The sequence below is a fragment of the Brassica napus genome, chromosome C7, assembly GCF_020379485.1.
Source record: "Brassica napus cultivar Da-Ae chromosome C7, Da-Ae, whole genome shotgun sequence".
In the NCBI taxonomy this organism is placed as follows: domain Eukaryota; kingdom Viridiplantae; phylum Streptophyta; class Magnoliopsida; order Brassicales; family Brassicaceae; genus Brassica; species Brassica napus.
This window is the reverse complement of record NC_063450.1, coordinates 28,901,302-28,970,949: the sequence shown is the minus strand read 5'-3', so window position 1 is coordinate 28,970,949 and position 69,648 is coordinate 28,901,302. Positions and strand designations below refer to the sequence as shown.

At 37.1% G+C, this 69,648-nt stretch overlaps 10 protein-coding genes and 1 pseudogene across 14 annotated transcripts; 4 read left to right on the top strand and 7 right to left on the bottom strand.

Moving 5' to 3' along the window:
• Positions 1–2,124: 2,124 nt before the first annotated feature.
• Positions 2,125–6,292, top strand: LOC106394564. 4 transcript variants are annotated; one of them, XM_048762494.1, is made up of 5 exons: positions 2,125–3,860; positions 3,936–4,124; positions 4,215–4,767; positions 4,898–4,976; positions 5,857–6,292. In XM_048762494.1, exons 1-3 carry the CDS (start codon positions 3,609–3,611, stop codon positions 4,542–4,544), a joined length of 771 nt encoding a protein of 256 aa, XP_048618451.1. In that variant the 5' UTR covers positions 2,125–3,608; the 3' UTR covers positions 4,545–4,767; positions 4,898–4,976; positions 5,857–6,292. The 4 variants fall into 4 exon arrangements, with proteins under 4 accessions (XP_048618451.1, XP_048618450.1, XP_048618449.1 ...); XM_048762493.1 differs by lacking the exon at positions 5,857–6,292 and adding an exon at positions 5,462–5,840; XM_048762492.1 differs by lacking the exon at positions 5,857–6,292 and having other exon boundaries at positions 2,125–3,408; positions 3,525–3,860; positions 4,898–5,241.
• Positions 6,293–11,547: 5,255 nt separating this feature from the next.
• On the bottom strand, positions 11,548–14,570 carry LOC106390466 (probable inactive receptor kinase At5g67200). Its single transcript, XM_013830935.3, has 2 exons — positions 12,948–14,570; positions 11,548–12,278 (listed from the first exon to the last, which is right to left on the bottom strand). Exons 1-2 carry the CDS (start codon positions 14,416–14,418, stop codon positions 11,713–11,715), a joined length of 2,037 nt encoding a protein of 678 aa, XP_013686389.2. The 5' UTR covers positions 14,419–14,570; the 3' UTR covers positions 11,548–11,712.
• Positions 14,571–17,757: 3,187 nt separating this feature from the next.
• LOC106391069 (protein IRX15-LIKE) lies at positions 17,758–19,064 on the top strand. Its single transcript, XM_013831633.3, has one exon. It carries the CDS (start codon positions 17,905–17,907, stop codon positions 18,850–18,852), a length of 948 nt encoding a protein of 315 aa, XP_013687087.1. The 5' UTR covers positions 17,758–17,904; the 3' UTR covers positions 18,853–19,064.
• A 167-nt stretch (positions 19,065–19,231) lies between these two features.
• On the bottom strand, positions 19,232–21,181 carry LOC106390335 (tRNA-dihydrouridine(16/17) synthase [NAD(P)(+)]-like). Its single transcript, XM_013830778.3, has 3 exons — positions 20,703–21,181; positions 20,512–20,618; positions 19,232–20,130 (listed from the first exon to the last, which is right to left on the bottom strand). Exons 1-3 carry the CDS (start codon positions 21,090–21,092, stop codon positions 19,389–19,391), a joined length of 1,239 nt encoding a protein of 412 aa, XP_013686232.1. The 5' UTR covers positions 21,093–21,181; the 3' UTR covers positions 19,232–19,388.
• A 486-nt stretch (positions 21,182–21,667) lies between these two features.
• LOC106390334 lies at positions 21,668–23,536 on the top strand (annotated as a pseudogene).
• Positions 23,428–29,000, bottom strand: LOC106390333 (small RNA degrading nuclease 3). 2 transcript variants are annotated; one of them, XM_013830776.3, is made up of 12 exons: positions 28,764–29,000; positions 28,417–28,689; positions 28,276–28,344; positions 28,051–28,194; positions 27,769–27,955; positions 27,588–27,688; positions 27,368–27,499; positions 27,148–27,276; positions 26,958–27,059; positions 26,492–26,858; positions 25,956–25,957; positions 23,428–23,596 (listed from the first exon to the last, which is right to left on the bottom strand). In XM_013830776.3, exons 1-12 carry the CDS (start codon positions 28,794–28,796, stop codon positions 23,534–23,536), a joined length of 1,602 nt encoding a protein of 533 aa, XP_013686230.2. In that variant the 5' UTR covers positions 28,797–29,000; the 3' UTR covers positions 23,428–23,533. The 2 variants fall into 2 exon arrangements, with proteins under 2 accessions (XP_013686230.2, XP_013686231.2); XM_013830777.3 differs by lacking the exons at positions 23,428–23,596; positions 25,956–25,957 and having other exon boundaries at positions 26,257–26,858; positions 28,764–28,999.
• Positions 29,001–29,158: 158 nt separating this feature from the next.
• LOC106390332 (F-box protein SKIP2-like) lies at positions 29,159–31,038 on the bottom strand. The gene has a single exon (XM_013830775.3). The coding sequence runs from the start codon at positions 30,944–30,946 to the stop codon at positions 29,342–29,344; it is 1,605 nt and encodes a 534-aa protein (XP_013686229.2). The 5' UTR covers positions 30,947–31,038; the 3' UTR covers positions 29,159–29,341.
• Positions 31,039–44,510: 13,472 nt separating this feature from the next.
• LOC106394545 (cyclin-D3-2) lies at positions 44,511–46,086 on the top strand. The gene is made up of 3 exons (XM_013835112.3): positions 44,511–45,203; positions 45,299–45,631; positions 45,702–46,086. The coding sequence occupies exons 1-3, from the start codon at positions 44,724–44,726 to the stop codon at positions 45,963–45,965; spliced, it is 1,077 nt and encodes a 358-aa protein (XP_013690566.1). The 5' UTR covers positions 44,511–44,723; the 3' UTR covers positions 45,966–46,086.
• Positions 46,087–50,049: 3,963 nt separating this feature from the next.
• LOC106393519 (microtubule-associated protein RP/EB family member 1C) lies at positions 50,050–51,725 on the bottom strand (the record flags this gene model as incomplete). The annotated part of the gene is made up of 6 exons (XM_013834212.3): positions 50,050–50,474; positions 50,567–50,680; positions 50,774–51,014; positions 51,092–51,201; positions 51,280–51,435; positions 51,561–51,725. Coding segments are annotated over 6 exons (1,044 nt in total), but the record flags the coding sequence as incomplete, so codon positions are not given.
• A 192-nt stretch (positions 51,726–51,917) lies between these two features.
• LOC106390330 (probable LRR receptor-like serine/threonine-protein kinase At4g37250) lies at positions 51,918–54,757 on the bottom strand. The gene is made up of 2 exons (XM_013830772.3): positions 53,026–54,757; positions 51,918–52,590 (listed from the first exon to the last, which is right to left on the bottom strand). Exons 1-2 carry the CDS (start codon positions 54,626–54,628, stop codon positions 51,950–51,952), a joined length of 2,244 nt encoding a protein of 747 aa, XP_013686226.1. The 5' UTR covers positions 54,629–54,757; the 3' UTR covers positions 51,918–51,949.
• A 5,835-nt stretch (positions 54,758–60,592) lies between these two features.
• On the bottom strand, positions 60,593–61,017 carry LOC106393518 (uncharacterized mitochondrial protein AtMg00810-like). The gene is made up of 2 exons (XM_013834211.1): positions 60,856–61,017; positions 60,593–60,736 (listed from the first exon to the last, which is right to left on the bottom strand). The coding sequence occupies exons 1-2, from the start codon at positions 61,015–61,017 to the stop codon at positions 60,593–60,595; spliced, it is 306 nt and encodes a 101-aa protein (XP_013689665.1).
• Between the last annotated feature and the right edge of the window lie 8,631 nt (positions 61,018–69,648).

The following is a 69,648-nucleotide window of genomic DNA, read 5'->3' as shown; positions in this document are numbered from 1 at the left end:
TGAAATAAACATATATCATCGTTTACTTCAATAAATAATACGCATCCTAAAAATATTAAATCTCGAAATGTAAGATGTCCTTGCGTATATAATACTACTAGGATTCAACTTCACACGAACATTAATGCTAAAAAAATGCTTAGCACTTTATCAGCTTAGGTAACAAACAGGAACATAATTATTAAGCTGCCTTAAATCGTGGAAAAGGAAATCTTCCTAAATATTTCTGAATCCACGAGGCGGCTAAATATCAGTAAGTCAACACAGTGTTAAGATATGAATCCACTAGATAGATAGCAAACCGTGGGGTAGACATCTATATTATTAAAAAAAAAATACATATTTGAAAATATTCTTGATTCGTTAAATAATTTTTTTTTTTTATCTTTTTCAGTTGCATTTATGAAATGTCCTAAAATGAATAAAACTGTCTAATTTATTACTTGTCTTTTTAGTTACATTAATGAAATATGCTTAAATAAATTTAAACTTCCTATTTTATTGTTTGTCTTTTTCAGTTAACTTAATGAAATATCCTTAAATAAATTTAGACATAATGTCATTTAATCAACCAAAAAACTCATGACTTATCCTTACGTGCATAATTTTAATAATGGAGATTTTTAAAAACGTGCATCATTAAAATGTTACCTAAAACATGCAGCACTAATATATAACATGCATCAATAAAACTAGAATTTGACTCCCACAATTGTACGGATATTATTTTCAGTTGATTAAATTTAAAAATAATTATTTATTCAAAAAATATTTAAGAATGACTATGTTTTTAAAAATTATATGGTATTATTTGCTCATAACTCATTTGTCATTAGATAAATTGTTAGAAAGAAAATTTTAGCATAATATAACTCAGTTGTCATTTGCTAAATTTATGGTTTTTATTTATATTTTTTTATTATTTAATTATAATATTTTTATTTTATATTTGAAAGATAAATGAATTTTCTTTCAAACAATATTTTGTAAATATATTTTTTTAAAAAATAATCAATTAAAATTGTTATTATCATTGAATATCATTATTTTTGACATAATTTGAGTTTTCGTTTACATCAAAACTTATCATATTTTAGGATAATTTTAATATAAAATATAGTTTTCATATTTTTCAAACAAATTCTAAAAATATTTTTTTAAATATTTTGTTATAATTGTTAAAAAGATATTGAGTTGTATTTCAAATAAAAAGGTAAAGATATTAAAAATATTCTAATTAAAATATGTAAAATTTAATATAGTTTTAAAGAAATAGTCAAAATAAAAAACATTACACATAAAATAATCATGATTTTTGTTAACTGGGCGGATCATTATTTGTTTGATATCGCATACGAAAGAAAAATTTTTGTTTTTAAAATTATCTAATTAACTCTATACTCATTTTTTTATTTTTATATGATATCACACATTCGTAAAAAATAGATAGTTTAATATGCAAAAAAATATTTACTTAATGAATATAATATGAACGAATATTACAAATACATCATTTAATAAAATAAATAATTAAAAACTGAAAATTCTTATCCGCGCTGGCGCGCGGGTCAGGGTCTAGTATCAATTAGGACCGAAGCCCACAGTCCGAGCCCGCTGAATCCTAAAAATTACCGGAATTGAGCTTAGTTTTATAAACCCAAAAAAATTGAATCTTTCGGGCTAATCTCATTTGGACTTTGGGTATTTTGGGCCTAAGTCCGTTTGGGTTAAAGCCGGCCTGAAAACTCAAAATTTTATACTTTAGTTTAAATATTATCGTTATTGCAATCCAAACGATTATTAATATTGACATATTATTTTGATATTTTTATCCAAACTCTAATAAAACAAGTATAAAAGTTGTTAATGATTTTATTGTTTGATCATTACAAGTGTCACATTTTAAATTTTGCAAATGTACTTTATTTTTTCATGTACAACATTTTTTTCAATATACAAAGTATGAAACGTTTGACTATGTTTATCATAAATTTGTTTTTTATATGTTAGTTTTAATTTATATTTGATTATTTAAATCTTATTAAATTTGGTTTGTTGATAATATATTTTGAAAGCATACAAAAAAGTAAAACATTTTGATAAAAAAGAAAAGTTTAAACTCATTTTATATTTTAAAACAAAAAAAAATGAAGTTATTTTTTTAATGAAAATTTATATGTATTAAAACGATAACAATGACAAATTATTTTTCGAAAAGTCGAAAAAGTCTGAAAAGCCCTATAGCCCTATAAGGACCAGGTCATGCTTTGAATTCTAGGTCCAAAATATTTTCGGACCGGACCGGACTCAAATATTTATGGGCTTTGCGGGTTTGGGCCGCGCCGGGCTGGGCCAGCCCGAATTGACACCCCTAGGTAACACTCGATTTTTTTTTTTGAACAACCGATTAATATTTAAAAGGAAATAGGTTTATAGACCAGGGCCCAGATACAGAGATAAGCAGGCTTTAGGCTTTAGCAATAGTGTTCCGTTACTAGTGCGGGGAACGAAATTGAAACAACAAAGAAGAAAAGTCGAAGCCGGAAAGAAAGCCAGAGATTCGACGTCCGAAAGTACTCCAAAGAGGCCCAAAGGTCTTCTTCCTGTGGTGATTGCTCTGACGATCATTTGAGAATCTATTCTAAGACAGATTTGAGTGAGATTGAAGGAGACGGCATGGATTAGAGTTTCTCTTACCGTTAGAGCCTCCGCCATGAGAGCCAAGGAGACGTGCGGCTGCACGCTCGATCCTCTTGCGAGTTCTTGAACATTGAGGTCCGTGAAGATCCATCTTAAGCCCGCTGATTTCAATTTTGTGTGATCTGTGTCGCAGTAGATCAATGTTGCGGGCGTCTCGGTCGGTTGGGTCTGTATAACAAAAAAAAATCATTGGGGGTATCTTACTATACTAAAAGCCCGATATACAGAGCAGAGAGCACGACACGTAGGATAGTTAATTCAGGCCAATCAGGAACATGTATTTTGTCACGTCACAATCGCTGGATATTTTGTGTGGGTTATGTAAATTTTTTTATTCGGCCCATCTCCATCTCCATCTCCACCCCCAAAACCTTTTTCGTGCCAAGTTTTGCAATTCTCTTCTCTCGGACTCTTCCAGTTCGTCTTCTCCAAATCCTGAGTTCATGCCCTAACGTCCTTAGATCTCATGTTCTTGAAGTCTCATCTGGAGCCGACATAGTTGAGAGTGTCAACACTTACGCTCGCCGGAGAGGGAGAGGTGTCTCCGTGCTCAGTGGTAACGGCACGGTGGCTAACGTCGTTCTCCGTCAGCCGGTGACGATTCATGGGAATAATTGCGGAACTGGAACCGGAGTTGGAGGGGTTGTGACTTTACATGGAAAGTTTGACATAATTCCATCACTGGTACGGTGCTTCTGCCGGGATCAGGTGGGTTGTCAATCATTGTTGTCAATCATTTAAGATCATCATTCATTGATGAGCAAGCTCGTAGTACCTTCGTTAGGTTAGAATCTCAAAACACTATATTGGTTTGTATGTTTCAGCTAAGTTGAAACCAAACTCGAGGTTTACACTCTTGCAGACTGTTTTGGTACTATCTTCTGTTCGAGGTTTACACTCTTGCAGGAATGGTGATCCCACCAAACTCGAGAGGTATCACGATCGGAGACCTTGGTTCTATCGTGGTATTAATAATTCTGGGCTTGAATTTTAGGTTTATGTGCTTTCCGGAGGCGTTTTATGTTTACCGCAACATGATCGACACTAATACTTTCATCAACTTGATTTCTCTGATTGGGCTGCTTGAATGTTTCCTGCACGATTGGGATTTCAAGTTACCGGGTGGATCCAGTGTCAAGGATGAAGAGGACAGTCTAAAGGTTTTTTTTCTTTGGGTTGAAGTAACTTAATAACAAGGTTTCTCATCGTTGTTTTTTTAAAAATGTGTGATGCAGAGGACGGTAAAGGAGACTTTGGAGAAAGATTTCTGGGATAGTGTGATGGAATCAATGAAACTAGAGGAGCCTGACTATAGCTGCATCTCTAACCTTATGAGAGAAGTGAGGGAAGAGCTTTGCCAGATGGTGCATGATAGCTGGAAAGTGGAAATAACTGAAAGTATTGATCTTGACCTTCTCTCACAGGTTTGCCTCATCTCTTCTGATCTTTAGTGTCTGATCTGTTTATATATATATTTCAACTGATGTGGTTCTCATTTCTTCTTTTGTTGGTAGTTGCTTAACTCTGGCACCTTGGATATTGATTACCTTGGAAAGATGCTTGAGTTTGCATTAGCTACTCTTCGGAAACTCTCGGCTCCAGCCAATGACCGTGAGAATGAAAGCACCCACCAGAGTTTACTGGAGGAATTTCACAGGTTGTGTCAAGCTAAAGATGAGTCTGGTAGCCTCCATGCTGTTGCAATTGTCAAGGGGATCCGCTTCATTCTTGAGCAGATTCACGTTGTATCCACTATAGCTTTATTTCTCTCTCTCTTCATCAACATTAGCTTTGGAAAGAAAAACAATCTTTTCGTTTCCTTTGTCAACTTGACAGGACCTTAAGTGAGAGATAGGCATTGGGCACATTTTATAGGAGTTCTCCTGGTGATGCTGAAGCGTGAGTTTGCTGTCAGTGTCTTTAATCTTAACATCCTCTTGGAGGGTTTATGGAAGAATCTGGAATACGGCAAGAATGTTACTTTGCTACCCAATAGAGTGAGCGTTGCTATGTAAATGCAAGCTGAAGCTAAACGTAAAAAGAGAACCCAAACTCTTGAGTCTTAAGGTAAATTTCCGTTGCCTATCTTTGCAAAACTTATGTTTTGTGATTGAATAGTGTGCTTGGTACAGCTTAATAATATAGTATAAAGCTTCCTTACTTTGTTTCTCATAATATGTTTAACTAACTTGAATAGGGGAACACCAAGCCCATATCAACATCACTGATAGTAAGAAAAGTTCTGCAATCTTCGTATCAGAAGCTGCAAAGAAATAGTAAGCCAATCGAGCATCATGTTTGTATTAACTATTTAGTTAGAATGAGCACATTATAATAAGATGTCAAGCCATTCTTCGTTGTTATATCACAACATTTCTTTTCTTTAAAAATAATTAAATTAAAACGGCCACCACTGCTATTAGTCTTTATACGTGTGACCAAGTAGATTTCACTAAAATGTTTTTATTTTCTTTTTCTATTACTAGCTTAATTGGGTTTCTTTGTTGTCTATTGGTGTATAAGAGGCATTTTCTCTTGATTGCAAAAAAAATTCTTGAGAGATTCCAAGTTGGGATCTGGACCTCTGCTTAGGGTTTAGTCTCATGATTTTTCATCTTTATAAGTACATATTAGTTTTGAAAAATTAATTTTCAAAGCTTATAGTACGTTGATTGATTTTTTTCATGGTTCTAAGTTATGACTGGTATATATATGATATATGTATGCATATACATACTCTCTCTTATACTCTTTGTTATAGGGTCAAAACAGTGTTCCTACATTGGATTCAATACACTAGAGCACATTGGTAGACTTCTACTCTTCAATGTTCTCTTAAATTTTTCAGAGGTTCAAAGAGTTCTGTGCTTAACACTATATCCACTGATGATGAACCTTACAGTGGTCTTCCTAATCCAGTAAAGTAATTCAATCTCTTTAACATTGTCGTTTATATGTTTATGTGTTCCTCCTAACTTCAACTGATCTTGCCGGGCAATGCATGCATGACAATACATGAGTGCTTCCAGTGACTTACAGTCCTACACACAAATGACAATTTTCTTGGCAAGAAATGAATTTTTAACATTTGATGTCTATCTCTTATCTTATGCTAAGTTTTTTGTTGCTGTGAGTTGACTAGTTTGATTTGGTTAGCCCCCGCAGGAGAATTATGTTCTTACTTGGATGATCTTGTGAAATTATTGGTTATTCAGGCTTACATAAGAGAGTGTTCTTTTGGACAGCCGAAGATTGATTCATCTCATCCCGACTGGTCTTTCTACTAAGAAAACTGAACAAACCCGTGAATCTTTTAGATTAATTTTGTTAGCAACAACAGACGTACATTTTATCAAGAAGATCATTGAACAGTAAATATCATCTAGCTAGCATCAATGGAGTATTGACACTATTTTCAAGATTGCCATTGGAGAAACAGATCCACAAAATTGTTTCGTCTCCTCACCACTGCTGTTTTCTCCTAATGAATTTAATAGAATTTTCTCTCATATATTCAAACTTTTATCGTTTTGTGGTTTTCTTTTTCGACAACAATGTTTTGTGTTTGATTAATAAGAAGAATTTCATTTCATCAAATTTCAAATAAAATGTCATTTATGGTTTTATATCAAGATATCTACTCATACTGTGTTTTTAAAACATATGTATAGTAAAAAAACTATTAAATACATTACACAAAACCTTTATCTAAATTTGATACGAGTAACTCGATAGATTATTTTCTTATAATTCTAATAAAAATTAACCAATTTCAAAATATAGTATAACCCTTATAAATTAATACTCGATAAATTGATAATCTCTATAAATTAACAAATTTTTTCTGTCCCAACTTGGATTGGTTCAAAATTTGACACAAATCGATAAAATAATAAGATAATATTTTTTTAGAAAATTCTATGTAAATACATGTCCCCATTAAAATTATAAACTAATAATTTATATGTATACATGTTTTATATAAATAAGAACCTATTATTATATTATTTGTTTTTATTCACAATGAATTTATCTTTATATTTTTTTTAACACTTAATATATTTTTGATGTGATTTAGTAATATTATATCTAAAACCACATTTAAGTTATATGCAATATATATATTATATACACCAAATGATATAATAAAATTAATATAAATGTCAAATTTCAAAAACTAACAATTAATGTCTATACACTAAAATAAAATATTTTTTTAATCTTAGAATAAATATATATCTTAAAATAAGAATTTTAAATAAGAAAACTTTTTAAATTAATATCTCTATAAACTAATAAAATTTCAAAATCCCAACATTATTAATTTATAGAAGTTCTACTGTAGTATTTAGTTTAATCTAATGTAATAAATTATAAATTAGTTAAACAATCATTTTAAATATATGTCTCAAAACGTAATACTTATGTGAATTATATTAGATAAATAGTTTTTAATACTAAACAAGTCATGCTCTTAGCTAAAATAAATTAACTTAATATTTATATTTATTTGACGAACATCAAATTTATTTGATTTACAAGAACATAAACATTACATAATATCATTTCACAAAGTAAATTAACAAATAATCTATAAACACATATGCAAAATTATAAAAATATATAGGAAAAATATAAGGAAATATGAAAAGAAATAATAAATAAATAACAAAACGATAAATAACAAATACTACCTCTGTTCCATATAGATAAAGTTTTGGAAAAAACTATTTCAAATAGATATATTTTTGTATTCTCTATATGTTTCATCTTATTTAATAATAGTAAATTATAAATTTCAAGAAAATCAAATGATCTTTTTTAAATTATTTCTCTTTACTTTTATTATAAATTGGTAATTATAAAAGTGATACATTATACAAAATTGATGTATTTTTAAATATCTGTGAACAAACGAAAAAATAATATTGACAGATTGGAGGGAATAATAAAAACTCATGTAATATAAATATATCAAATTAATTAAATGATTAATATAGTTGGGAAATACCCTAGGATAGAACTAAAAAAGTTTTTGTCACAAATACAGATTTTATTGATCAAAATGTTTCATTAAAGAAGTAAATATACATTTATACCCATAGGGTTAACTAATCCAAACTTTAGGGTTTAGAGTTAAGGGGTGAAGATTTGAGATTGAAGTTTAAAATTTTATAAAATAAAAAATAAAAATTTAAAATAAAAATTTAAAAATAGTTTTAAAAAGTATTTTACGAATTACAAAAAGAAAATTTAGAAAATAAAATAAAAAAATTCAAAAAAAAATAATATAAAAGTTTGAATTTGAAAACATATAATCTAAAACTATAAATTTTTATTTTTTTTAAATATATCTAGGGTATTAGAGTCTTTTTACCTATTAAATAAAACATTTTGGTCATTTAGCTCTTTGTGATCTATTTTTGTGACAAAAACTTAAAAGTGGTCTATTTAGAAGAATTACCCAATATAATTTCATAATTATTTAAATTTTTCTTTATTTTACCATTAACTCAAAAATAAGTGTTATAATAATCAAATAAAATGATTTTATTTTCATATTTGGTGATTTAAAAATGGAGATGGTTGATTTGTTTTTGAACAAGTGCAAATGACACATAAAATAATAAATATTATTTTCACACAAAAACATTAATGTTGATAATGGTGATCAACAATAGTCTAACTTTCTACGTGAATTGATGTTCTTATAAATTCATCATAAGAAACAGAAAATATGAGGTCATAATAGTAACAAGAGTTGCAAAAGCGGAACCGTGTATAAGCGGAAAAATAACTTTTTTAAAAAAAAATAGGAATCATATACATGTTGGAAGCGTATATCTATATATATACAGATATAAGAAAAAATTATAAAAATAATGACTAAAATTATATGATTCAAATTCAAAATAAAAAAATTTATTTATTTACAATAACATTGAATGATTTCATATTAAAATTGTGACAATACAAATAAATTAAGTTTATAAGAAACTATTATTTAATTGATTACTTTTAATATTTCATAAATAATTGGCACAATATATTTGAATCGAGATTCCGTAAGGTTCACAAGGTTCCGATCTGATTCTGGTTTTGAAGGGGGAAATGGACTCCCGATGAAGCTTCCATGTAATCTAGAAACTTATTAAATTAAATCCAGTTTAGTTATTTGTTTCAAAACTACAAAGAAATTAACAATTTTCCATCTCAGCATCAAGAAGGCTTTTTTACTTTGGGAACACCATTAATATCATACAAATCTTCATAAAGAGGAATACAAAATTCTTATACATAAAGGCAACAGTTAACTTGGCATCCTATGACAAGTAAAGCTTTCCGCAACACAATATTTAAACGACCAAACATCTCATATCCCCATGTTATACTAAATATGGCAAATGATAAACAGTTTGTGTTAACTAAAACTCATTTTATAATATGTGGTACTGAAAAAATAATTTAAATTCTAAGTTTTTATATAGCAATAATCCGGGCGTAACGCGGAAAACGACCTAGTGTATATAAAATAGATTGTTGCGAGGGTCCATATAAGCCATAGTGGTTATAAAAATATTCGTATCAATGGACCGGATGTATCCAACTAGGCCTTGCAAGTTAGCTGGGCTTTTATTCTTAGACCAACGGGCTCAATTGTATAGTTTTTCATCTGTATCCAACCTCGTATTTGCATCGATTGAGGGTCTGATTGTTGTTCGGGGTCGCGAGGCTCAGTGGTTGTGTAAAGCTTTGAAAACCAAAAAATTACCAATCAATTCTTTTAGATTTTAGAAATCTGTAAAGCTAGGCTTTCTCTCTCATCTCTGTTCCCTCTCTAAAATCTTTTACAGAGGAGAGAGAGAGCGATCTTCTTTCTGATTGCCGATGGTTTCTTCCGGCATAGACTTCCGATCTTTGGGCTCTGACTCTGGGAAGCGGTGGCACTTTTGCACCGTCTTCGCCGGCTTTTGCCTCCGGGAAGTGATGGCTTCCGTAGCATCATCTTCGCCGGCTTTCTCCCGGAGTTTTTTCTCCGGTTAAGTTTGATCGACGTTTCGCGTTGTTCTTCGTTTCAACCGACTCTTGGGCTAATCCTTTGATTGATAATTGAAGTTGATAGGCTCGATTGAAGATGGTTAATTTCTTTTACGGAACGTTTGATTCGTCAGTCTAGGCTAACGACTCAGATCTTGGTGAGTGTTGCTCTATTTGAGTGGCTTCTTTCCCGGCTTGTCTTTACTGGTTGTGGAGTTCCGTCGTTGTGCGCCTCTCTCTGGCACCGGGGGAAGACGGTGGCTGTTTTCCTTGACGCGTGTTCTCAAATCGTGTGTCGATTGAACACGTGGTGGGTGACTCTTCATCCCTTTCTCGACGGTTCCTCTTGCTGGCTGCAAGTTGTAATGTTTGTGGGCCTCTTGGGCTTTTTATCTAGTTGGGTCTTCGTGTTTTGGCCTTTAGCTTTTATGTTTGTCTTTTTTTTTTTGACCTTTCTTTGTATTTCTTGTTCTTGTTTAATAAATCACGAGGAAAAAAAAAAAACTGTAAAGCTTCGAAAGCCGTTTTTTTTAATAAAAACTGTGTTTTTGCTCACTATTTTCAACAACTATTTTTTAAAGCTTTAAAACCCCTTTTTCTTCTTTTTCTTACAAAGAAAACGTGGAAGACTTTTTTTTTGTATTTTGTTCATTTTTGACCAAAACAAAAAAAACAAAAAGTACAATAATTAATAAAATAATTATCATTAATTAGTTAGGTTTTTAACATGAAGAAAAAGATATAACTTACTATTATTAGACATTAGTTTATTAAAACATAGAAACTATCATAAAGGTAATTGGAAACATTTACGAAAGATTCAAAACAAAAATTAAAAATTAAATTAATTACTATTTTAAAAATATTTTTTCAGTATAAATACAAGAAGAAAACTCACTTCATCAAACACACAAAACCAACAGGTAGAACAATTCCATTTGCTTTTCTTATCAACAATCAGTATATGAGATAGGATCCGTTAAATTTTAATAATTTTTTATTTAATAAATTGTAATCTTATTTAAAATAATAAAAATAATTTTTTTACATAATTTGGTTTATAAATAGTATATTTAGGATATTTGGTTATTTAGAAATTAAATATAAATAATATTTGTAGGTATATAATTTGTATTTTAAAAATTTAAGTACTCATTTGGTTCTCAGTTCGGTTACTATTTTTCGGTTCCAAAAATATATGCTCGGTTATTTATGAAATTCAGCTTAATTTTAGTTTTTTTTTCAGTTTGGTACGGTTCAGTGCACCCAGGTAAACGTACCAAAACCTATACATTATCTTATATATAAATTATATAAGAAGAATTTATTTAATATCAAAATAAACTCGCGCTTTCTAAGCGCATATCAAAATCTAGTACTTTCTCTGTTTCTGAATATAAGATTTTTTAGGTAAAACACACTTATTAAAAAAGTTACTTTTTATCTAAAAAATATCATTAAAATTATAAATTAAAAGTTGTTCAACCAATTACAAAATAGAACTATTAAATTTGATTGGCTACACAATTTTTGATAAACTTAAAGTTACCTAGAAATATGAGAACATCTTATATATTGGAACAAAAAAATTCTTCAAAACATGAGTATATATTTATAACAGTCACAGCTTAAGCTTTTGATGCCAATCAATCTTTTAAACTTTTTAAAATAACAGCCGTCAAATTCTCTAGAGTCATATTTCTAAAGCCAGAAGCCTAAAGCGAAACTCCCTGATCGGACCTTGAGTAGTTTTAAAATTTTATATTTTGCGAACACATCTGGTTTTGAATAATCTACGGAAAAGACAAAAAAAAAAAGCATCTTTGTTTGACTTTTGCTCTGCAATGTTCAACGATGTTACAAATCCGACCCCACATCCTAAGAAAATTACATTTACGCATATATATTCTCATTTTGACTAAATTAACCCCCTCCCATGGGAAAACTGTCGGAGGAAGCCCTACGAGATTGGTTTCACTGGAAAGGATCGTTCTCTTCCGCCATAACACTCTCCTTAATCTCCTGAATCATCTTGATCACTTGTCTCATCGTCGGTCTTTGCTCGGGCGACGTCACACGGCAAAGACAAGCTGTTTCAGTCATCATCCCAAGCCTATTATCCTCTGCTCCTTCCTCTTCTTCTCTCATTGCTCTAACCCAATCAAGCATATCATGAGGCGCCATAAACGGATGCCTGGACGCGTTCTTACCGGTCAAAAGCTCAAAGATCAAGACACCGAACGAGTAGACGTCGCATTTGGAAGTTGGTCTACGAGATGATTTTCTGATCTCAGGGGCTTTGTAAGAGGAAGAGTTGGGATCATCATCATTAGAAGAAGAGGAATCTGTTAAGACGCTGAGGCAGTAATCAGTTAAACAAGCTTCGAAGTCATGTCCGAGGAGGATGTTAGTTGATTTAAGGTTTCCATGGACTAATGCTGACGATGTTTGGTGAATGTAATATAAGCCTTGAGCAACATCTTCTGCAATCTTTAAACATGATGTCCAATGTAATGGCTTTGCTCTTGAGGATCTTGAACCTGTGAAATATTGGAATTAGTTAGTCACATTTGGTGTTGGGTCCAATACAGGAGCAAGAAGCAACAACAGAAACAAACATTCTTAGTGTAATTCGTAAGGTTCATCACACAAGTGCATGTAAAAATAATAAAATATGTTTAATATGTGTCCGGCATATAAGCACTAACGCAAGGTGTAGAGACAGAGTGATGGCAAAAAGATGAGATTTCACGTGAAAAAACAGCACAGAGTTCCACCAGGGTTCTGTCTTCTTCCACTAATGCTAAGTAATTTCAACGGAGACTTCAGAAAAAAAAAAAAAAAAAAAAAAAGAGCAAACGAACAAAAACTTTTTTTAAAAATATAAATTATTACAAAAAGTAAGACCCGCGATTGTCGCTGTGTGGTCAGCTTCAGTTCATCAAGTTCTCACTACTATAAACTGTGCACAAAACCCGCCACACAGAAAAGACTCGTGCAGTGCTTGAGGGTTTAAGTTTTTTAAAATAAAGTATAGTTAATTATAGTCAAAACAACTTACGATTTGCCACGTCATCATGATTAAGACCTTAAACTAATGATTTTAACTAAACGGTGATTAATTAAAGTAAAAGTAAATTCTCAACTCGGTGGTGACTCGCTGAGTTTAAAAACTAAAACCCTACGAAGATCGAAGAAGATGAACGTACCGTGAATGAGATTGAAGAGGCTGCCATTGGGTTGGTAATCGTAGATGATGAGTCTCTCTCCGTTTGACTGAAAGTAAGCTCTAATCGGAACGAGATTCTGGTGCCTGAGTCCACCAACAATCTCCATGTGATTCTCGAACGCCTCTTCGCTCGTCACCGCCGTTTTAGCCGCGTCTAGTCTCTTCACCGTCACGATGAGCTGGTTATCAAACACCGCCTTGTACGTAATCCCTACCGATCCTCTCCCCAAAAGCTCCGCCGAAGCTCGCATCAGCTGCTCCAGAGTGTACATCCCTTGACTCGTCTCCCCTCCTTCCCCGCCGCCGCAGAAGATCAGATTCCCGCTGTTTGGGACTCGGCTTTGCGGCTCCGTGGCGGCGGCTCGAAACTGAAGCTTCTCCACGGAGCTTGAGTTTGAGTTCGGATTCAAAACTGGAACGGCTCTTGTGCTTAGAGCTTGATTCTGGTGCTGGTGAGAGGAGGATGACGCGTCTCCTTTTTGACTCGGTTCGTAAATCTCGTTATCGTTCTGTTTCTTTATCACGAGAGAGAAGACGACGAGGCAGAGACCGAGGACGATAAGCGACGCGAGACCGACGGTGAACCCCAGAACCAACCCATTCTCTTTACCTTTCTTCTTTGAAACAACCGGAGAGATAACCACCGCTCCTCCGTTCTGCGCCTGCGCGCTTTGCCCCAACGGAGCTTGCGACGAGGAAGAAGACGACGTCGTTTTGTTACTCGACCCGAAGAAGGGCGAGCGTGAAGAAGCGCACGCTCGGTTGATGATCTCCCCGCATAGCCCTGGGTTGGACTTAAACGACGACGCTTCGAATCGAGACAGAGTCGGTGTAGCGGGGATGACTCCCGTTAAGTTGTTAACGGAGACGTTGAAGGAAGTCAGGAACGACTGGTTAAGCGACGGGAGCGTGCCGTTAAAGCGGTTAAACTCGAGATTTAATGAAGTTAACCGGCCGAGAGCGGTTATCCCAGACGGAATCTGACCGGTGAAGTTGTTGTGGGAGAGAGAGAGAATCATTAACCGGTGAAGGGAGAGAATCGAAGGAGGGAACGCTCCGTTGAACTCGTTCCGGCTGAGGAAGAGAGACTTCAGGTTAACGAGGGGGGAGAGATCAGGAACCGGGCCAAAGAGGGAGTTGTTCTCGAGACTCAGAACTCGGAGCTGGTCGAGACGGCTGAGAGTCGCGGAGGAGAAGTAGCCACGGAGTCCGACGCCGGAGAGAACAAGGCGAACGACGCGCCCCTGTGCGCATTTGACGCCGCGCCATTGGCAGTAGTCGTAACGCTCGGTGAGGGAATACAGGAGCTTGTTGTCGAGATCGGCGGTGGATTTGAAAGAGAGTAAAGCAACTGCGTCGGAAGGAAGCAAGGAGTTGAAGTAGTTCGGCTCCGATGATGAGAATCCGGCGGAGACATGGAGGAGGAAGAAGAGAAAAAGCTTCACTGACATTTTTTTTTCACTTTTCTTTTTTGCAAAGCTAAAGTCCGTTTGGACTAGGAGAGAGTTTGGGGCTATGAAGTGGATCACGTGCTTGTGGTGAAATGTTTTTAGGCAGTGAATATATTTATTTTGTACCAACAGGATCGATTAATTTATTATTTTCCAGCATTACGAACTTTACAAAATATGAAAAATACTAACTTATGGTGCAAATTATACCTAACATTCCATTGAATTGTGTAGGTAGGAGAAAATGACATGGTACGTGTAAGTTTCGTTATTATCATGTGCATTTTTATGTTATTTCGTAAACTTTATACTAGTACAAGTCATTATGAATGTAAGTTAGAAAAGTGCTGGATTTATCATAAACATCTTGTAAAAGTTACCGCGCTGTTGGTTAACAGAATCATGTATTTCTTAAAAAACAGTGTTTTTTATTTTTACCCGAGGCGGTCAAAATTATGTTTTCCGAGAAGAATCGCATTGGGACTGTGGGTAGCGAAAGTGAAGCGCGTAGGAATTGGCGTCTTGAGCCACTAGTGAAAGTGTGAGTGAGTCCGTGAGTGGGGCTATAGCCGTTGCTGATTGGTCCTTAGGGAAACGACTAGACTCGTAGCCAAGCAAGTGTGGTCCTTTTTCTTGTTTTTCTTAAATTTCATCTCTGCGACCAAAACAAAATGATGAGGTTCTAATATCTAAAACGTAAAACAAACCAATACTGTTGTCGTGTATGTAAATTTGGGGGAAAATTAATAGTGATAGTTATTGACAATTTGACATTGTGGCAAAGTTTGGAGAATTCTACGGCATCGTTCGACTTTGGCTCCAATCACATAAAATCTATTTGTTCCCACTCTTCTATGTTTTCTTATTTTAATAAACGATGAAAAGATTGTCTACTGGTACTCACTTTTTCATGGTGCACTTTCTTTATAAAGATCATTCAAGATAAGCAGAGCGTGCTGCTTTTGTGTGACTCAAAACAGCATCTCCACTCTCCATTTACGTCATTTCCTTAAACATTGAGTTTTAAAGACTACGCTAAATTCTCATTTTTAATCAATTAAAGAATAAAGTGATGCGTGGCTATACGGAGAAAAACTAACTAAAGTGATTGGTTCAAATTCAATACGGATGGTGCTTCCAAGAGGAAATTGACTTCATCATTTGTAAACAAGTTCTAAAAAGAAGCGCCCACCTGTATACTTTAGACTTATTACGTATATCAGTATCACATCAAAAGGTGGATTATATACTTAACTAGCCAATCCTCGGATATCAAAAGAAGCATATAATGTCTAAAAGTTTCAAATCCAGCATATGGATGGGCTACTATAAAGCCCAAAAGAATACACCTTATTATATGGGCCATGTTATAGCAACTGGATTTCAGTAAATGATTCCTTTGTGGGTAAGGCAAAGTCCAACCTAAGATTAATTGGCCTCCTCGTGAATGTTGATGAATGAAACCTCACACTATCACCACACAACTTTTGTTATGTTATAAATATACAGTATTTAAATTAGCGAGCATCTATTTATAGATTTCCCACACGTTCAGCACTCTTTTTTCTTCATTGAACATATAGAATTTGATACTTCACAGAAAATATGTTTACACCACATGGTAAATTGATTAGTTTTAAAGTTGTTTTAACTCAGCTCAATGAGTTATTAAAGATATGATAAAGCTGGTTTCTCCTAGTCTCTCTTGGCTCTGGTATGTGGTAACTATAAATCAGATGAAGCGTTTACTTTGTTTATGTTGAGCATCTACATTGTAACACCATTTTAATAACAATATTGTTACATGATAATAATATTTAAATGCATTAGTTTTAAATATTATTTCGTAAGAAAGAAAACAAAGAGAAGAAGAAGGGACAAAGACATGTGGACTGTAATTAGTTATGGTGTCACTTTGCAGTAACCAAAACGCCGACACCTCTCTTCTCCCTTCTTCTTCCTCCCACCAGCTCCATGCATATACGGTACAACCACCTCCTAACACAAACACACCCTCTTTAATTGTTTACAATTTTCTGATTACATTATCAATATAACCAAGAATTAACATTTGTTGTTTTTGTTTTATTATATCTCAGTTTCGCCAAATTTGTATTCTTCCCAACAAACCACAAGTCGCATTATAGTTTAAAGATCTTGTTGATAATTAATATAAGTCGTTTATTTATTTATTCTCATTCAGTTTAAAATTATTATGGTAAATTTATGTCTTACAACTACGCAAAGATTTATGTCTTACAAGTTACAACTACACATAAAGAAATCTACACATAAAAACTACAAGTCACATTATAGTTTAAAGATCTTGTTAATAATTAGGGACTCTGATAATTAATATAAGTCGTTAATTATTATTTTTCTCATTCAGTTTTAAATTATTATGATAAACTTATGTCCTACAAGTTACAACTACGCATAAAAATTTATGTTTATAACTACACATAAAGATCTACACATTTTTTTTTTGTTAAAGAAAAGATCTTGTGATAATTAATAGAAACCACAAGTCGCATTATAGTTTAAAGATCTTGTGATAATTAATAGAAGTCGTTTAATTATTTATTCTCATTCAGTTTAAATTTATTATGGTAAATTTACGTCTCACAACTACACAAAAATTAACCGGACCTCGTGGTCTGGTGGTATAGGAACCTCGGCTGAGGTGCCCGCCATCACGAATTCGAGCCCCGGCCACAGCGGATTTAACATCCCTTCCGTTGAGGCGCTGGACCCTCTACGGGAGGATAGTTAGAAATGTGGCTGCCCAGATAAGATAGCAGAGTTATCAAAAAAAAACAAAAAAAAACTACACAAAAATTTATGTCTTACAGCACATAAAACCCACAAGTCGCATTATAGTTTAAAGATAAATTTTTTTGTTTGACAAAGATATAGTTTAAAAATCTTGTTGATAATTAATATAAGTCGTTTAATTATTTCTTCTCATTCAATTTTAAATTATTATATGGTAAAATTTATGTCTTACAACTACACACAAAAATCATTGAACAACGTTTTTAACTTTCAATGTTCGTCTTTGCAAATCTGAACAAAACTCCTTGGACTAGTCGCACTTCCAGTATTTAAATCTTATTTAGTTTATGATTAAAAAGAAAAATCTTATTTAGTATATTGTGTGTTGACAAAAATATAGCTTACTGTAATTTGTGAATTAGGTAATCTTCTTGTTAGATAAATGTTACTCTAATTTGTATTAGAGAAATGTCGCCTTCAGAAAAATATCATAAACGAAACAAATAATTTAAGGAAAGGTTACACAAAATTAATAAAAATTCCAGAGCGATCAATTAATGTATTGACCAATCGTCGTCAATCTCTGATAGGTTCTACTTCAAATATTTGGTTTTTAATACTTCGCAAAACCACTTTTAAAACGGAGTCATTCCCTTCGTCTTCTCCCTCTGACAAAAAAAAGAACAAAACAAAAAAACAGAGGTAAGAAAAATGAAAAGCGGAGGGAACACAAACACGAAGCTCATACTTGTTCATCCATACATTCAAAAACAAACAAGCTCAAATCGTCTATGGCTTCTCGCTTTTGTCTCTTTCTTCACCATCGCTTTTCTCCTTACTCTACTCTACACCACCGACACCATCATCTCCTCCAAAAACAGCTCCGTCGTCTCCTCCGTCGTCAATTCAGCCGTCTCCAACACTCCCACCTCTCAGTTGCCAACGAGCGCCATCAATGCTCTGCTCCACTACGCGTCGAGATCTAACGACAGCTTCCACATGTCATACGGAGAGATGAAATCGATCTCCGACGTCCTCCGCCGCTGCGCTCCGCCGTGCAATCTCCTCGTTTTCGGCCTAACTCACGAAACACTCCTCTGGAAATCGCTGAACCACAACGGACGGACCGTGTACATCGAAGAGAACCGTTACTACGCGGCTTACTTCGAAGAAATCCACCCGGAGATCGAAGTGTTCGACGTTCAGTACACGACGAAGGCTCGCGAGGCGCGTGAGCTCGTGTCGGCGGTCAAAGAGGCGGCGAGGAACGAGTGTCGTCCCGTGCAGAATCTTCTCTTCTCCGACTGCAAACTCGGTCTCAACGACTTGCCGAACCACGTCTACGATCTTGACTGGGATGTGATCTTAGTCGATGGACCACGCGGCGACGGTGGTGATGTGCCGGGAAGGATGTCGTCGATCTTCACGGCGGCGGTTCTTGCCCGGAGCAAAAAATCCGGAGGGAATCACAAGACGCATGTGTTCGTTCACGACTATTACAGAGAGATCGAGAGACTTTGTGGCGATGAGTTTCTTTGTCGGGAGAATCTTGTGGAATCTAACGACATGCTTGCGCACTACGTTTTGGAGAGGATGGATAAAAACAGCACGCACTTCTGTCGTGATCGTAAGAAACGCTCTGCTTCTCCTTCGGCTTGAGTAAAATGTGCGCTAAATCTTGTGGAGAGCAATCAACAGACAGACGACGGTGGTGGACCTGGTGGTTGACAACGTCAATCGCGGAGGAGTCTTTAGTAAAATAAAAACCTTGTTTTTCCACCTTTGTATCTTTTCTCCTACTGTTGTTATTCAAATCTTTGACCCATGTGAAAATTTCAATCAATTAAAACTTTACAAAAACGTATATGCTTGAAGGAACTTAGCTAAAAAATAGGAGTCCAACATTAAATTTGTACCCATAGTATATTTTTTTATATTTTTCACACAAATTAAAAAATAACAAACTGTATTTACGTTATTAGTTATACACATTTAACTAATAATATTTAAGATAAATAAAATTATTTACAACTTAAGGTTAAAATAAGTAAAAGTTGTATTGAAAATTTAAAATAACAAAGTATTAAAATGACATTTTATGAAATAAAGGAAGTAACACTTTTACTTCAAAAAGTATTTGGACAGTGATACAACATAAAAATCCCAATGAATCAAGAACGTATAGATTCAACTCTCTAAACCCTTTGTGGAGACTCTTGTAGAGTATCTATCTTCCTTTTCTTGTAGAGTGGAACTCGTCCTCCAAGCTCTTTTAACTGGTCCACAAGACCATACAGAAACTCAAACGTCAATATGTTTTGAGCATTAAGCTGCTCCCTAACCTGTGGATGAACCCTAAACCAATCTCCCAACATCTTATGCACGTGAGACCGAATCATCCTCCATGGAACCGGATGCTTCTCACATAACTTCAAATACTCAACAACTAAATCTCCCTGATCTAACCCTCCATCGACGTATCCCTCTTCTTCTTCACTACCTTTAGCCCATTCAGTTGTTCTAAACCCGGCAAAGACCGCCGGGTTTTCAAGAAGCGTCTCAGCGGAAAGAACACCTTCAACGCCCGTCTCTCTGATGCAGTCCTCCACATCTTCAATGCATCTCACGTTCCCATTGGCCAATACAGGGATTCTCAGAGCGTTTCTCACCTCCTTGATGGCGCCCCAATCGGCTCTAAACTTTTTCCCGTCTTTCTCATCTCTGGTCCGGCCGTGAACCGCTAGCAGCGAGCAACCAGCGTCTTCTAGCATCTTGGCGTAGTTGAGCGTATCTTGAAGGTTAGGGAAAATGCGGATCTTGCAGGAGACGGGAACAGTGAGGTTCTGAGCTAACTTTTCAACAAGTGATTTCACCAAAGGAAGATTATCCATGAGGAATGCACCATAGTTCCCTCGCCTCGCAATACGTTGAGGACACCTGGAACCAAAACGTCCCAAACAATCTTACCAACTCAGTAAACCAAGCTTCAAACTACTCTTAAGGTCACTGTGCTCTAACGGCACCCAAATCACTGAATTTAAAGCTACTAACACTCATTGAACTCTTAACAATTCCACAACCTACGGAACCAAATCATTGAACTATGTCTAAACTAACAAAACTTGAACAGTGCTGAGATAAAAAATTGGATCTTTATTGAAGATTGAAACTACTAACACTCATTCAACTCTATCATTTCCATAATCTCCGAACCTAAATCATTATACTATGTGTGAACTAACAAAACTTCAACAGTGATGCGATAAAGATTCCATCTTTATTGAAGAATCCTCCCAATATAGAAAGATGTGAAGTTACCCTAAGTTGATATCAACATAATCGCAGTAAGGTTCGACTTTCTTGGCAGCTTCCAAGAGAGTATCAGGATCATTAGCACAGAACTGCACAAACAATGGCCTGTCCTCCTACAATACCCATTAAAAAAGTATATATAAGTAAGTAACCACGGTTTCAAACGACCAATTGAATCATGAGAGAGTGAGGTATACCTCACAAGTGGTGAATTCCTTGTTTCGATTATCAGTCTCGGTGAAGATCCTAGAATGCAGCATCGGTGTATAAGCCGCTTGAGCTCCGTATTTCTGGCAGAGCAATCTAAACGGCAGCTCTGAGTTATCCACCATTGGAGCTACTATATACTTCGGTCTACCTAGTTTTTTCCAGTGTGCCCAAGCCTGCTCCACTCTAGTATCAATGCTCGCCGGCGCTGTTTCCAGCGGCTTCTCAATGTGCGCATCACTCTGCTGCTGCTGGTCCGAGCAGAGGAGATCGTCGCGCACTTGCGATGGATTCGAAGTCTGTGTCATTGTTCTGATTCGTAAGAGGGGAGAGTCTCGGGTCCGAAGAAATTTGAAAAGAGAAAGAGACGAGGGTTTCATGAACTGACGACGGTGGACCTATACATCGCCGCCGCCGCCATAAATTAGGGGTTGAAGCGAATCGTTTAAAAGTTGTGGTTCTGTTTATTTTGGGCCTTTTTGGGCCTTATGGATAAAGACACAAGCATGGGTTAATATGGCATTGAATTTGTAATCCAGCTTATTCATTACATGCGTACGGAGAATAAACTGTTATTATTACACAGCTGCAGACGGAAAAAGAGTAAATTTTAAATAATAAAATTTGTTGTTTGTGACTTATAATAATAGTAATATTTTCCATTTTATCGATGAATGTTTGTATAAACATGTTGAAAATGAAGCGCTATAATCCACAAGCAACCTTTGCTTAGAAATAAAACTTCAACAGAAACCAAAATCGTACGACTTTATTATTCATCCGTTGACTGCTGACGTAACCCAGCACCAATCATTAGCGTCACATCTCTCTCATTAAACACGTGCTTTACCCCCAAATCACTTCCTTAATAATCACTCCACCTTATAATCTCACGACATTAACGCTTGAACCTCTCACAAATCTCAAGCCACGTGTACCGTCGGTTTATATAATCCAACATTGCTTTTACTTTTCGATTTCCATTTTTAAAATATGTCCGTTGTACCAGCAGAAGGCGAGCAACGACAATATTAATTAAGATAATTAAGCCGTAAATGCAAAGTAATTAATTAAATTAATCATTCTTAGCAACCTTTTTTCCCTCTTTAATGTTCACTCTAAACTGTTGAGAAAGGAGAGAAGAAGCGGAGAAGATGAAGCTCCTCTCTGCATTTCGATCGAGTTACTTGAATCGTCGAGGAAGCACCTTCAGATCGTTAGATCCGTCGTCGTTCGACGGAGCTTTCATCCCCAAGCCATCTCCATCCTCAATCTTCTGGCTAGCGATTCACTGCCTCTGCTGCTTGATCAGCTTGATTCTAGGGTTCCGATTCAGCCACTTGGTCCTCTTCTTCCTCTACTCCACCTCCGTCACCAATCTATACACCACCACCGCCGGGGTGAGCCAGCTTCTCCAGCTGAAGCCTCTGGAGAAAGCCAACGTCACGGCGAAGAGCTCTCGAGTGGTGGTTGGAAGACACGGGATCCGGATCCGTCCCTGGCCTCACCCGAACCCGATCGAAGTCATGAGAGCTCACCAGCTGCTCGAGAGAGTGCAGAAGGAGCAGAAGTCGCTCTACGGCGTGAGGAGCCCCAGGGCTGTGATCGCGGTGACGCCGACTTACGTACGGACGTTCCAGGCGCTTCACCTGACCGGAGTCATGCACTCGCTGATGCTCGTGCCTTACGACGTGGTGTGGATCGTGGTGGAAGCTGGTGGGAAGAGCAACGAGACGGCTTCGTTCGTCGGGAAATCGAGATTGAAGACGATTCACGTTGGTTTTGATCAGAAGATGCCGAATACTTGGGAAGATCGCGGCAAGCTGGAGAGTAAGATGAGGATTCAGGCGTTGAGGATCGTGAGGGAGGAGAAGTTAGATGGGATCGTTGTGTTTGTTGATGATAGCAACATGCATAGCATGGAGCTTTTCGATGAGATTCAGAATGTGAGATGGTTTGGTGCTTTATCTGTTGGGATACTTGCTCACTCTGGTAATGCTGATGAGTTGTCGTCAGTCTTGAAGACGAATCAAGAAGGGAAGCCTTTGTCAATGCCGATCCAGGGTCCTAGTTGTGATTCCTCTGGGAAGCTAGTGGGGTGGCACGTTTTTAATACACAGCCGTATGCTACCAAGACTGCTGTTTATGTTGATGACAAAGCGGCGGTGATGCCTAGTAAGATGGAATGGTCAGGGTTTGTGTTGAACTCCAGGTTGCTATGGAAGGAATCTGCTGTTGATAGACCGGCATGGGTTAAAGATGTTAACAACTTGTTGGATGGTAATGAAGAAATTGAAGATGGTCCGTTGTCCCTGGTCAAGGACCCTTCCATGGTGGAAACACTTGAAAGCTGTGGCCGCAATGTATTGCTTTGGTGGCTCAGGGTTGAAGCTAGAGCTGATAGCAAATTCCCACCTGGGTAAGTTTGTTGTTCTACTACACTCATCCCTCTCTGTTGTTGTACTAAAGTCATAATCTCATCTTGATTTTGCAATCATTATACTTGTATGCAGCTGGATCATAAAGTCTCCCTTAGACATAACTGTTCCATCAGAAAGGACACCATGGCTAGACTCCTCCTCAAAGCTCCCAGTGGTGACCAAAGAAGAGAAAAACAACCAACCAGCCACGGAAAAGCGCTCTGGTAAGCCAAGAGGATCAAAGAGCAAGAACAATCGGGGAACACAAGAACCGAAAACTACTCGTTCAAGGAAATAAAACGAATAGAATGAGTTTTCATTTCGTATTATTTTTTCACCGAAGATATCAAAAGAAATTGTTTGGTGTGCATTCGCTTCATCCTATAAAATACAAAATTGATTTAGTGATTCGCTTCGTACTCTGCAACCATAGCCTCAACCTCACGTTCCTTAGCTTTGAGCTTCTCCTTCAGTTCTTCAATTTCCTTTAAATGCTTTTCACAAATGCTCTCTTGGCTGCTGCAATGGTGTACATTCTCTTCTCTGGTCTCCTTAGAATCATTCTCCGTGTTCCTTCTCTTTTTGACAGGGACTCCACCATCTTGAACATTTTTGCGAACGTATAGTCTAGATATTGATCCAGAACTCGGTTGAAACTGAACCATTTTCTGTGGCAAACTCCAGTGATTTCCGTCTTATAGTCAATAACGGGTAGGCTCGGTTTCACAAATTTGTCAAGAACCACCTGATTCATGAGCTTCTTCAAGTTAATAAAACAAAGGCAAGAACAATCACAATGCTTTGATCAGAGAAGATGAATGATCAAAATCAAAACCTTTAAATCACGGTCCACAGCGGCAACCCTGACAACAGCTTCACTGCCATCTTAAGAATGTGTGCAAATCTTCCTTCTTTTTGAAAGTGGAAAGAAAAGCGACCAATACATCGTCGGAGCGTCGCGAAGGATCGCCCACACTCAAGCCCAATCCCTTATCGTAAGAGTTTAGAAACTCCTTCCATCCTCCGTTTTCGCCTTCTAACCATCTATTCTGCACTAGCTTCACCAGATCCACTAGGAAATCAAGAAATCAAAGGTGACAAATATTCTATCGAGGCGGCGTACCTTCTTCTCAGCACTCGCTAGTTTATGCTCCATAACCACCGAAACTCGTGGAAGTAGAGCGGAGAGTAGTACCAGTACCGGACGATCGCTCTGTGAGTTTTCAGAGGCGGCGAGACTCGAGAAGATGAAATAAAGAAACAAGGATTGGGGGAGACGTTTCACTCTCTTTCGTGCCTTCATTTCTTGGCGGTTGCTTCATCTTTTAATTACCATTATGCCCTTTTCTAAAAAAATACAATCATCAAAATGACCGAAATCTTTTATTAAAAATATGAATATACACTTATACCCCTAGATTAACTAATCCAAACTTTATTTAGAGTTATTAGTTGAAGGTTGAGTATTTGGGATTAAAGTTTAAAATTTTATAAAATAACAAATAAATATTAAAAACTTTTAAATGGTAAGAATTGCTCCTTTGTATATAATTCACTGTATTAGATAATAAAATTACTAAATTCAACTATAAACGAGAGTGATTAATTTATACTACACACGTAGACGACTGGTATTTTTGTAATCCTAGTTACATCTTATAAATAACCCCCATGACAATTGATTCATTTGATCAAACATTCAGAAACAGAGAGAAATAACAGATAAACATTCTTCGGAACAATAAAATGAATAACTTAACATGACATGTAGTTATTTGGCGAGATTCCAGTTTGTGTTCCCATTAGAGGAGAGGAGGAGGCAATGGATATTGTAATCTGTAGAGGGCCCTGGACTTTTGCAGATATAATAATGTTGGTGTTACAAAGATGGACTCCTAACCATGGTATAATCATCGAGGAAATTGGAAGGTGTGGGGTTAAGAGAAAGAAGACTAACTCCACACAAACTAGTGATCTGAAAGAATAGGCAGAGGATGTTGTGGCTGATGCTAACAGTTTTATGAGAGGCGCGGTGGACCCAGAACCACCATAAGAACAGCCGTCGAGGTTTAGGTACAGACTCGACTTTCGTGAGAGAGGAGAAGTTAGATGGGATTGCTGATGATAGCAACATGCATAGCATGGAGCTCTTCGATGAGATTCAGAGTGTGAAATGGTTTGGTGCTCTATCCGTGCTCACTCTGGTAATGCTGATGAGTTATCATCAGAGTCTTGAAGACGAATCAACAAGGGAACCCTTTGTCAATGCCAATCCAGGGTCCTAGTTCTGATTCATCTGGCAACTTGTGGGGTGGCACGTTTTTAACACGCAGCCTTATGCCACCAAGACTGCGATTTATGTTGATGACAAAGCGGCTGTGATATTGTTAGGAGTGAACCTAATCACCCCTTTGATACCTTAGAACACAAGTTGCTTTGATGCCAATTAAGGCTCCTCCTCGAAGCTAAGAGAGTGTGAAAACAAACTAATAAAACAAAACACAAGTTACTACAATTTTCTCTTTTTCTTCATTCTCTTCACAACTCATGCTTAAAAACAAAACTAAATAAACAAAGTAACTACTACGTGAACATGGGCAACAAACACATCCCCTACACCCTTCCACTAAACAAAAGGTTAAATAAAGACAAAACATTTGAAACCATTATTACCAACCCATCAGATATGCCTAGTAAGATGGAATGGTCAGGGTTTGTGTTGAAACTCAAGGTTGCTTTGGAAGGAATCTGTTGATGATAAACCAACATGGGTTAAAGATGTTAACAACTTGTCCTTGGTCAAGGATCCTTCCTTGGCGAAACCACTCGGCCGCAATGTCTTTCTCTGGTGGCTCAGGGTTGAAGCCAGAGCTGATAGCTAGGTCCCACCTGGGTAAGTTTCTTCTTCTACTAAGCAAAATAAGTGCAAAACTCTCATCACAATCTCATCTTGACTTTGCAATCTTTTTTACTTGTAAACAGCTGGATCATAAACTCGTCCTTAGAAATCACAGTGGGCATCAAAGAGGACACTGTGATCAGACTCAGCCTCAACCCTCTACGGAGAAACAAGAATCAAAAGCTTTTGATGGTATCAGCAGCTCGTTGAAGGATATAAAACGAATAGGCTGAGTTTTCACTTCATATTCTTTTTTCACCTTAGATATCAAAATAAATAGTTTGGTGTGCACTGGTTTCATCGAATACAATACAAAATCTCACGAGTTTCAACTGATAAAAATAAAAATTTGGAACAAAATAGTATCTGATACGGATGATGATTAAACGTTAAGTCTTTCACCTTTGATTCAGTTTCTTTTTGAGGTTAGTTATCATCTTATCCTGCGCCTCAACCTCACGTTCTTTAGCTTTGAGCTTCAGTTCATTAGCTTTGAGCTTCTCCTTCAGTTCTTCAGTTTCCTTTATATGATTCTCCTTCAGTTCTTCGGTTTCCTTTATATGATTCTCCTTCAGTTCTTCAATTTCCTTTATATGATTTTCACATTTGCTCTTTCGGCTGCTGCAATGGTTTACATTCTCTTCTCTTGTCTCCTTAGCATCATTCTCCCTCTTCCGCCTCTTAGAACTCACTTTGATCTCCTCTGTGTTACTTCTCTTCTTGGCAGAGACTTCAGCGTCTTGAACATTTTTACGAACGTATAGTCTGGATACTGATCCAGAACTCGGTTGAAACTCAACCATTTTTTGTGACAAACCCATTTTATCCTGAAAGAAAGAGATTGCATACACATATCATATAGGTTTTCTAAAGATTGCTACAGATCCTGAACATGAGCAGAGAGAGAGAGAGATGATCCAAAATACCTTGACTATATCTCCATCAACGTTATCAAATGCTTGATTTGCTTCGTCTTGACTACTAAAAACAACTTCTGCGCTATAATAACCTCCTAGCTTCTTTGGTGGCTGCCCAAAAAAACAAAACATGATCCTCAGTTTCCTAGTGAGCAGGAAAACATTAGCATATTGGGGTTGGGTTTACAATAACCATTACCTTAACCTCGACTTTGAAATCTCCCGTAATAACTCCTTTTAACTCTTGAGAAGGGACATTACGAGGGATCTTATGAAGATAGAGACTTGCCTTCTTCGCCTCCTGTATTGTCTTCTCAACCTCCAACATCTGATATGGATGCATTGCGTTTCAGAAAACTACATACACATTTTTTTTAAAAAAAATTGGAATTTAGTTGAATAGTAACAGTCAGTCTTACTTTTTCAGTTTGTGGGATCGAGGTCTCTACTCCTTTCTCCACAACAGCAAGTACAAGCTTCATAGCAGCGGCAGCGTCGTGAACGCAATTGTGAGCAGCACCCTCCATTCGCAGTTCCTCATCCAAAACAGACTGGAGCAATTACACCACAACAGGATTTATCAAACTCTTATAGTTAACTCGAAGTTAGAACAAAGTAATAAAGGGTTCACATGCTTGCCTTGCATAGATTTAACAAAGAAGGTGTTCGAGAATTGTTTGCACCGGAATACTTGAAGACAAGAGAGGTATCGATTACTCTCGCATGATCTACCTTCAACACTGTGATCACAGAAACTAACGCGTAAGCACAATAAAAACTATAAAGAGACAATTTTGGAGAGTCTTGCTAGATAGCTAACCTTGAAGATCATTGTGCAAACCGTGACCAACTAAAATAGTTCCCTTAGAAAGAAACCTCCGCAGTTTTTTCTGAATATCAGCAACAGACAGAGTGGCTTTCTCAAGATCCTCAGCAGTAACTCCAGTGATTTCCGTCTTATAGTCAATAACGGGTAGGCTCGGTTTCACAAATTTGTCAAGAACCACCTGATTCATGAGCTTCTTCAAGTTAATAAAACAAAAAAAAAAGCAAGACAATCACAATGCTTTGATCAGAGAAGATGAATGATCAAAAGCAAAACCTTTAAATCACGGTCCACAGCAGCAACCCTGACAACAGCCTCACTGCCATCTTCACAGGTAACCATCTCACAATCAATAGCAAGCATTCTGGTTGACTTGATCACTTTTGACTGCTTCTTGCCAGACTTAGTTACAAACCAATCCTGTTACGCAATCTCAAAACATCTTAATCATCTCTCATATGCTCAAACCTTTTCTATTAGATTAACTTCTCCATCACATACCTCGGCGTGGGAAGGGAAAGCATAGTAGATAGGGTACCTAGGATGCGTAATAGTCATTCGAACTAGCCTCTGCAATGCCAAACAAATTATAAACAAAAGAAAAAACATTAATACTCAAAACAAAATGTTCTTCAAAAAAACCTGCTCAGGAGTCTCTTTATCAGGGGATTCCTGCTTGAATTTCTCAATCAGATTACGATTAGCATCACACTGAAGAACCCTAGCCAATAGCTGCCTATCTTCCTCCTTGTCAAAACTCAAAAGAAAAGCGACCAATACATCATTGGAGCGTCGCGAAGGATCGCTGAGACTCGCTCCGAATCTCTTGTCGTAAGAGTTTAGAAACTCCTTCCATCCTCCCTTCTCTCCTTCTAAACCTTTCTTCTGCACTAGCTTCACCAGCTCTACCAGCACCTTCAAATTTTGATCCGCCATGATAGTAAGTATCAAATAAGAGACCAAGTTAAAAGGAAAGAGGCGGCGTATACCTTCTTCTCAGCAGTGGCTAGTTTATGTTCCATTACCAAAACTAGTGAATGTAGAACGGAGCTTTTTTCAGTCGAGTAGTACCGGACGGTCGCTCTGTGAGTTTCCAGAGGCGGCGAGACTGGTTAAGGTAGGAGTTTCTTAGGAGAAGATAAAAGAGAAACGACACTTAGGGTTTTACTCTCTTTCGTGCCTCTTTTTTTTTTTAATTAATTTGTTTGTTAGGGCCTAGGGGGCAGCTTCATCTTTAAATTACCTTTCTGTCCTTTTCCGTTAGTTTATAACCGTAGGTAGAATTATACATAAGATGACTTCTACATTTGAATGCTTGGTTCTTATAAATACTACAAAGTCAAATAATTCACATCATTCATATGACCAAACATATTCAGAGAAATAACAAATAAACATTCTTCCTTGGAATGACTTTTCTAATTGACAAAGTCTTCTTCTTACACACACAGACATGAAATAGGATTACAGACAAACAGAAATCAAACAAGAAAGTAGGTAGAAAGTTTTTTTTTTTTTTTTTTTTGCCAATTATCGTTTTTATAGGCTTTTATAATATAGTAGTTGATCAAGTAGAACTAGAACCATTGTCATTATGAGACCATCTCCTGAATCTGCAACTTACTAAGTTCCTTCCGGTAAAGAACCCGAACTTTGACCTAATCGTCGCTAATCTACTTCCTCCATTGTTGCTTCCGCCACCGTTACTTGAACCAACGATCTCTGGGACACCACCACCGGCTTGACCCACCCTAGACTCCTCCAACGCTGTTTCACTCTCACCATCAACCGCTACCGTTGCTTCGGTTTCATCACCATCCATACTCACCACAAGCGTCCTCCTCTGTTCGCGAAGCCACTCTCCAATCTCCCCAGTCACCACTTTGCATTTCTTCACCTTCAACTTCACCAGGTTAGGACAACCAGCAGCGAGCGCCTCGATCCCTAGATCCGAAACCGGACACCCTTTGATACAGAACTTCCTCAACGCCCCGCATTTCTTAGCGATGCAAGCGATCTCCGTATCCCCTATGGTTCCGCTCCCGCAAAGCGCTAGCCTTTCGAGCTTCTCACAGTTCGAAGCAATGGCTGATAAACTCTTGTGCGTTGCGTTAACGCCAATCAGCACAAGCTCTTGTAAGTTCAGGCAGTGTCTAGCTACAGCCACTAGACCTTCGTCGCCAATCCTGTTAGTCCTCCAACCATCGATGTGAAGCTTCCTCAGCAGCTTACATCTCTCAGCGACATCAATAAGACCAAAGTTGGAGCACTCTGGTGTCTTCACTATATGCAAAGTCTCCAACTTTGAGCATTTCGATATCGCGGAAAGCCCAAAATCACTCACTTGGAGCCTCTCCAGGTGAATTTCACTCAAGGAGCTATCTCCTTCACCGATCATTTGTAGAACCTTATCCCAATCGCCCAAACAACGAATAATCTTCAGCGTTTTCAGCGTTCTAGTACTAGCAACCAAAGGCTCAAACACCTGACCATTAACAAGCTCCTTCAAGCAAATAGATCTAAGCGTTGAAGAAGACGAACCATCTCCCGGCAGGTGAATCAGCTCAGCTGCCTCGTGAATCCCTCTGAGCCTCTTCACCGACAGCTCCTCAAGAAGCTTGCAATGCTCAAGCATAGCGTTGACGCCTTTCGCTCCGAAGTTGCAAGATCCAACGGAAAGCTTCTTCAGATTCCTACAGTTCCTAGCGAACTCCACCATCCCCAGATCCGTGATCTCGCGGCAGCCACGAAGCTTCACGCGGCTCAGATTCAAACAGCGAACGGAGATTACCACCAGAGCTTCGTCGCTCAAGCTTACGGACTTCCGATCGCATCGGAGAGCGAGCTTCGTCACCGAATCGAACCGATCGAACATCGATGTTAGAAACGAGAAGATCTCAGCTCTAGCGTCGAGCGATAGGCGGTGACGGTTCTGACCGTCGACGAATAGCCACCGTTTACAAACGAGAGAGCATCGTTTCCGATCTCCAGCTCCGAGGTACTGAAACACGTGAGCTAAGCACTCGTCTGGTAGATCTAAAGTATAATCACGATCGTTTTTCCCCGAATCCATCGAATCTCCACCACTGATAATCAACGGAGACACAGACCATAGCCTGAGATCTACCTCTCTTCCGTTCGATTCCGCCGTAGACGACGGCGCTTGGCCCATCACCGATAAGGTTTCGTCTACTTCTCTCCTCCTTTCCTCTCTAATCTTCCTTTTTTTTAATCGAGTCTTTGTTTTTTTTTTGAGGGAATATAAAGTGAAAACAGTAACGGCCCATCCCGTGAAATAGGGGACCACGTGGCATCATCTTAGTCGTTACGTTACGCTCGACCCAGCTTTCACTCGAACGCGCCTCTTCACTTGATTGCAGCTGTTCAATGTATGATTTAATCGCAATCGTTGATTCTATCGACTTTTTAGCTTTTTATTAATGCTTTTTTGTGACCTCTATTCACGCTCTCCTCTGCAAAATCATTACTTCGCGTGTTCAACGGTCAAAGTTCGGGTTTTCAAGACGGTAGACTTTGTTTTACTCTATATGAATGAATGAACGAATGAATGAATATTCCATATTTATATTTGATTAATACGCAGCGGATGAGATAACCTGAGCATATGCGGTTCTATTATTAATATGTTTAATGACAATTCTCAGCCAAATGTCCAAAATAGCACATTTCTAAGTTTATATCACAAAAATAGCACTCAAAAACTAAAATGACCAAAATAGCACTTTTCTAAGTTTATCCTTTGAAAATTTTAATTTTTTTGCTTTTCAAAATTTGAAATCTTATCCCCAAAACCTCATTTTTCAGCTCTAAACCCTAAACCCTAAACTTTAAACCTTAAATCCTAAACTCTAAACCCTAAACCCTAAACCATAAACCCTAAAATCTAAACCCTAAACCCTAAACCCTAAAATCTAAACCTTAAATCCTAAACTCTAAACCCTAAACCCTAAACCCTAAATCCTAAACCCCACCCTTTAATTCTAAACCCTAAGTTTGTGACTTTTGATAAAACATTAAGTGCTATTTTTGTGACTTTTGACCTTAAGTGCTAGTTTGGGAACAAAAACTTGATTTAGTGCTATTTTTGTCTTTTTCTCCAATTCTTATCCCCGTTCGATATTTAACGAGTTGATTACATAATGGGCCACTTTCTGAGTTTCTTGTGCACTCAGAGTCACTTTCCGCTTGTAACACACTTTCACGGAGACCAAAGTAGTTTGTTGACACAATTGCCATTAATGAAGCGAACCGGATGTGTGGTTTCGTTTGGTCAACTATTACAATGTAAATAAAGTTGTATGTTGGTTTTTTTAGTTAGTTTTTTTCATTTATTAAGTTTGATATTTTGACTGATGTGCTATATTAAAAGCCACACGATCAAAAAGAATGTTGTAAATCTGACGGCTGATGTTTAAAACAAGCTAGGTTACATGACGAGGTAAAAATGAATTTATTGATTCTTCTTTGTAGGTGAGGAAGCTCCAGTCTGAACTTTTTTTTTGTGACAAACTGAGTTAGAAAAATTATTAAAACCCAGTTTAAACAAAACCATTTACATGATTTTTAATAATTTTCTGAGAAATCCGATAGTGGACGCCACAATATATCAGTGAACGTGGATGGTGTCATGTACACAACTATTTTTTTTTTAAACATAGACCTTAGCATTAACATTACAGACGGATTGTTTGATCTCAAAAACATTGAAGAGCCTACTGTCTGGAAAAAATTACATGGGCGTCTTACGCGCTATAGAAACGCCGAGTTAAAAAGAAAAAAACATATGGAACATAGAACACAAAATAGCTTTTGAAACTTCACTGAAACTTCTGATTGTTGCATGGGTGGAGCGTAGTAAGCAGGGAGTACGAAAGCTACATGGGTGGAAGTTGACTCTCCATCCACACAACACTCCCTTGTGGTTGGCCACACAACATTACGTCCCCAGCTCGCTCCTCCATGGCTTACCCGTCCACAACTCACCTGACCACAGCTCGTCCGTACACAGTTCACGCTACAATAGTTCACCAGTCCACATGTCACCCGACCACATGTCACCCGACTACAACTCACCCATCCACAGGTCACCAGCCCACAACTCTCCCGTCCACATGTTGCCCATCAAATCAAACATTTTCCCGAAACAAGATGCTTTGATAGTCTCAAACTCCTCAGTGTCACGAGAGGTAAGAGGTCATGGCTTAGAGTAAATGTCATTGAGAGGTGGTTGTTCGGAACTTTTTGTCCTGCTAAGAAATGAAAATGGTTACATAAATCTCAGGTTGTGTACAGAGACTTATAAAACTCGAAATAAATGGCAAAATGAAGATCTAAACAATTTAGTGTTAAAAACGAATCTCAATTTTTTTGCCTCTTGAAAAGCTTCTGAAAAAAGGATTTGTGGGAGGCGGTGGTCCGGTTTGTTGTTTCCTACAAGAACATGAAAAAGTTGGGACCATAAAATAATTGCAATCAGAACAGAAGAACAAAAAAGCCAAAAAACAAACACATTTGGAAAAAAGATGTCTGGAAGATTATGAAGAAAATCAAAAATTTCCTTGTATTATTCATGAAACTAGAACCAAAAACTTAACTGAATATTGAAACTACCAGATCTCAAAATCGGAAAAAAACAGGACACATTGAAACTATGAGATCTGGAATTTTTATGTAAAAATTGAAATTTCCACTGACTCACAAATTTGAAGAGTTTTAACGGATGTAAAAATCGAAAACTAACAGATCTTGGAGGTTGGTGTCAGAACATAGAAAAACAAGTGTGGGTTTCGAAGTAACAAACCTCGCATGTCGGGAAAAACTGATTGTGTGCTCTACTCGAGTGTGAGATTCAGACGGTGCGTGAGATGGAGGTTTGTGACGAAAAATCAAGAAGGAAGATTTAGAGGGTGATGCCAATGATAGAGGAACTAGGGTTTTTAATTTCCGTAGCACAAAGTTTTTCTTTCTCTCTCTCTCTCAAAAAAGTGTGTGATTCAAAATGAGGAAATATGAGAATTTAGGGTTTCGAACTTGGTATAGGGTAGGGTTGGTATGGTTGGGTTTAGGCTAATAGAAATCTGGTTTGGTTTTCTTTATTATAACGGCATCAATGTCTTTGACTAGCAAATAAGGTTGTCACAAGTGCAAAGTGTCTTATGGTGCAATACGAAACTCAAAAAGTGTGTCGGGAAGTAAAAAATTCATACTCCCTCTAAGTAAGATTTTCTAGAGTATGCACGCTTATTAAGAATTTAATAAATATTTATAATTTAATTTATTTTTTACTTTATTATGCACTTTCCAATAACTTTCCACCAATGAAATTTAATCAATTCAAATATTCTCAATTACTGTTTCTCAAAAGTATAAAAAAGTATCTTAACAATATAGAAAATCTATCTTTGTAGAACAAAAAAAAATCTAAAACATCTTATTTTTGGAAACGGAGGTAGTATTTAACATCCGGGTGTTATGTACTTATTTGATGAGACATCAGTGAACCTGTCTCCCAATATAATAATGTTGAAAAAAAATAAAAGACGAAGAGCATATTAATGTGTAAATAAATAATATCTGAAATTTCTTTGGACAAGCCCATTCAATCTAGATGTGTTGGAACCAAATATTTGCTTAAAAGCCCATACCTAAGTTTGGAAGGCCGAAACCTCTTACAAATTGGCAAGGGTTATATACTGTATTTCGATTTATATTAAATTTAAAAATGTATATCAAACGAATCAATATAGGATTATTTTCTGCCTTGAACAAGACCTTATGGGCTCTCTTTCTCTTGCTCACTAACACAACTCAAGACAAACTCAATAGTCTCTCTTTGTCTTATGCTTATGTCCCTAAGTATCTTTAAATTGATGCCCTAATGGGCCAGGAATAAACATTTAACACTTAAGTAATTGACTATTTCTGTTAATTGACACTAGATTAACTTCTTATGCTAAACAGTTAACAATTAGAAGTGAACATGTTATTAGTAGTTGATATAAAATAACTATTTGTAAAGGTAGTCAGGGAATCAATTTACCGAAAGAAATAAGACTGTAGACGAAAAGTCAAAAGTCTGTGGTCTTATTTTAAAATGTGTTATGTCAGTTTGTCACATCCTATGCATTAACATTAGATTACGACAATATTATTACGCAAAATAACTAAAAGGATGTGTCAAATTAAAATGGGTTTGTCCCTTTTTCTCCAACCGATAAAGCTATAATAATGCTGTGAACCAACCAAACAATACAACTCTTTCCACGTTTGACTATTATATGGTCGATTGATTCCATGATTTTAGTTAGATGTTTTTAAGATTTTATGAGAATTAAGAAAGATAAAGAGAAATTAAATGAAGAACATAGAAAATAATGAGAGACTTTCTTGAAAGATAATGAGAAAGGAGAAATTGAATTGCTTACTTGTTTCATGTATCAAGAGTGCCTATATATACATCAAATGGGGAGCCAAAAACAAAGAGGCTCCCATGCACTAAATGAGGTTCCCATGCACTAAATGAGGCTCCCTTGCACTAAGGAGAGGCTCCATTGCACTAAGGAGATGCTCCCATACACTAACTAAATAAAGAAATGATAGTGCATGATATGTGGACATAATACTCCACTCACCAAACAACCTCATTTTACATTTACTACAATTTACATTATTAAGTTTACTCATCTTTGCTTTATGATCAACACTCCCCCTCAAGCTTGACACAAGTAGGTATCAAGCTTGGAAACCATGAAGCATTCCCTCATTAAAACCTTTAGCTTGGAAAAACCACATGGGATAAAAACCAAGCTAAGGAAAAAGAGTAGACCACTTCATGGCTAAGGATCAATGTGATGGGAGATCCACAAGTCCCAACTTAGAATGTATGAATTCACAAACCTTAGTGCTTGCAGCCTTGGTAAAGATGTCAGCCAACTGATCTTCACTTCTTGTGTAACAAGGGAGGATGATTTTCTGTTGCACAGCTTGCCTCACCTTGTGACAATCTACTTCAATGTGTTTAGTCCTCTCATGAAAGACTGAGTTACTAGCGATGTGTATGGCAGCCTGATTATCACAGTGCATAGTGATTGGTGTTGTAGTCTCAATCCCCAGGTCTTTAAGCAGCCCCTTGATCCATATCAGTTCACTTGTGAGATTTCTCATAGCTCTATATTCTGCTTCAGCACTTGAACATGACACTACTTTTTGCTTCTTGCTCTTCCAAGTCACAAGGTTGCCACCAATAAATGTGCAATATCCAGTGGTTGATCTCCTATCAACTCTATCTCCTGCCCAATCAGCATCACAATATCCCACTATTTTAGTACTCTTGTTGCATCCCATCCAAACTCCTTAGCCTGGTGCCTCTCTCAGGTACCTTAATATCCTTTCCACCATGTTCCAATGGTGAATCTTTGGCGCCTGCATCTGTTGGCTTACTTGGTTCACAGCAAAGCAAATATCAGGTCTTGTAATTGTGAGGTAGATGAGCTTTCCCACCATTCTTCTGTACTGCTTCTCATCTCCAAAGGGCTTATTTTCAAACTCCCCCTGTCGCAACACTTTGTAACCATCTTCCAGTGGGGTCTTTGCTTTCTTTTCTCCAAGATCACCTGCCTCACTCAACAAATCAAGTGTGTACTTTCTTTGAGATAGGAATAACCCCTCTTTAGATCGGCATATCTCAATCCCTAGAAAGTACTTTAGCTCACCCAAATCTTTAATATCAAAAGAGGATTTAAGAAAAGCTTTAGTTAAGATGATACCTTCCTTATCACTTCCGGTAATGATAATGTCATCCACATAGATCAATATGACTACAATCCCACACTGAGATGTGAGGGTGAATAGAGTGTGATCAGCTTCAGACTTGATGAATCCTCTTCCATTAAGAGTTGTACTCAGCTTGTGGTACCTTGCTCTTGGTGATTGCTTTAACCCATAGATTGCTTTCTTTAGCCTCAGCACATTCCCTGGTTTGACAAGGTTTTCAAGCCCTGGTGGTGGTCTCATGTAGACTTCATCCTCCAATTCTCCTTGAAGAAATGCATTCTTCACATCCATATGCCATAAGTCCCACTCTAGGTTGACAACCAATGAGAGAATGATCCTTATGGTGTGAAGCTTGGCTACTGGTGCAAAAGTATCCAAATAATCCTCTCCATACACCTGAGTATATCCCCTTGCTACTAGCCTTGTCCTCTTTCTTTCTGGTTTTCCATTTGCTAAGTACTTGATAGTGTGTATCATGCAGCTTGTCACTGCTCTCTTGCCTTTGGGGAATTCAGTTTCATACCAAGTGTCATTTCTGATCATGGCATTGACCTCATCTTCGACGGATGCTCTCCATTCATCATCTACCATTGCTTCTTCATAAGACCTTGGAATGTACTCTTGATCTATGTTGGCGATGAAAGCTTGATGCTCTGTGGGATAGTGAGCAAGAGAACATACTGCTTGTATAGGATGAGCTACTGCTTGGCTGTTGAAGTAAAATTTTTTGTTGATCCAGTTTGAGGCGGGCTTTCTCTCCCTTGTACTTCTCCTAAGTGACTGGACTTCTTCAATAACATGCTGCTCATGTTCATCTCCACCTGAATGTACCTCAGTGACCTCGGTGTGCGGCTCCTCCACTGTCTCTTCTTGTTGTCTCTCATCCTGATCATGATCCTGACCAGTATGTGTATCATCTTGTCTCCCCCCATCAGGATCAGGATGGGGATTGTCTCCAGTGTGATCAACCACTTCAATCACAGTCCTTGGAACCTGTGTATCCTCTTGATCAGTTCCAGTCTCTGATGGTTGAGCCATATTGATGCCAAGACTCTTCATTATACGCCTCAGATTGTTTGCCCTATCAGAAGATGATTGAGAGATGTCCTTGAGCTTATCCCAACTTTTCTCTTCATAATATCCCCTTGATTCCACAAACTTTACATCTCTCGAGACCAATACCCTTCTCATGTCTGGGTCATAGCACTTGTAGCCTTTTTGGGTTGAAGAGTAACCAAGGAACATAGCCTTAGTACTTCTAGCCTCAAGCTTATTTCTTTGCTCCATTGGCTGCAAAACATAACACAAGCAACCAAACACACGAAAGTGATCAATAGATGGTTTTCTATTGTTTAGTACCTCATATGGCGTGAGATCATCTAGCACCCTTGTTGGTGTTCTGTTGATGAGGTAGCATGCTGTCATGACCGCATCACTCCAGAACTGCTTAGGTACATTAGTCTGGAACATCATAGATCTTGCCACTTCCATGAGGTGTCTGTTCTTCCTCTCTGCTACACCATTTTGTTGTGGTGTGTATGGACAACTGGTTTGGTGTATGATCCCATTCTTGGCTAGGTAATTTTTGAAAGCATTGCTTGTATACTCCCCCCCCCCCCATTATCTGACCTGAATACTTTGATCTTAACATTAAATTGGTTAGTTATGTGGTTCTGGAAATTAATAAAAGCATCTAGCACTCTATCTTTAGTTTGAATCATAGTTAGCCAAGTATATTTTAATTTTTGATCAATAAAAGTGACAAAATATCTATGATTCTCCCTAGATATGCATGGTGCACTCCAAACATCAGAGTGTATAAGATCAAAGCAGTTTTCATAGATAGTAGATGACTTAGGAAACACAGTCTTGCAATGTTTGCCTAGGATACATGCTTCATAGTCATCATTTTTAAAAGAAATATCAGGAAGCAGCAGGTTTAGTGCATGAGAATGGGGATGACCTAGCCTAGCATGCCATAAAACACTTTTATCTAAAGCAGGAATTGAACTGAAAGCTGAAGATAAATTTGAAACAGTCTTGGTGTCTTCAAGTAGGTACAAGTCATCCTTTGTAACACCTTTTCCAATCAACTTAAGAGTCTCAATATCCTGAAAAACAACCTCATTAGGACTGAAAATCACATTACAATTTAAATCAGTGGTAGCTCTTTTGACATATAATAAATTTGATGCAAAAGATGGCATGTAAAATGCTTTTGTATCTTTTTCAAATAGCTTAAGAGTTCCTACACCTTTAATTGGTATTTTGTCTCCATTTGTAATCATTACATTACCTAATACCGGTTCTACATTACTAATCAACCTAGCATCACTAATCATGTGGTGAAAGGCTCCTGAGTCTATGACTAAAGGCTTAATACCACTAGATGAATGAGATGCATGTAGAGAAGTAACCAGAACTCTAGGCGGTTTATATGATGCACTAAGGGAAATACCAAGTGTGTTACCAGACTCTTTTAGAGCTTTGATGAGAGCCTCTAGGTCTGACTTCTTGATAGATTCATCTTGTGTAGTTCTCACAGCTGAGCAGCCGCTGAAAGACATTGTCTTTCCTTCACTAGCACCATTAGTGCGCTTAGGAGTAGATGGCTCTCCTACTTCACCAGATAAGTTTGCCCTTGCATCTGCATATGGAGTCCGGAATTTCTGAGGTTTAAGGTGTGGATGGAGGATCCAACATTTGTCTTTGCCATGACCCTTCTTCTTACAGTGATCACACACCCAAATCTTCTTATCTTCTGGTTTGTAGTACCCCTTGTTAGCTACGCCTTCTGGTTTGGTCTCTGCCCCTTCAGCTTGATTTACCATGATGAGCTCTCCCTTTCTCCCAAAGAGCCCAACTGATCCTTGCTCCTTTTGGATCTGAGAGCACACTTCATCTAATGATGGGAGCTCCTGTCCTCTTAGGATGTGTTTGATCAAGTCATTATACCCAGGGTTGAGAGTGAAGAGAAGCGCAAAGACCTTATCTTGCTCTCTTCTCTGGTTCAGTACTTCAGGATCCAAAGTACTTGGCCTCAACATCTCTAGTTCAGCCCACAAAGACCTAAACTTTCCAAAGTGTCTATCAAACTCAGTATCCTCTTGACATAAGTTGTTGATAGCCCTCTTGACTTCAAACACTCTACTGATGTTGGAGACATTTCCAAACACCTTTTGAAGTGTATCCCACAGATCTTTAGAAGTTTCACAGTAGGAGTAAGCTTCCAAGATTGAGGGTTCAAGACTGTTGTGGATGATAGATAACACCATGAGATCTTCTTGAACTCTTTTCTTATCACCATCTTCAGCCACCACTATCTCCTTACCATCCTCTCCTAGGATAGTCTTCTTCTTAAGGCCTCTGCCTTCTTCAACAATTTCCCAGAGACCTCTGCCTCCAAGAGCTGTCTTAGTTAACCTTGCCCAAAGTAAGTAGTTAGCTCCCTTGAGAGTAACTGGAATCACAACCATCTTTGAATTTCCTCCAGAATCCATTAAGAACAGTTCAAGCACAATGAGAAGAACAATTTTTTTTTTTTTTTTAAGTAAATAGAAACAGAGTGAAAGATTGCGGAAGACTTAGGGTTCAAGAGCTTGTCGCTCTGATACCATAAGATTTTATGAGAATTAAGAAAGATAAGAGAAATTAAATGAAGAACATAGAAAATAATGAGAGACTTTCTTGAAAGATAATGAGAAAGGAGAAATTGAATTGCTTACTTGTTTCATGTATCAAGAGTGCCTATATATACATCAAATGGGGAGCCAAAAACAAAGAGACTCCCATGCACTAAATGAGGCTCCCTTGCACTAAGGAGAGACTCCCTTGCACTAAGGAGAGGCTCCCATACACTAACTAAATAAAGAAATAATAGTGCATAATATGTGGGCATAATACTCCACTCACCAAACAAACTCATTTTACATTTACTACAATTTACATTATTAAGTTTACTCATCTTTGCTTTATGATCAACAGTTTTCAATACTCTGACACATCTTTATTACTTATAATTTCAGTTCCATACAACATGATTTATAGATATTGAAGCATTGAATCATAAATGAGTACTTGAACTTAGATTAGTGTTAATGACATTGAATTATGTAAATAATGAGTACGTTCATATAGTACCGGAATGCTTATTCCCGTCTTGACACTCTATTTACATTTTTTATCAGTTTCTATTTTCTTTGACATCATTACTTGCTATATTTTCTTTGACCATATCTCCCCCATTGAGGTCATATCAAACTATATTATTTGATGCCTTTAACTGAAAATATTACATTAATTTCATTTTTTTTTACACTTTGCATTGACTAGTTTACCAGCTTCCATCGTATAAAAGGATAAAGATAGAGTGTGATTGGATATTTTTAGAGTAAATAGGAGAAAAATAAATAGGTCAAAAAGAGAAGAAAAATAAAAGTGAGAAAGAGAAGAAATTGGAGTAAATATGTTACTCTTATATGTGAGAGAGTAAAGTGGTGAATACATTTTACTCTATCTGAATAGTAACTAGAGGAAAAGATATAAATACTTTTTTTACTTGATTGGCAAACTTGTAGAGTAATTAGGAGTAAAATGTGTTCCACCTAATTTTTTTTACTCTATAAGTGTTTTACAGTCACGACCAGAAATGCAGAGAGGTGGGGACATTTATTAGAAGCAAAATATAAGAGATGTGAAAGCTGGAAATGAGAAGTCGCTATCGAACTTTGCAATAATCTCACAGATTCACACATCGCTGCTTGTTACCAACGGCCTCGCATCTTTACCTCTCGTGATTTAAATATACATGCGTCATTATATCAATATAATCTAAACTTTTTTTTGACTAAGTAAATCTAAACATTTGCTTCCAAGTGATTAGAAAGATACTAGTTGACTAGTTGTGGAGTAATACTATGTGTTCTACCCTCTAAGTATATAGTTTTGTTAGACTAGTTCAATGAATTTTCACCATTATTATTTTTTTTTGACAACGGTTGTTAAAGTTTAAAACATCGTTTTTTAAAAACATAGTTTCTTATAATCAAATATATTGTAAATGACAGAGTATATATTAAACAAGATTTGCTAAGTGCTATTCCCCTTTTAGGGAATTAAATCCGAGTTTTTAGCATATAAACCAGAGAGGCACAAATTTTGTAATCGCCCTTTAAAAAAATTATGTCGTTTTCCGCGCTACGCGCAGTTAGTTAATTTAACAATATTGCAATTAGTTTTGTTATGTGAATATAATATATTGCAGAATTATCATATTGAAAAATGCTATACTTTTTTCTGATTGAATGTTGTATATATTTAAACATTTTTGTAATAAAATACTTTCTATTAATTTGCTAAATTACCAAAACTAAGTTTAGAATACAAAAACAGTTCGAATGGTGATTTTTCTTATTTTGTCAAAGTAAAATGTGTAGTCTATGGTAAAAAAAAAGAAATGTTTTTCTTGTAAATAAAAGTTATTAAATAATATATATAAGTTAAATTTGTATTTATTTTACCTTTATCAACTCTATTAAACTAAGAGTACAAAATTAGATTACCTTTAATTTTCCAATATATTTACACTTTGGTGCCATTGATGTATTGACCAAAGCTATATTTATGGATCATTTGCAAGTCCTTAGTTGTATAAGCTGATCTAGTTCACTACGAAGAACTTGATTAAACTGAAATCCACTCACACCATCCTATTATTATTATTGTAATTGATTTAACAAAACTGTATTAAATTATTTTTAGAAAATCTCTATATTATATATATGCTGCCTTTATATGGCAATGTGATGGGGTTTCACTGCAGAACTTGACAGACTGAAAGCCAGGCAAGAGCTCCCTCAGAAACAACATTTGAGTCTTGTAATCAAACTTCGTTTTCACAGTTTTATCATACAGACAAAGTTTTGCCAATCGTCTTGAAATGTTTACTACACCTCATATCATCATCATCTTTATCCAAGACACACGGTTAAAGAGATTATCAATAATTTCAAATTTATGTGATTGTGTACGCACATAGATTGTGAGCGGCAATCCTCTCAAGCTCACAACCTATGTGTTAGCCACATAAATTTCAAAAAAGAACCAAATTTCCCAAGAAGCGTACATGAAGCTACAACACAAGTAAGAATTTTTAAGAAAAGGTTACCTCGGCAATCGATGAGACATCAGACTGTCCAGAAGTACCATTAGACATATTCATCCCAATTACAGAAGGGATTCATCATCGCCACTTAATAGCTAGCACTGAATTCAATACACCAAGCTATACAAAAAATGTTTGAAACTTAAGAAAGTTATATCATAAATGACAAAAGTAAAAGTTGTAACTGATACTATTGAGTCAAAGAGATCATCATCACCTTGGCATTTATCTTGAGGAGAACATTAGTGAGATATTCATCATTTAATTTTACATATTTGGGAGGAGTAATGCACTGATTCACGGTTCCTTCATATCCAAAAGAGTTTATTTTCCAAAGACCTAAATCATTGAGAGATGTTAGTCATATCGTATGAGAAGAGGAAAAAAATATGTAATATATGTTTCAAGTGCTTAGTGTTACCATAAACATCAGAGTTTTCCCTATATGAGAGTATACAAATAAGGAAAAAATTGAGGCACTCGGGGTTTTTTATTCCATATCATTTTTCCAAAAAGAGTATGAATTGGAGGTTTTTTTTTCACGATAAAATGTTGTTTCATAACTATATATATATATAAGTGATTTGATGTTGAAGTTCCTTCTGTGACCAATTATAGAAAGAAAGTTACCTTATTATTGAAGTTCTAACGCCCATTTTCAAGGAAAAGGTCCACTCATTGCCTGCTTTCAGATGTTTTACAAATATAAAGATCATCTGAGACAATAACATTAGTGACATCAAATGTTCCGTAATCAAAATGAAAATGACTATGGGAGAATCAAACCGGATAAAAAACGGCAGTCTCGTGCTGAGTATCCTGGTGTGCCTCCATGGATTGCCCACTTGGATTCGTAAATACCATGACTGGGATGAAGGGGAAGCAAGTTGAGATAGGATTCAACATGGAAAGATCAGATTGTGGATTAGATTAGGGTGAGGATCCGGGGATCCTTCTGGGAATCTTAATCCAATCCAAATTGCTAAGGATACAGAAAAATTTGCAGAAGAAGAAATAGAGATTGTGATGGGATACGATGAGTTTTTGGTTAGAGCGCAGCGTCTTTAGGATTAATATGAAAACAAACGAATATAAAGTGATTGAAACTCAAAAGATACTTACAATTATCGATTTAGTTTTTTTCATATTTTGTTTTAAATGACATGGTTCTAGAACAAATTGTGATTGACTGATTTTTTATGTCTACGTGGACACCCTAAATGTTGAGTATATTTGGCTTTTAGTATTGTAAGATATCTTAATAAACATCGATCATTTCAATGGAACGATTTTTTCCTTTTTTCCTGCTTTAAATCTTATGTACAATGGACCACAATATCACCACACTGAATCTGCAAAGCTATGTATGTATCAAGAAGGACGTGACTATAGTAAATACCACGACCAATAAAATAGTTAGATTCTTTTTTATTTTTCTTATAATAAACAAAAATAATTAGATTCATATTACGAATCTTTATGTACATCAAAAGATCTCTATATGTTTCCTAAAATACGTGTATCTTATACAAATAAAATGACCCCGTATATAGAATCTTACAAAACTTGCTACTTTACCTGACATGTTCAGAATTTACATACCTCTCTAGACAAACAAAATTTTCATTTTAAAAATATATATATATATAGAAATTTAGAGCATGTTCTTAAATTAAATAAATGCAGCAGGGATTCTCTGTATTTATATATTTTCTAAAATAATTTGTGATTTTATAAATTTAAATAAAAGTTCTCGCGCGCCATACGTCCCGAATATACATACTACTAAACAGAGGAAGACGAAAATTAAAACAAAATTAAAAAAAAAAGACAAAGCGTTAAGATAAAATTAAAAACCCTTCGCTTTCTTGGCTTTTGTCCGGTCTCTTGTTCTTTTTTTTTGTTCCATTCTCTCTCACTCTAGAATCTGTCGACGAAACCAGCTCCAATGGCAGGATGAACAGAGACATCTGCAATCTGTTCTTCTCAGAAGATGGCTTTGGAGAAAGAACAAGAAGAATCACAAATCGGTCAAAACGCACCGTTTTGTGCCCTCGATGAGCTCTATTGCGAGGAAGAATGTGCGTTCGTGGAGGAGGATCTTGTGGGCATTGATGACAATGTCGTAAAGTTTCAGTTTTTACCACTAAAGGATATGTTTTCATGGGACGACGATGAGTTGCAGAGTCTAATCTCAAAGGAAAACGAAACGAATCACCACCCTTACCAAACACTAGATGAGTGTCTGGTTTCTCGAAGAAAAGAGGCTTTGAACTGGGTTTTCAGGGTTAAATCTCATTACGGGTTCGCTTCATCGACGGCTCTGCTTGCTGTGAACTACTTCGATAGGTTTATCACGAGTGTTAAGTTTCAGACAGATAAGCCATGGATGTCTCAGCTTGTAGCTGTGGCTTGTTTGTCTTTAGCTGCTAAAGTTGAAGAGATCCATGTCCCCTTGCTCATTCATCTCCAAGTTAGTTTCTTTCTTCTCTTTCTAATAATGGTGGTTTCTTGAAAAAGTCAACTTCTAACGAAACCTCCCTTTGATTTGTTTGTTTGTTGTTTTAGGTGGAGGAAGCAAGATACGTCTTTGAAGCTAAAACCATACAAAGAATGGAGCTTTTGGTTCTGTCTACACTCCAGTGGAGGATGCACCCTGTGACTCCGATCTCGTTCTTCGATCACATTATCCGGAGATTAGGCTCTGAATGTCACCAGCAGCTGGAGTTGTTTAGCAACTGCGAGCGTCTTTTGATCTCCGTTGTTACGGATACGAGGTTTATGAGTTACGTCCCTTCTGTGTTAGCAACTGCGATAATGATTCATGTCATCAAGGGCTTGAAACCATGTGAACAAGTTGAATACCAATCTCAGCTCATGACTCTACTCAAAGTTAATCAGGTATGTACTTTGTAGTAAGTCCTAGAATGCTAGTGGATCAAAAAAACTGATACAGCATTTAACTTCACAGGAGAAAGTTAATGAATGCTATGAACTATTGTTGGAGCACAATCCGAGCAAGAAGAGGATGATGAATTGGCTCGATCAGGATCGTCCAAGCGGTGTATTCGACATTGATGACAGCTCAAATGGATCCTGGAATGTCTCTGCTGCTTCGGTAGCATCATCTTTATCTCCAGAGCCTCTGCTCAAGAGGAGAAGAGTACATGAGCAGCAAATGAGGTTGCCTTCAATAAACCCTATGTTTCTAGATGTGCTTAGTAGTCCTCGCTAGTACTTTTCATTAAATTGAATGTGTCAAATCTTAAGATCATTTTGTGTGTTTAAAAGCTAGTTCCAAAGCTAACTCTTATCTATTAAATTCTAATATCCAATACATGATTATGCCCTTGCTAGCTGAATATGTTGAAGTAAAATTTAGAAAAGAGAGAGAGAGTTCAAAAATCTAAAGTAAAGAGTACATTGTCCTTGAAATATCAACAAACACTAGATGAAGCAGTATAGGGGTTTAGACTTTAGAATTGACTGATAAACCAACCATCAGTAAATAGTGACAAGTAAAAAGTCTCTCTATCCTCTGATATGTCAAATGTTTGCTTATGAAAACATTTGGACCTCTTTAAATTTCGGGGAGATAAGATTGGAAAGATAAGACATGAGAGTGGTTGAAATAAATGAAAACCTGAAACATCTGATTTCTTTTGTTTTGGTTAGTAGAACATGTGAAAGAAAACCTCAACTGTACCTTTTGAGAGACAGACCCAAGCAGAGAGAAGAAGAGTGGTTGGTTTTTTTCCATAATTGATTCTTTAAAATTAAACTTTTGGTGAAATTTTGATTTGAAATGAAAGGGTTTTGAGACCAGACAGAGGGTGGTTCTGGTTCAAGTATGTCTTGTTTTTATCCTTGAAGGTGATAAGAAATCTGATACATATATGTATGTTAGCATGTAACAACATCCCATGACTTAAATTATTGTCTATGTCTTGGCAAAGACAATAAATATGTTTTTAGCTTTTAAGCACCACATGTGAATAACTCATTGGATATTTGTCTGAACTTCGTACAAATATAGATACTGACATTTTGTATATATAATTTTGCTAGCAGCATCAAAGACCCACCATCATCAATTTACCATGAGAAATTCTTGGGTTCACCCTCTCAGGATGAACCTAGGTTCACTAACCAATAGTGTTTGAGTATTTGATATTTGATACTTTTTAAAAAAGAAAATAAAATTGAATATCCAAATTAGATTATATTTTTAAAATAAAATAATAAAAATACATAAAAATAGTTACAAAAAATAAATTAATTAATATTGTTAAATCTTCAGCAAAATACTAAACCCTATACCCTAAATCCTAAACCCTAAACCCTAAACGTTAAACCTTAAACTTTGGATAAACTCTAAACCGTTGGAAAATCTTAAACCCTAAATCATACATTAAAAACTAAATTTTACTAACACTAAACCCTAAATCCTAATCACTAAACCCTAAACCCTTGGGTAAACCCTAGACCCTTGGATAAACCCTAAACCCTTGGGTAAACTCTGAACCCTTGGATAAATCATAAACTCTAGGGTTTAATTTTAAATATTTTTGATTTAGAGTTTATGATTTATCCAAGGGTTCAGGGTTTATCCAAGGGTTCAGGGTTTATCCAAGGGTTTAGGGTTTAGTGATTAGGGTTTAGGGTTTAGTGTTATTAAGATTTAGTTTTTAATGTATAATTCAAGGTTTAAAATTTTCCAATGGTTTACGGTTTATCCAAGATTTATGGTTTATAATTTAGGGTTTGGAGTTTAGGATTTAGGGTATAAGATTTAGTATTTTTGCTAAAAGTTTATCAATATCAAATATCAAATACTCAAACACTATTGGTTGGTGAATCTAGAGGTTCACCCTAGGGGTGAACCCAAGAATTTCTCATTTACCATTACTATCTCCTTAAATCTATATTATTAAAAGAGAAGTACTCATTTGAAAATGTTCTTACTTCATTAATTAAACTTCTTTTTTTTTTGCTTATCTTTTTTAGTTGCATTTATGAAATATCCTAAAACGAATAAAACTGCCTAATTTATTATTAGTCTTTTCAGTTACATTAATGAAATATGTTTAAATGAAATTAAACTTCCTATTTTATTGTTTCTCTTTTTCGGTTACCTTAATGAAATATCCTTAAATAAATTTATACATAATGTCATTTAATCAACCAAAAAAACTCATGAGTTATCCTTACGTGCATAAGTTTAATAATGGAGATTTATGGAGATTTTTAAAAATGTGCATCATTAAAATGTTACCTAAAACATGCAGCACTAATATATAACATGCATAAATAAAACTAGAATTTGACTCACACAATTGTACGGATATTATTTTCAGTTGATTAAATTTAAAAATAATTATTTATTCAAAAAATATTTAAGAATGGTTATGTTTTTAAAAATTATATGGTATTATTTGTTCATAACTCATTTGTCATTTGATAAATTGTTAGAAATAAAATTTTAGCATAATATAACTCAATTGTCATTTGCTAAATTTATGGTTTTTATTTATATTTTTTATTATTTAATTATAATATTTTCATTTTATATTTGAAAGATAAATGAATTTTCTTTCAAACAATATTTTTGTAAATGTATTTTATAAAAAATAATCAATTAAAATTGTTATTATCATTGAATATCATTATTTTTGACATAATTTGAGTTTTCATTTACATAAAAACTTATCATATTTTAGGATAATTTTAATTTAAAATGTAATTTTCATATTTTTCAAACAAATTCTAAAAATATTTTTTTTAATATTTTGTTATAATTGTTAAAAAAATATTGAGTTGCATTTCAAATAAAAAGGTAAAGATATTAAAAATATTCTAATTAAAATATGTAAAATTTAATATAGTTTTAAGGAAATGGTCAAAAAAAAAAGTACACATAGAATAATCATGATTTTTGTTAACTGGACGGATCATTATTTATATGATATCACACACGAAAGAAAAATTTTTGTTTTTAAAATTATCTAATTAACTCTATACTCATTTTTTAATATTTTTTATATGATATCACACATTCTTAAAAAAATAGTTAGTTTAAGATGCAAAAAAAAAAATATTTACTTAATGAATATAATATGAACGAATATTACAAATACATTATTTAATAAAATAAATAATTAAAAACTGAAAATTCATATCGGGTCAGAGTCTAGTATATCTTTAATAAGTCGACCCAGGCTGGGAATTTTGGGATAGTTGTGTTGTTGGTGGTGAAGAACACAACCCTTTTCATACAATATATTACAAGAACAAGAGCACAACAAAAGGAAGGGAATAAGGCTCTGCCATGTTGAGTTATTCCATAAGAATAAAGATTTGGAGCTACTTTATTCAACTTTAACTTTTTATAAAGTTTAAAAGTTTTTTATCAGTTTGAAATTTTTTTAATAGCAATATACAAATGTGGAACTATCGCATAGAAACATTTTAATGACAATATATATGGATGGAATGGAACCAAGTTAAGATATTGTGTGAATTGTATGTCAGAGTTTCGTGTGCCCTACGTTATTAAAATATTAAATAGAAATTTGCTATAGATAAGAAGGAATAAAATCAAATGGGTGTAAATAAGGGATAACAGAAGTTCTGATTATCATGGGATTACAAAACAGTATATGAAGTTTATACAATTATTTCGAAAACAGAGATAAAAGTTTTGGGTTTTACTTTTTAGAGATGACTTGTTTGGCAGATTCAAGGGTGGATTCAACTGCGGCGGCGGCTCCGACAAGAACACCGCCACTAGTTTTGGGGTGAGACTGGTGAACCACCTCTATTTTCCTCTGCTCTGGGCCTTTGCCAGCCGAAGAACGTTGCTCCGTTGTCTCAACCACCGCTACTTTTGATCCATCCTCTTGTCTTTTCTTGTTGTCCATTTCCTTTAATTATTTATAACTAAAAACAAATTACAATCTATATACCACAAAAAAAACAACAATACAGAAGAAACATACATACCTGCATGGCCTCTTGGTTCATAACCGAGATAAGAGTTCAATTCTAAGATGGCTTAGGGAAGAAAAAAAACTTGTAAGAAACAGGAAAATAAATTAATGAAAGAAAGTTTTCGAAAGAGTAGATTAATTATCCTTAGATTGGCGAAACGTCCGGTTCTTACATACGTCTTTTTTTTCTTTAATTTTCCAAAGATTGATTGGTTTAGCCTTAGTCCTAGGAACGCCTTTTGGCTTCTACGATTCTCACATATTAGTATGACGGCTCTAATGTCGGAATCATCATGCACCAGTTATTAATCGATAGGATGTATCAAACTGTAGCTAGGAACCAGAACATATTATAAAAAAAGTATCACAAAACATCACACAAATGATATTTGTAAAAATAGGTCTATATAACAAGTGATGGGGATTTTTCAAACATAGAACCAATTCTCGGAGACATTCATCGTTTTTGTTTTTGTTTTTGTTTTTGTTTTTCTGATTCAGCATGTTAAAAGAGGAGATGATCCAGTGCATTTGACATCAGAAGAATCAGAGAGGCGTTGCCTTGGAGAGAGAGTTGTAATCGCTGCCGCATCCACGTCGAGATTCACAATGAGTTTCCTCTTCTGCGACTCTATTCCACTGCTCCTTCTCTCTTCTGATCCTTCATCAATACGGCTTAAGTTCTGTGTTTCTGTTGCTGCTCCAACGTCTTCTCCATCTGCTGCGTAGAGTATCCTTTTAATGGAACCAACAAGCTGCACAAACAAAATATGATTATATAAAATTGCGAGACATTTGAATAGATTTATTAAAACAAAACGAGGGATTAGGAATCTTTTTTGCATACAGGTAAGTTTTCAGTGTCAGGGTTCTGACAGAGAATCTCAACATCTCTTAGTTTAGAGAAGTAGAAGTCTCTTTCTTTTTCCAAACTGTCGATGTACAGTTTCAGTTCTGTGATCTGTGAGATAACGAAAGTGAGTTAGTGAGCTTTTCAAAAGACTTAGATAGAGTTGAGAGAGAGAGAGAGAGAGAGAGGGAGGGAGATGCATACCTTTTCATCATAAGCAGCAGGCACCGGTTTAGATTGTTTAGAGAAGGGTGCTTTCGAAGAGTGGTGATTCCCAGTGTTGGAGGATGGTGGATCGTGTCTACGGGTTCCATTCGAAGATGAAGGTCTAGGTGCAACTGAAGAAGAAGAAGAACCCTTGCCTGATTGTTGTGTAGCTGCAGCAGCTCTCTTGGTTGCTTCTTTTCCTCCTTTACAGCCTTCTCTTCTCTCCAGTGCGTGGTAACTAACAGTTTCAGAAAAACGAGTATATGCATCAGAATCAACATTCATAAAGACTGTGATAGTTGTGAAAAACTTTACTTGTGAAGGTGGCCACCACCACTGACAGAATCACAGTACTTCTTCAACCATTGCATGAACTCCAAGTTATCCAATGGTCTACCCTTAACGAGCTTGCTCACTTCTATGTGCTACATACACAGCCACCAATTCGATTACAAGCTCTATTATATCTAAATCAAAAACCCCTAAAGAAAGCGAAAGAGGACCTTAGTGATCTTGAGTTTGTTAAACACCTCCTGAAGGACCTTGTAGTTCTGAATCATCTCGTACTCACTCTTGGCATCGAAATTAACCTTGTGCATCGGCACAGCTCCAGGGTGCACCGAATCCATGAGCTGGCAGTGAACTGCTCCTGAACAAGCCTACACATCCATAGATCCGTATTCAATTCCACAACTAATCATCAACGCTAGTAGAAGATGATAGCCTAAGATCTGAGGTTCCTCAACGATTGAAGAGAAAATTGGTCAACCGAGATGATTAATACCTCCTCGACTTTGGAGAGATTTAGTTGCAGGGTTGAGTTAATCCACGCTAGAATCTCCGATCTCCCTACGAAATATGCTGAATCCATCATCCCAATCTTCGTCTTTACCTCAGATCCAACTCTCTTACGGCTCTTTTCAAATTTGGAGAGACGAGAGCGGAGTTTTCAATTCAAATTCCCAAACCCGAATCTTTACCCGCTCCTAATATTTCGGATCCGGGTGCTTTTAATGGGTCTATTAATCAGATTACTTCATAAAAGCCCAATACCTAATTTCTTATTCGGCCCATATAAACTCAATAATCAGATGGGACACACAGTAATCAATGATCTAACTCTAAGTACACACAGTCAAGCTATTAAATCTTTCTTGGTACTATTTATTATCATTATTGTGAACTAAAATGAAAAGGGAATTTCTCTAGAACTTGCAACGCCTCTTTGATATTAGGCCTTCTCTGTGGTATTGGAGAAGCACATGCTAGCCCCATTTTCAAACATGCCAACACTGCTTCTTCTTTGCCTTCTAACTCAGCTCGTATAGCCGCATCCGCCATTCTCATCGCCCGGTCACCGTCATCGATCACAAGCCCATTAACCTGTCCAAGCTCATCAACCACCACGATCTTCCCCGTTAGCAACTCGAGGAGGATAACTCCAAAAGAATACACGTCCCACTTTGGATTTGGTTTTATGCTCCTGAGAGATTCCGGAGCGTTGTAAGGTAAACCAACTGAGCTTGGGCTTGGGCTCGGGCTCGGCCCAAAGTCATGAGATGACGTTGATCTCTTGCTTCCGAATATTGGAGCCGATCCACCGGTTCGGTAACTCATGTCTCCAATTAAAAGCTTTTCAAGTCCAAAATCTGCAACTTTCGGCTCCATATCTAAACCCAAAAGGATATTACTTGGCTTGAGGTTGCCATGCACGTGCTTCTTGTCGTGTATGTACGTTAGCCCGCGAGCTACACCTTTCGCTATCTTGAGCCGAGCTTCCCAAGGTAAATGACAAGACGAGGAGCCCACTTTCCCTGCCATTATAAGAAAAAAAGACACAAGCCAAATATTAGACGAAGACGTACATGCGCAAGTTAGCGATTCCCTTACTGATTCTTATCTAAACAAAGAGACAAAAGTAGAGCAAAAGCACTTGTATCATTGCATATACCAATACAAAACAACAAAATCACTATATATGGACTCAAGTTACTCAACAGTGAGATTTCACAGAAACAGAACTGTCATTATCTTGCATTTGAGATAGTAACCAAAAATATTTAAAAAATCAGTTTTGAGAATTGACGTTGACTCTCCTCCGAGCATTAACTGACATACATGTTTTAGTTGGAACCAACTCTCTGACTCCGAAACCGACAGTTTTTACTCTCACGCACATGTTAGTTTACTAACACACAACCCTACTAACGTAAGCGTTAAATCAGAGAGAACGAGAAAATGAGACTTACTGTAACGGGCGTTAGCGAGGCTGCCGTTAGGGACAAAATCGTAAATAACAAGCTTCTCGTCTGATCCCCAATAGAAACCTCGAATTCGAACCAGGTTAGGATGTACCAGCTTAGCCAAGGCTCGAACCTGAGTCTCGAAATCTCTAAACCGGTCTAAACCGCACTCAGCGATACGTCGAACCGCCACAGCCGTACTGTCTTGAAGAACTGCTTTATACATTATGCCCGAACCGGTGGCTCCCAAAATATAAGCCGAAGCTTTGAGAAGCGTCTCGATCTCAAGCTCTTTCTCAGAGTCAAGGTTCACTAACGTACCTTTCTTGTCTTGATCATCCAACCCGGACCGTCTGTTTCGCCCGACCCGATTCTCTTCATCGGATTCGGATCCCGATGTCTCGGACTCCTCCTCTTCTTCTTCGCAGTCACCGTCAACGTTAACGGTTTTGCGTAGGCAGTACCACTTAGACGAGACATTGGAATCTGTTGCTGACGTGGACCATTTCGACGTAGCGGTTACGGTCTTCCGTTTCCTAGACTGGTAAATGTAGAAAACCACAATCCCGAGGATCGCTAAACCGGCGATGTCACCGACAACAATGCCTACGATAATCACCGGTTTAAGAGCTGATTTCGATTTCGAACCGGCTTTGGAACTAATTGGGTGATTGGTTGGCTCTAGGGTATTTGGTATAGCGGCTAATGCTGGAGGAGAGTTTGGTGTTAGCGATGGAGGCTGAGAGGTTGCTTCACTACCACGGCACGGGTGTTTCGCTGGGTCGGACCCGCAGAGAGCCGGGTTACCCGAGAAAGAGTTCGATTCTTGGTTTTCGAGAACCCGAAAACCCGGGATTTGACCCGTGAGCTGGTTGAAAGAGAGATCAACGGTGGCGTTCTCCGGAATTTCGTCGGCGAAACCCGACGGAATCTCGCCGGAGATTCTGTTGAACGAAGCGTTGAAGTAGCGTAATCGACTCCCTCCGAAACGTAACGGCAACGAGCCTCTGATTAGGTTCGACGACAGATCGAGAAACTCCGTCGACTTAAAACCTCCCGGAATCTCGCCGGATAGATAGTTATGCTTCAGCGAGATCACCGTCAAGTTCTGGTACCAGCCTAGCGTCGCCGGTAATTCTCCGACGAAAGCGTTTTCTGAGAGATTCAACACGTTGAGTTTTGAAGACGCGCCGAAACTCGCCGGTAACTCGCCGGAGATGTGGTTACGCGACAGATCAAGAAACCGAAGCTCCGTCGCGTTGAGAAGCGAAGCGGGGAAGGAGCCATTGATGGAATTGTTGGAAAGATCGAGTCTTTGAAGCGAAGGGAGAGAGCCCAAGTTGGAAGGAAGAGTACCGGAAAGCTTCGAGCTCGGAAGGGAAAGAACCGTCACGTGCCGGGAGGACTCTTCGCACGTGACGCCACGCCAAGAGCAAGGAGTCTCGTCTTCGTATCTCCAGCTCCGTAAAACGGAAAGAGGGTCGTTGATGATTGAGTAACGGAAAGAGAGGAGAAGAACTCCGTCTGTGTTCAAAGCAAGAGAGCGGTCACAGAGTAAAACCGTGAGTACGAAGAGATAACGGCGGAAAACGGCGGCGAGTGTCGTCATGAGTGTTAGTTAAGCTCATGCATCGTCACTAAAAGAGAGACTTTACTTTGTTGAATAGACAATGTGATAGTGAGCGATATGGAAGTGTTTTTCTCTTTTTATGGGATTCTTGATTTCGCACTTAAATTTATCCTATGTAATTTGCACGGAATGTGATAACAAAAATTAAAACTATTTTCGCTGTTCATGCCGACGTCGTTTCTGTCGTTTTACGCTAATAATCAAACATGGACCCTATATGGTAATCATTATTTTAATTTTTTTTCCCCAAAGAACGTTACAAAATATAGCATATGAAGCTGGATATTTTTCTTCCATACAAATCTCTGCTGGATCACAAAACACTATAGAATAAATGTATTTGTTATGATTGTGCGATGTTCTAAGAAAATGTGACGTGAGATGATTCATGGATCATGTGATGTGTGTCAATAAAATTATATAAATTTGATTGGTAGTCAGTTAATTAATATTGAACAAACATGCTCAGATGGGAGAATAGTATCTTTGCTATAAGACATTCAGATAAAGTTCGAAGTTTAGCAGGTCTCTCGCTGACTTGGATTTTTTTTTTCTCTTTTTTTTTTCCTGAAATTTTATTAATGAATCAGTGTCCAACTGGACCAAGCCCAACACTAGAAGACAGGATACCCATTCAACGGGCTAAAAGAAAACAAACAAACCGGGCCTAAAGCCAAGGGCGGAGGCAGCTTAGTGGGTGGGGGATCAGCTGACCCCACTTCTTTTTGTAAAAAAAAGTTTTTAGATAAAATTTGTATAATTTTTGTATTGATTGACCCCATTTAAAAAATAAATTTGATCCCACAAAAATAATTACAAAACATTAAAGACAAAATTTAATTACAACTAATATATTTTTTAAAAAAACTTTGGATTTATATTAGTTTTAATCTTATTTTTCTATAATTACAAAAATTTAGTAAATCACTAAACATATTTTGTAATTTTAAACATTGTTAATGTTAGTTTAATATAGAAACATTAAAAATAAACAAACTTAAAAAAAAGTTTTAAGCTATGAGTGAGTGTCAAATACATTTGTAGTTTTTTTTGGAGTAATACATTTGTAGTTTTTTGATCGTTTATACATTATGTTTTTGATTTTTTTTCTGACCCCAGTACAAAAAAATTCTGGCTCCGCCACTGCCTAAAGCTCAAGATAGATCCCGTTGAAGAAGACGCTTACTCATCCCACCACGTGTAACGGCGCCCGGCGTCTTGAGACACGCGTTAAGGAGAGAACTAGCCACCTTCCACCGACGATAGAGGAAGAGACTCGACGGAACTCCGTCGTCAACAGAGCTAAGCCGATGAAGAACCGCACACAAAGGAACAATCTTCACGGCGATCAAGTCACACACCAGATCTAAGTTTCCAGAAAAAATAAATCGCCTACAATCGATCCCACCACCATGGATCTTCCTGCTTGAGATTCAGTCATCTTTAATGATAAGAAGAAGCCCGAAGATGAAGCGGCTTGCGAGGAGGAGATGAAGAGAGGAATTGATGCTAAGGAAAAAGAGGCGATTAAACAAATAGGAACGGGAAACGTCGATCAACAAAACCGGGAAAAACCCGGTGAGAAGCCGCTGTCGCCATCGAGAAGAGCGCGACGCGGAGCCAAAATCCGGATAGCTCCGTCGTGAAGACCGCGAGCCACCAGAGTCAGAGCCGGCTATACTCGTTAGACAGACCGATGTATACCGGAGTCGAAATCGCCGAAAGGAACCGGCGATGGAACACACAGAGCTTCTTTTCAATCTCTTCTTCGTGAAGGATACAAGAGAGAGAGCTGCTGACTTGGATTTACTTTTATATGACCGTTTATTATTAGTTTTTCATTAGGATTAATCTTTTTATTGTCATTGTACGTCAGATCATCATCATATGCATGTAGGCTGACTTAAGTGATGCAGGAAACACATATATAAATTTTAAACAGCTGTAACGTTAATTGATAAGTAGACATACGTACTGCCTACACTGTCTACCTATATATATATATACTTGATTATTTATCAATTAACAAGTGTTTTATACTTTCAACAAAAGATAATATTCGTTTCATATAATCTCTGGTTTGAACTTTCGTAACTTTATTCAGAGACTTTTTATATGAAGTTTACATTTATAATTTTTGGTATACCGTTTTCCATAATATTGGCTTTAGCCTTGGTTAGATAAATAAGTCGATTTAACTGATATTTCTGGAACATGTGTATAGTTAACCTTACATGTATGTCAATAATCTCAACGGATCACGAGGCTAAACTGATTTAAAGAAGAAATATCAAAAACACTAATACATATATATATATAAATGTAGTACTGGATTGAGCAAAGGTCAACATCACACGTAAAATAAATGCATGTCAAGATTAATGTACAACCGGTCAAATTAATTAGAACCGGTCCCCGTTTTAATTAAATTCGCGAGCGTCATCGTGGCCCTCTTGTTACGTATTATTTGATTGCCAAATCTCAAGTTATATACTAAGTTACAAAAAAAAAAAAAAAGTTATATATATATGCATGTAATGTAATGTGTATTACAGTATTTCTTAACACCATATATCACGGTTGCTATGACGTCTGTGTAAGAATTTTATGCGAACAAATGAAAATTTCTTATGTAATTTCTTCAGCAAATACTTTGAGAAAGTGGTTATTATGTAAAGGTAAAAAGTAATTCCAGGTCGCTGATGTATGAGTGCACTGTACGCAGTCCAAGTTTCACACACTGGGTTCATTGATTACCATAAGACGGTACATGAGGCTTTTTTTTTGTTTCCTTGTAAGCATAAAACACGAGATCGTAAACGTAAGTAACCTGCATATTTTGATATGAATGTAGACATGGTATAGCAATAAATAATCAAATAGAGAATGGCTACTAATTTGGCGGTGGACAAAGACCGGATAAGAAATGGCGTTTTCTATTTACTATTTTGCAAAACTCCAAACTTATTTTTGTCTTGCAAATTTACAATTTGATCCCAATTCGACATTTTTTTCAAACAATGAACATACAATAATAATAGACCACTGATCAATGACACTTGATCGGTCGGGTGTTTTTGGATATATTATATGATATCTGTTACGACTTTTCATTTTCTTTGTTTTCGATAAAAAGTATTTTTATAACGATGAAAATGAGATTTTAACGGTCAAGGAACAACTGTGGAAATATTCGTAGTTGTTTGATAAGTCTAGCAAGCGATGAAGTGAACACATCGAAGCTATTTGGTAATATAAGCTACTATCTATTAAGCTTTTAACAACGACGTGTGATTAGAATGATTAAAGTGAAACGGGACATGGTATTTAACTATATATCCAACGTGCTAAATCAAAATGTCATGTTTGATTCGAAGCAAACAACAAACAAGAGGAACAAATTGTTAGAATAATTTCAGAGCAGATAACAAATTCAGAGAGATGTCTAATAGATAGTTCATGGACACACGATGCATTCTTTAGTGGTTATGGATGAACATGGAAAACCTCAGAAGGAACGGCTCAGTTATTGGGAGCAAGAAACCAACGACGAAGAATCTTACCACTTCATTCGGATCTTGAGGCCCTTTTATGAGCGATGGAATGCATGCTTCAACTATTGACGTGTCCGGCTTTTGGCACCGATTGTAAAGATCTCGTCTCAATGATTCAAGACCCAGGAGCATGGCCCAACTTCTCCATTGAATTAGATGAGCTGCAGAAGCTGAATAGCATATTCCCAGAATTCTCAATTGTTTTTATTCCTCGCACTGAAAATTTATCTTTTGATTCATTAGCTAACATAGCAAGATCATTTCATAAGAACATAAATTACATTGGTTGTTCTATTCCGGTCTTCCGGTCTGGTTCCCCAAACCATCTCAAGCTTGAATAATAGATCAGTCGTTCGATGTCAAAAAAAAATATCAATATTTTCTGAAATATCAATATACATTATATTGAGATTTTAAGACGACAAAAGCTTAAAACCCCCTTTGCTTTGCTAATGATGTGACAGAAATAAAGAGATAAATGCGCCTTTAAACAAAAATAGCTATCATTATTTAATATACACAACCAATCCATCAATTTGAAAGAATTTAAAATGTATAGTTGAAAATGTTTAGAATAACCATAAGATATTCATTCACACATAGATATTACATTCTGGCAAGTAATGAATTTTGGAACATTTATTATTTACCTTTCCAAAGAGGTGTGTAATGTGTCTTGGCATGCTCCTCATATAAATTGGGTTACTATTATTATAACTTTTTTGGGTTTTTCTTTATAAGAAAAAACTTTGTATGGAATCTTTCTACAAAGCTTAAGCTATAAAGGAATTGGGCAAAAGCTCTAAAAGAGCTTCAGATAAGAAAAAGCTTACGGAACAAAATTTAGCAAATCACGTGTAAGAAGATGCCAGGATTGATTAATTAATACAAAACAAAAGATAAGATACTTTTAAGATAATGAATTTATACCTTATTCTCATTGGATTGGTTATGTGCGTCCCTTAACGGGTAAGCAAAAAATCTAATGTACAAGTGAAACCCATAACGAATGAAAATCTAGAGCTTTATCGTAATCAGTCAGTCGGTCCATTGGTTGGGCACATGATTCTCTCACAAATAAAATACTCCGCTTTATTTCTAGCATTTGGATTAATGATAAAAAGTTTGCTGAAATTAGTGCAAAGACCTCGTGATCAGCCGTTACGGCTTTCACTAAAATTTATGCAAATCGAGATTTACATTTTGGACATTTACTGTAATATTTTTAGCCTTTTAATATTTTCGGAAAGTAAAAAATAGTACATTTTGATTCGATGCGGAATGCACAACAATTACAAAACACAACCACGCAGTACGCATCATTGTCACATTATTTAACGGCTTTTCTATGATTCTATTTTCTTAAGGAAGACAACATCGAGAAGAGTAGCTTTGATAACCAAGCACACTATACACTGAACCTCTCCTCTTCTTTTGGTAAACCGGGAAGGACCGAACCGGCTAAGGTCAACAACACTAGTGGTTATACCGTTGATAGAGTAAAGATATCCAAAGAACACATTATTGATAGAGAAGAAGGATTACAAACAATAAGGATCACGATCTCATGTCGATCGGATCAGTGATCTCATGTAGTCGATGAAAAGCTTGAAGAAAGCTTTAGAGAGAAGATGAACTTTACTGGATATTATTCAACTTAACGTTTCCAGATTTACATTGTGATGCTCTTATACACAATGAGCTAGGTTTGGATAAGACAAACACGTCAGCATACTAGAGAATCAAATCTGTTGAATAGTTGTATATGCTGAGCTGTGTTGACCGTATTACGACATGAACGTTGCGCTGCTTTATCATTGGCGACTGGTTTTAGAATACTCTGTTTGTCCTTTTGCTCCAAGCCCATCTTACTATCTTGTGTCTTCTGTTGGGCCATGATACTGAGCAAAACCTCTGTCTTTGGCTCGTTATCGCTTACACACCTCTTCAAACTGGTGGCAGGAGGTTCTGAGACACCAAGTTTGGACCGGAGATTGAGAAACGCGTTGTGGTAGCGACTTCGTAAAGATATCTGCAAGCTGATGTGATGCTGGTATCTGTTGCACCACGAGAGCCTCAAGCGCAACACGTTCACGCACATAGTGAAAGTCAGTATCAAAATGCTTTGAGCGGTTGTGAAGAGCCGGGTTGGCTGTGAGGTAGACCGCAGACAGAATGTCACAGTAGAGTTATGGAGTGACATATATAGACACTCCCATTTCGCCAAGAAGAGCTGCTAGCCATTTCATTCACATGCAATAGTGGAGAGTGTGCGGTACTCGGCTTCGGTTGAGGAACATGACACGGTTGGGTGTCTTTTGGCTGACCATGATATCACATTTGATCCAAGCAAAGTACAGAAACCTCCAGTGGATCTTCTTGTTTCTTTTCACCCAGCCCAATCGCTATCACTGAAGGCTTGGAGAGTGATATCCGTGTTGGCACTGAGATTGATCCCAAACGTATGTGTCCCTTTTAGATACCGCAGTACACGTTTTAGGTTTGTTTCACAACCGTCAGAGCATGCTTCTTTCTACAAACATAATTCACAGCATATTGTATATCCGGTCTTGTCAGTGTAAGGTATTGTAGTTTGCCGGCAAGACTTCTGAAATAGGTAGGCTGAGGAAAGAGTTCTGTTTGTCCTGGTACTCTATCCAATTGCAGTGGCAATGGTGTAAGAACAGGAGCACACTCGTCCATCCCAGCGTTGATCAACAGGTCGGTTGTGTACTTCTCTTGACTTAGGAACAAACCATCTTCGTGAGCATGAACCTGAAGGCCAAGGAAGTAATGAACTGTAGGGGTGGGCATTCGGGTACCCGTTCGGGTTCGGATCGGGTATTTCTGTAAAAGGGTATAAAATCCGTTCGGGTATTTTCTCATTTCGGGTCGGGTTCGGATAATTTCAGATATATCCGAACTCCATACATAAAAAAAAAGAAAATTGAAATGCATATTTTGTTTTGCCTTCAAATCATTTCTGATAATATAAATAGTTTAAAACACACATGAAATGAAAAACAAACAACAGTAATACGTCCATAAACATAGTGAAAATATCAACAAAGTTCCTAGATTAAGCAAACAAACCAAAACAAGCTAAAAAAGTTTCTACTTCCAAGCATAGATGATGATACAAACCAAAAAGCTTCTTTGTATCCTTCACATTGTAAGTGAAAAAAAAAACAGATTTGTCAAATTATAAAACTGAACAATAAGCACAAATTAGTAAGAAATTCATGTAACTTTTGTAATACCTTCAAACCTGAGCAATAATTTGCTTTGTTCTTCTATTCATCCTGATGTGTTGCAGGTTCATACTCTGCAATATTTTATTAAAACAATAAAAAGTTGTTAACTTATACAACAAGGGAAAACAAAGCACAAAATAGTAAATATACAAACCTCTTTGAAGCTTATCTGCTGCTTCAACTTCTGCTAGTATTTGAGCATTTGTTAGAATCTTTGATTCCAGTTTAAGGTCTTGTTTCAGCCACTGCTCTGTACACATCAAAACCTCCACCATGTAGTGAGTCAAACAAATCCTATATGGTTCTATTATCCTGCCACCAGTGCTGAATTCACTTCCAGATGCAACTGATGAAACTTGCATAGCGAATACATCTCGAGCAATCTGTGAAAGAATTGGATACTTGCCACTGTTGACTTTCCACCAAGAAAGCACATCATAATCTGTTCCCAACATCAGGTTAGGTACCTCAACATCAGCTTTAAGATAAGCATCTAACTCGTTTAAGTCTCTCACACTGATCTCCTTTAACATATTGCTGTACCTTTTCTCTATTCTATTATAGCCGATTTCATCTTCAACAATGTCTGCTGACTGCTCTTGAGAAGACTGTGAAGATTGATAAGACTGAGACTGAGAAGGAGATGGTCCCCTTCTTGCTTCTGCCTTCTTACTCCTCTCACTATACTAAGAAAATAAGTCACTCTTAAGGGTCAGAACTGAATCGTGGAGCAGCTTAGCCTCTACAGTATCTTCCCCATAAAGCTCCTCAAAACACAGCTTTGTAAACTTCATCTTTCTAGAAGGATCAAAGATACTAGCCACGATCAACATCTTGTTTATATTTTTCACCCCATCCCAATACTTCTCATACTTCCTACTCATCTCTTCAGCTTTGACCTTTAATTGAGTATCATAGCTATTACAAAGCAGCTTCAAACTTGATGCGATGTTAACTATCTCACTATAACACTTGTGGGCATTTAGAGTTGTAGAAGCTGAAACTACTAAGGTGGAGTTGTAGAAAATAATGAGAAACTTCTCTAACCTTTCAACTGCGCGCCAATCATCCATGGTAGGAGGTCCAACTCTCTTTTTGCCTTTATCAAACTCCATAAAATGATCATTGTACGGTTTGTCCTCAAAACCCATCTTATCAAATGCAACCTTAAACTTCAGTGCCCTTTGCAGCATCAAGTATGTGGAGTTCCACCTAGTAGGAACATCTAGTGGCAAGCTTCCTCTTTTCATCTTACCAGAGTCCACCTTTACTTCAAAAGTCTGCTGCCTAATTGGCCCTGATCTAACATAGGCAATACCATTGCGGATTGAAGCGATACTTTCATCTACTTCAGTTAATCCATCCTTCACGATCAAATTAATTATGTGACCAGCACACCTCATATGCATAAACTCTCCTTTCATGACCAGTGCTTCATCCGAGAGAGAAGAGAAACTATGTTCAAAATGCAACAAACCATTGCTGTTGGCTGTAGCATTGTCGACTGTCACACAGAAAACGTTATCTATTCCCCACTCAGCTAGGCATTCTGAAAGAGTAGATGAGATGGTTTTACCTTTGTGATCCGTGACATACTTGAACCCGATGATCAATTTCTTTAAGCACCAGTAAGCATCGATGTAATGGGCTGTTATAACCATATAGCTACAACCTGTAAAACCATTAATAAAAATTAGAAACATATAACAATTGTTTTTGGTGACTGAGAAATATTACCTGTTACTTTTGCTGTCCAAATGTCTGTCGTCAATGACACTCTTTGCTTGCTAGATTTGAACCATTGTTTAAGAGCAGCCTTTCTCTTACTATACATCTCCACAAATTTTCTTGTCACCGTCCTTCGTGATTGAGGATCATCCAAGTTCATCTAAACACAAAGCACATATATATATTAATCACACATTGAATCATAAAATGCATTATGAATCTTTTTTGGTAATTCCTTACCTTATCACAGAAGTGTTTCCATCCTACACTCTCTGAAAAAGAGAGGGGCAACTCTGAAAGTACAATCAATTCATTTGTTGCTTCCCAAAAAACAGCCTCTGAAACTTTGGCACTCTTGAGACCACCTTCTTTACTTATAGCTTGTTGGTTTTGCCCATGTTTTTGACCATCTTCCCATGCCTTAAACTGCTTACAACTCTGAAGATGATTGCGCAAGTTTGTTGTTCCAGACTTTGTTGGACATGCGAAAGGCTTCATACAGTAATTGCAGATGCATTTGTCTCTATGGTCTTCTAGTCTTTTGAAATGACTCCACACGTCTGACCTTGTAGGAAGTACACGTTTGGCTCTACTTACTTATGCTTCACTATTATTTTCATTTGAATCAGATTGCTTCATTTTCCCTCTATGATCAGTATCTTGAGTCATGAACTCATTTCCATCTTCATCTCCATGTAAGCCTCTGCTATCTTGAAAGGGAGATGATGATGAACCCATCTGTTAATATTAAATCACAAAGAAATTAAAAACTCCATTTGCTAAGATATTTTATAAGTCAAAGAAAACAAATAAGTCATGTAAAACAAAGCAGTCGTGCAAATGATTCTTTTTACATACACAACAAACTGAAAAAAATAAGTAAATCAAGTTTAAAGCCATTAACTGATGAAATATACTAAAATACAAAACAAGAAACAAGTCAAGCTCGAAAAGAATCTTACGCATGTGATCAAAACTGAATCAGACTCTAAGGCTTTAATCATCATAAATAAAAATTCTAAGCAGCGACACAATCAAACAGAATCATACCTCTAATCATCATACATACAAAATCAAAACAAAATCAATAAAAAAATTAGAAAATCACCTCATATTGTTTTCTCAATGTCGAAGTCACCGAGTGAGACAGAGAAGAGGGGAGATTATTAAGGGTTTCCAGTTTGTCAATTTATGAAATTAAATTTAATAGATGAAGGATTTGGGAATCGTTAATTTCGGGAACTCTAAACGACGGAGTAGATAGCTAGACTGGATTTTGGGAAAGGAAATAAAATCATAAAAGGTAAGGTCTATGTTAGGGTTATTTAGTTTCAGTTATGTTCGGGTATCGGGTAATAGCCAATCGGGTTCGGTTAACCGAAAAGGAACATGATAAAAACCGATCGGGTATTTGACACTAACCGAACCCGAACCGAACCACTTACTTCGGGTCGGGTTCGGGTATCGGTTATTATGCCCACCCCTAATGAACTGGACCCATATCCTTCATTCTGAACATCGTGTTGAGAGAGTAAAGAAACTTATCAATCAGCTTATCATTACTGCCGGTCAAGAGCATGTCATCGACATAAAGAAAGAGATAGATGACATCAGTACCGTGGAGATACACGAATAAGGAAGGATCTCTGAGGGTGCATTTGAACCCAAACTCGATTAAGAAAGTACTGAATTTGTCAAACCACACTCGTGGAGACTGCTTGAGACTGTAAATAGCTTTTCGCAGCTTGCACATATGGTGAGGTTTGTCTGGATCAGCAAAACTGGGAGGTTGTTTCATGTAAACAGTTTCCTTTAAATCACCGTTGAGGAATGCATTCTATACATCAAGTTGTTTTATGTTCCATCTCTTGACGGTACCTACATGTAGAACTGTCCGGATAGTAGCAGTTAGAACAACGGGGCTGTATGTCTCCATAAAATCTATACCTTCCTCTTGACTGTTTCCATTTGCTGCCAATCGAGATTTTAACTTATCTTCTGTTCCACCTGCCTTCAACTTCACTTTATGTACCCAGTGACAAGATAGAGGAGTCACACTAGGATCAGGAGGTACTAGTTCCCATGTGTGAGTAACCTCAAAGTTGTTCATCTCATGCTTCATCGACTTGTTCCAGCGTTCATCTTTCAATGCAGCATCGGTGGACTTTGGAGTAGGATAATTTGTCTTCACGGTGAACAAGACATATCTAGGATTTGGTTTTCGGAACCCATGTTTTCCTCTTGTCATCATAGAGTGTGTTGGAACATGAGCCATAGAAGAAGAGTCAGTAGAAGATGTTTGAGACTGAGCAGGAGATGATAAAGGAGGGAAGTCTGCGTTGTTTAATAAGTTTTGTTGAGGTTCTACTACTGCAGTCAGAGGAACAGCTGGAGAGACCAGAGGAGGTATGTCTTCTATGACAGGTTGATCAGGTTCTTGATCAGGTTCTTCATCTGACTGAGGCTTCATGAAGGTTGACTGCCACGCACATAACAAAGGAGTGTCTAACGATGTTTGAAACTCTTGATAATCAGTAGCATAGGGATAGTTTGACTCTTCAAAAAAGTCATGGCGACTGATGTAGACCCTTCCAGAAGGAGGATGCAAACACCTATAACCCTTAAGTTTCTCACTGTATCCAATGAAAACACATTGAAGGGATTTAGGATCAAACTTGTTTTGCTGATATGGTCGCAACATTGGAAAGCAACTGCATCCAAAAACTCTCAGAGATGTGTAGACTGGAGGTTTTCCAACTAGCACCTCATAAGGACTCTTGAACTGATCTAGAGCAGATGAGGGGAGAAGGTTTCCCAGATATACTGCAGTAAATAACGCCTCAACCCAAAGTTGGTGTGGAACTTTACTTTGATACATCATCGCAAGGCCGAGTTCTGTAACATGACGGTGCCTACGTTCGGTCAAGCCGTTTTGCTCCGGCGTGTGAGGACATGACATCATGTGCCTGATACCACAACTCACTAGATGACTAAGGAACTGACTGCTGAGAAACTCACCCCCTCCATCAGATTGAAGAGACTGTATCTTCGTCTCAAGTTGGGTTTCAACCATTGTTTGAAAGCGCAAGAATACACTACGAAACTCAGACTTCATCTTTAATGGAAATAGCCATGTGTATCTTGAGAAATGGTCGATGAAAACAGCATAATATCTATAACCTTGAGTTGATACAACTGGAGAGGGTCCCCACAAATCACAATGGATACGTTCTAGGGGTCTCTTTGATACAAAAGATGAAGAAGAAAATGGAAGCTTAGAAATCTTTCCCATTTGACACGCTTCACACAGACGAGAAGTGGTCTTATTAACTACTATGGCCATATTCTTCGAGAGTCGTTGGAGAATGTCTAGATGAGGATGGCTCAGCCTCATATGCCAAACACTATCGGACGTAGCTTGCTGCCTGGAAGAGTAGTAAGCTACAAACTTCATGTTCTCCAAGACGTAAAGATCCTTCTGTTTAGTTCCTTTTGTCAACAGCTGCCTTGTCTGTTTGTCCTTAACAACAACACCATCAGAATCGAACTCTATAGCACATGGATAATCAGAGGTGAGTTTAGACACTGATAAGAGAGACTTAGCAATATCTGGACAAACCAGTACATCATTCAAATGAATAGTACCTTGGAGACTTGGCAAAATTGCGGACCCAACATGAGTAATAGGAAGGATATCACCATTACCAACAAGAACCGTGTCCTTTCCAAGGTATGGCTGAGAGTTGTGAAGGTTTGATGTGGAGTTGGTGATGTGAGCGGATGAACCAGAATCAGCACACCAATCGTTTGATGGATCAGAGACTCGCATAGCAGAGAAAGCTCCATGGAAGTCATCAGTCTGATAGGATTGGTCAAAGCGTTTGTAGCATTTGTAAGCTGGATGGCCGAACTTGTACTTTTGTGCCAAGTGATACCAGATCTCTTGAGCAGAACGGAGACCATAGATGCCTTTGATAGCATCTTCAGACAGAGAGCCAACTAACCAAGCCATAACGATCTGATCGGTGCGAACCCATTTCGCGTAAGCTGGATTAGCCGTTTTAGTGTCTTGTTCTTGAACACGAACGAAGAGAGTAACCTCCGGGCGTGGTGTAGCTCCGGTGACGTGACCAAGAAGTGACTGACTGTTGAGAAACTGTTCGAACTGGAACTTCCATGATAGATAGTTCTTGTCGGACAGCTTCAAGGTAACACAATTAGTGATCGAAAGGTGAGAAGAAAAAGGATCATGAACTCTATCCATGGTTCTCTGATACCATAAAAGCTTGAAGAAAGCTTTAGAGAGAAGATGAACTTTACTGGATATTATTCAACTTAATGTTTCCAGATTTACATTCTGATTCTCTTATACACAATGAGCTAGGTTTGGATAAGACAAACACATCAGCATACTAGAGAATCAAATCTGTTGAATAGCTGTATTTGCTGAGCTGTGTTAGACCGTTGTACGACATGAACGTTGCGCTGCTTTATCATTGGCGACTGGTTTCAGAACACTCTGTTTGTCCTTTTGCTCCAAGCCCATCTTACTACCTTGTGTTTTCTGTTGGGCAATGATACTGCGCAAAGCCTCTGTGTTTGGCTCGTCATCGGCTACATCGATCACCACCAAGCTCATACGACATACACCAAAACTGTTCATTAATCGCATAATCCTATCTACTCTTAGACTCTTTTCTTTTATACTCCCTGGATTGCAACTGCAAACCCTCTATTCCATTCCCAGTCTTCACTCCTCTTCTTATAATGATTCATCTCTGCCTCCACGCCATCATACTTACTCTGGTGACACCTATCAATCGTCTACAACAAGCTTAAACATTGCAGAACCAGTGGTTGGACCATTAAAAGCCTCCAATAACTATGTCACGTGGCTACGTAAAAACCTTTGATAACGGCTGATCGTGACGATGGGATCACCACCATCACCATATTAGCGATGTTAGGTAGATGAGTCACCGATTCAACACGTAGAAACCATTAAATGGGCCTAACTTATTATTGGACCGATTGTTTAAAGCCTACTGTGTCTATAAAAAAAAGATAAAACTCAGAATTCATGACCGATGTTAAATATTAAATTGCAATAGATGTATTGTATCAACACCTTAATCACAGGAACTCGTATCACGTGGAGATTGATCACACAAGTATAATAAGACCTCAATTCTTATTGCTTTAGAACTCACTCAAATCTAAAGCTCACAACACGTTAAGTTATACCACACATTGGTATCTCCTTATATAAGACTCTAATTATCCTAAACTCATTAGGACTATCACAAATATATATTTCCTAATCCTTATAGATAAACAAAGCTCATTAAGATTAGGTAACTTGTATCTTAAGTTATTTCAAGCTTATCTCAACATTCTCTCCCTTAAACTTGAAATCCTTTTCCTTCAAATCTTCCATCCCAATGAAACTTCTCATTTCTTGAAACTTGATTCTTCCTAGTGCTTTAGTCAAGATATCAGCTTTTTGTTTATCTCCCGAAACATGCTCCACTTCGATTTGATCCTTCTCCACACATTCTCTTATGAAATGATATCGAGAGTGTATGTGTTTACTTCTTCCATGGAAGACTGGGTTCTTGGTAAGAGCTATGGCTGATTGATTATCGATCCGTATAGTTACTTTCTCACAAGGACGTTCGGTGACTTCACTTAGCAACTCTTGTAACCATAAGGCTTGTCTTGCTGCTTCCGTTCCAGCCATGAACTCCGCCTCACACGATGATAATGCAACAACATCCTGTTTCCGTGAACACCAAGTAATCGGGCTTTCTCCATGATAGAATATGTGACCGGTTGTACTCTTACCATCATCAGGACAAGTGCTGTAGCTGCTGTCACTGTATCCAATAAGCCTTGCCACCTTCGAGGCTACTCGCTGAAACGTTAAACCCAAGCTCACTGTTCCCTGTAAGTACCTTAAGCACTGCTTCATTGCAGCACCATGTGATGCTCTCGGGGAGTGCATATAACGGCTCAACACTCCGACGCTATAAGCCAAATCCGGTCGATGTGTAGTAGATACCGCAGACATCCAACGTTTCTTCTAAAACTTGTAACATCGATTTCTTCCTCCGTTTCTGATTTAGACAACTTCATTCCCGCCTCCATTGGTGTTTGTACTGAATTGCATTGGCTCATTCCAGCTTCTTCTAAGATCTTGAGTGCATATCGAGCTTGATTTAAGGTGATACCTTCTTCTGTTCTTCATGTTGATGAACTTCAATTCCGAGGTAGTATGTTAACACGCCAAGACCGCTCATATCAAACTTTGATGCCATTCTCTTCCTAAACTCTTCAATAACTCCTCGGCTCGTTCCTGTCACGAACAGGTCATCTACGTAGACGACAACTAAAAGGAGATGTCCGTTTACCAGCTTCTTATATACCGATGGCTCCTTTGTGCACTTGTCGAATTTCAACTCGA

Bases quoted from the DNA above. Each gene is read 5' to 3' on its own strand.
- LOC106394564 (XM_048762494.1), top strand. From the start codon at position 3,609: ATGGTGATCCCACCAAACTCGAGAGGTATCACGATCGGAGACCTTGGT. The intron at 3,861-3,935 runs GTTTTTTTTCTT...TGTGTGATGCAG, and splicing joins ATGAAGAGGACAGTCTAAAG to AGGACGGTAAAGGAGACTTT. The intron at 4,125-4,214 runs GTTTGCCTCATC...TTTTGTTGGTAG, and splicing joins ATCTTGACCTTCTCTCACAG to TTGCTTAACTCTGGCACCTT.
- LOC106390466 (XM_013830935.3), bottom strand. From the start codon at position 14,418: ATGTCAGTGAAGCTTTTTCTCTTCTTCCTCCTCCATGTCTCCGCCGGA. The intron at 12,279-12,947 runs GTACGTTCATCT...AATATTTCACAG, and splicing joins CCTCTTCAATCTCATTCACG to GTTCAAGATCCTCAAGAGCA.
- LOC106391069 (XM_013831633.3), top strand. From the start codon at position 17,905: ATGAAAAGCGGAGGGAACACAAACACGAAGCTCATACTTGTTCATCCA.
- LOC106390335 (XM_013830778.3), bottom strand. From the start codon at position 21,092: ATGAAACCCTCGTCTCTTTCTCTTTTCAAATTTCTTCGGACCCGAGAC. The intron at 20,619-20,702 runs GTATACCTCACT...TGGGTATTGTAG, and splicing joins AGGAATTCACCACTTGTGAG to GAGGACAGGCCATTGTTTGT. The intron at 20,131-20,511 runs GTAACTTCACAT...TTTTGGTTCCAG, and splicing joins TATGTTGATATCAACTTAGG to GTGTCCTCAACGTATTGCGA.
- LOC106390333 (XM_013830776.3), bottom strand. From the start codon at position 28,796: ATGGAACATAAACTAGCCACTGCTGAGAAGAAG. The intron at 28,345-28,416 runs GTTTTTTTGAAG...TTGGCATTGCAG, and splicing joins ATAAAGAGACTCCTGAGCAG to AGGCTAGTTCGAATGACTAT. The intron at 28,195-28,275 runs GTATGTGATGGA...ATTGCGTAACAG, and splicing joins CTTTCCCTTCCCACGCCGAG to GATTGGTTTGTAACTAAGTC.
- LOC106390332 (XM_013830775.3), bottom strand. From the start codon at position 30,946: ATGGGCCAAGCGCCGTCGTCTACGGCGGAATCGAACGGAAGAGAGGTA.
- LOC106394545 (XM_013835112.3), top strand. From the start codon at position 44,724: ATGGCTTTGGAGAAAGAACAAGAAGAATCACAAATCGGTCAAAACGCA. The intron at 45,204-45,298 runs GTTAGTTTCTTT...TTGTTGTTTTAG, and splicing joins CCTTGCTCATTCATCTCCAA to GTGGAGGAAGCAAGATACGT. The intron at 45,632-45,701 runs GTATGTACTTTG...TTAACTTCACAG, and splicing joins CTCTACTCAAAGTTAATCAG to GAGAAAGTTAATGAATGCTA.
- LOC106390330 (XM_013830772.3), bottom strand. From the start codon at position 54,628: ATGACGACACTCGCCGCCGTTTTCCGCCGTTATCTCTTCGTACTCACG. The intron at 52,591-53,025 runs GTAAGTCTCATT...TTATAATGGCAG, and splicing joins CCTCGCTAACGCCCGTTACA to GGAAAGTGGGCTCCTCGTCT.
- LOC106393518 (XM_013834211.1), bottom strand. From the start codon at position 61,017: ATGCCCACCCCTACAGTTCATTACTTCCTTGGCCTTCAGGTTCATGCT. The intron at 60,737-60,855 runs GTACCAGGACAA...TTATGTTTGTAG, and splicing joins TGCCACTGCAATTGGATAGA to AAAGAAGCATGCTCTGACGG.